The 69,390-nt window shown below is 47.1% G+C and overlaps 4 protein-coding genes across 4 annotated transcripts; 3 read left to right on the top strand and 1 right to left on the bottom strand.

The window, feature by feature from the left end:
- Nucleotides 1-18,632: 18,632 nt before the first annotated feature.
- On the top strand, nt 18,633-35,426 carry CSGALNACT1 (chondroitin sulfate N-acetylgalactosaminyltransferase 1). Its single transcript, XM_074147813.1, has 7 exons — nt 18,633-19,266; nt 26,716-26,932; nt 28,161-28,262; nt 29,065-29,243; nt 29,657-29,751; nt 32,895-32,976; nt 33,975-35,426. Exons 1-7 carry the CDS (start codon nt 18,633-18,635, stop codon nt 34,256-34,258), a joined length of 1,593 nt encoding a protein of 530 aa, XP_074003914.1. The 3' UTR covers nt 34,259-35,426.
- A 4,090-nt stretch (nt 35,427-39,516) lies between these two features.
- Nucleotides 39,517-48,420, bottom strand: SH2D4A (SH2 domain containing 4A). The gene is made up of 9 exons (XM_074148000.1): nt 48,246-48,420; nt 47,355-47,514; nt 46,666-46,825; nt 44,558-44,623; nt 44,078-44,216; nt 42,602-42,818; nt 42,079-42,209; nt 41,120-41,340; nt 39,517-39,609 (listed from the first exon to the last, which is right to left on the bottom strand). The coding sequence occupies exons 1-9, from the start codon at nt 48,418-48,420 to the stop codon at nt 39,517-39,519; spliced, it is 1,362 nt and encodes a 453-aa protein (XP_074004101.1).
- An 11,945-nt stretch (nt 48,421-60,365) lies between these two features.
- Nucleotides 60,366-65,904, top strand: LOC141464566 (uncharacterized). The gene is made up of 15 exons (XM_074147543.1): nt 60,366-60,510; nt 60,603-60,728; nt 60,816-60,928; nt 61,027-61,153; nt 61,247-61,341; nt 61,431-61,611; nt 61,736-61,842; nt 63,590-63,609; nt 64,360-64,508; nt 64,692-64,820; nt 64,946-65,043; nt 65,150-65,276; nt 65,364-65,458; nt 65,536-65,716; nt 65,792-65,904. Exons 1-15 carry the CDS (start codon nt 60,366-60,368, stop codon nt 65,902-65,904), a joined length of 1,806 nt encoding a protein of 601 aa, XP_074003644.1.
- Nucleotides 65,905-67,012: 1,108 nt separating this feature from the next.
- On the top strand, nt 67,013-69,174 carry LOC141464270 (sulfotransferase 1B1-like). Its single transcript, XM_074147056.1, has 7 exons — nt 67,013-67,160; nt 67,400-67,528; nt 67,631-67,728; nt 67,916-68,042; nt 68,634-68,728; nt 68,806-68,986; nt 69,062-69,174. The coding sequence occupies exons 1-7, from the start codon at nt 67,013-67,015 to the stop codon at nt 69,172-69,174; spliced, it is 891 nt and encodes a 296-aa protein (XP_074003157.1).
- Nucleotides 69,175-69,390: the final 216 nt, after the last annotated feature.

Here is a 69,390-nt window from a genome sequence, read left to right as displayed (position 1 = left end):
GATGAATGGGCCCAATCTCCCTTTACAGCCCTGTCTTGTGCTCTACAGGTTCAGCAGATCCCATTGTACCAGCTTGGCTTCTATTACCCCTGTAAGGTGCTTTGCAGCTGGATGGATAGATTCCAGACAGTGAGTTAATATCTTTGGGGATCGTCTGATAAACTGGGCCACTGTCAATCCTCTGGTTTCACTCCTCTGTAATATCATAATCTTGAAGTTGACTTCCATTTTTTAGCAGTGACACTCCAGACTAGTGTAGTTTTGGACTGGAATTTTCACTTTTGCTTAGAATGCAAAACTTCTTCCTTTGACCCTTTCAGTAGAAACTTGATTCCTTAAAGTCCTAGTTGCTAAGTTGTCCCTTTCAGCTGATTCAGGGTCTACCTATGGTAGTAGAGTTTAGATTGCGTTGTGGTCAAAGATCACGTTCCCTTCTGTGCTATGCAATATTTACTATTCTAGCCTAAGAGCATGAAGACTGCTTCCACATACATGGAGGCCTGCATATCCTGAATTCTCTCATTTTTGCCCTGGATATAAAGGGATGGAAACAGGGGACTCTTTATTCTCTCACTATCAGTTTCAACTTGTGCTTGCTTTCATCTAGAGGAGCAGTTTTCAACCTGTGGTCCGTGGGCTCCTGGAGCACATGGACTGCTACAGAAGCAGACTGTGGAAGATGCCTGAAACATAAAATCTACAGCAGCCTACTTGTGGAGTTTCCCAATGGAGACTTTGTTGCAACTGGACACTTAGTATGGTTCCAACTTAAAAATAAAGACTTGGGAAAAACACTGTTCTTATGCCGGGGTTATTCCTGTAAACACCATTGTCAATTCTGCACATTGTGTTCTCATCTCTTGAATAGCCCTCTTTAATGCTTAGGAATGTCAACTTATACTTAAATTCAGTTTTCTGTCAGGGCCCAGTGATTGATGTTTGACTCCGGCTGAGACAGGACAGAGAGCTGTCGTAGGTTGGTATCGTTTCAGCCTTTTTGGTGCTCCATACTTCGTGTCCTCGTAACTGTCTCCAGGACACAATCTCTCATGCTGAACGTATGTGGTGGTCCAGGTTTTCACCAAGTGGATAGCCTCCCTAAATCATGATGTACTTACCACGATAATTTTCATCTTTCCTGAAGCACTTCAGCATGTGCAGTCTTGACAGCCTGTACTTTGTGTCTCTTTCCAGAGTTCATTTGACATCTTCTATTTTTTCCTCTGTCTCAATGTTTGATTAACAGTTTACATAAGTGTACTGTGATGCTAATTGCATTATCTATGAGTAATCCAAGACATGTAGACTGATATTTGATTTTCAGTGGTATAGTAACTAGAGAAGAGATCTGCTTCATCTTCACAAATATTATATTCACGTGCAACATATGTTGTCGTATGTTACCATTGTAATTTCTGCAAGGATAGGCTGGAAAGTTTCTGAAAGATGGAAAAGAGTTGTTTCCTGTGACGTGATGTTGGGGTGCCTGGCAAAGCAGTTGCAGGTATTTGGCAGGGGTCTGGACTCCCACACTGTAGAAGGAAACAGAATGAGACTGACACCAACCAAAGAGGTAACATTGATAACCTATAAGGAACCGGGAAGTTCCTCTCCAGTTCCTAGAGAGGAATCTGGCTTCAAGGTTACTGGGGATTATTCTTGTTCCCAGACGTCCCAGGAGCTCAGTTAAAGTCCAGAGTGCTGAGTTAAGCTTGGCTTTTGGTCACAGAGAAAGTGCAAATCCATGCCAGAGAATTCCTCAGAAAATGATTCTTCCAGATGGCTTGTGGGAGATATCTAGGCTATGTTTTGACCTTATCTTTCAGGCTCTGTTGCTGCTCACCATGGCAATGGCAACATAAGTGAGGAAATGCTGGTGGTAAATAAACATTGATACCTTTGATTCAACTGCATCACCGACAGATGGGGAAGAGTCTCTGATGCACAGAACCGTGGGTCTGGGGAGGGAGGCAGAGCAGTCAGAAGCGTACAGGGAGACAGAAAGCCAGATAAGGTCAGAGAGCAGGGCTAAGCTTTATAAGATGGAGATAGGTAGGGATGTATTTTTTCTGTGACTTTGTTTTTTCCTCCCTTAGCTGATTAAGTTTCCGTGAACAAATAGAAGATGCTCACTTTCTCATGTAGCTTGGTTGAGTCACTGCATTTCGTAACAGTCACAAGTGCCAGAAAGTCTGCTGTAGCTAGATTCAGGCCCATTGGGTCTTGCTGGCACTGTGGAAAGAGGGGTGTTAAGAGCTTCCTAACCCAGCCTGCCTTTGGGAAGAGCAAAAGCTGAGTCCCTTGCTGGTAGAGGCTGCACAGGGAAAATAGGAGAGTTACTTGAGTAAGGCTCCCAGTCCACTCCTCACTCCTTCATGAGAAGAGGTGTGTTCTGGTCCAGGCCCTGTTGTGCTCTCTAAGGCTCTCTAGATCTTGTCTGCAGATACGTACATCTTGAACATGTGGGATTTGTTTTGTTTTGTTGTTTTTTTTTTTTTTCCTCAAACACATTTCATAATCCAAGCCAGCTGCTACAGCTTCACTCCTTCAGCAAAACCGCTTCAAATCATGTTGAGGTTTTGTGGCTCTTTGTATCTGTGAACATAGTTGCAGCCAATTTCTTCACACTGCAAGGTTATTTTAGCAAAAGTGTGATTCTAAATGGCTCCCACAAACACCCTCATCTTTTGTCTCCACTTGCTTATTCCTCACTTTCCATCCCTTCAGCGAAGCAGAGGGAGTTGCGTGTCCCCAACTCAGGTACACCAGGGCTAATGGCCAGACTGGAGGAATGCTTGAGGACAGCGCAATCTACAATTTAACCCAGCCCCTTCCGTTTCCTAGAATGAAGGTTTCGGGTTGGAGCATGTGGGTGGTGTTTTCACAAGCCTGCGGCTTGTTTGCATGTATGTGGTCTGAGCGTTCAGCACCTGAAAATCAGAGCCTGTAAACAGCCTGCTGCATTAGGAAATCTCAGCTGGGCTGCTTGTTTACTTTGAGTGTAAATGTCATCTTGGCAGGCAATACATCTCCCCTCTCGCATACACGAAGTTTGTAGTTTGATTCCTGAGCTTAAATGGCATAGGCTCGGTGATGAATTTTAAAGTTTATGTTTCTATTCTTTAGTGACCATGCACACGTGATGCGAAGGTGCAAAACAAGTTGGTGTCCTTTGAAGCTGCTTTCAGAGGTTCTTTTACAGTCTATGTGTCGAGCTAATCTCAGGGATTTGACATTTTGAGATTGAATATATGAATTAAGGAGAAAAAAAAATGGTTATTTTAATTTTTAATGAAGTTAGGGCATGGACTGGTCTAAATAATTGCTCCTAGCTGTGGCATCTTGTCAGATGGTCTACCTGCAATGTTCATTAATAACAGTGACTACTACTGTACTGATGTTTCAGACTGACACAATACTTTACAAAGAGTCAGCACCAGAAAAACAGATTGAGCTTCAGGAGTTAATACTGGTTTAAGCCTTGGAAAGAACCTTGATGATTTCTTCCTTCAAAATGAAACTAAAACTTCCACAATAAATCATTATGACATTACTAATAATTTAATTTTTCCACTTAGCTCATACATAGATACTGTCTGTATATTTTCTTCTAAGTGATTTGGGAAATAAGACAAATCCAAAGTGTCCTGATGCCTGATTAGATTGATGGCATTGCAAAATAAATGGGAAAAGTGATTGAGAAAGTGCCTGTTTACAAGAAAAAAGTAGCAAATAGTAACTAACTGTATCCAGCTGTAGGGTTCTGGAAATAGTTTTAATTTTGTGTCCTCTGTGCCTCTGAAATCTACCTATGGCCATAAAATCAGAGGTAGGAAAAGGTTTGCTTTCCATCACTACGGCTGACTGTTGTTTTCAGGAGGAAATTGTAATTTGTAAATTCATTCTCATTTGATTTATCAGGAGTTACTGAAGTCATCTGCCATCTGACAAAGGTTAATAAGCTGTAGTATCTGTGTTCATGATGTTATGTTTCTTTGAATAGTGGGACAGAGGGGCTTTGTCCAGCATAATTTACGGCACAGGGAAGTGTGCCTTGATGTTTTTCTGTTACAGTAGAACTAGTGCTACCCATTACAAATGTCTCTCTTCTACTATCGTGTCATCATTACCTTAACTCCTTGGCGAACTTCCCTGTTCCACAGGAAAAAAATTCCAATGATCATTCCAGTAATACCCCTTTTGTGGGATGACTTTTTTTGTTGTTGTTGTTGTTGTTGTTACGTTTCCACGTCTCTCTCTAATGAAATGGAAATTCTAGCTCTGCCTTCACAGTACACCGTCTCCTTTTAGCAAGTGCTTTGTTTCAAGTAGCCTGGCAGTGCAGTGTTTTGGTTGTGTGAGAAACCTCATCTAGTGACATCACTGCTACCGTGGTGAAAAAAAAAAAGTGGTAAAGTGGTCTGTCCATTAGAAAGCTTTCTGGTTCCCAATGATGGCTACAGTGCTTCCCAGCTGAGATTGATCAGGTGTTTATAACAGCAGGAAATGCACGTGCTGGGGTCTTTAAAATCATGCCATTTTGCTGTAGAAAGTCTCTAAAGTGAACAAGCTGGGCTGTCTTCCATGGGTATAGTGGAAGCATTTTCTGGTCATTTTGTGATTTTTTTGACAGCTTTGTGGACTGAAATGGCTGAAGTCTGAGATCTGACCTGTCTAATGAATATAGCCTGCGGTCTGTGGCTTTGTGCCAAAGTGTGGATTTGGGCTGAGGGAGGGCTGTGTTTTGCCAGTGTTTTGGGGCGTGAGTGGTTGAACTTTATTTACGTCTTTGCAGGCCATAGAGTGAGCTGCTGAGAAATGCTGTATTTCATGAGCCTGTAGTGGAGTGTGTTCTCAGGGAATGACTCTTAGCTTGAATTACTCTGGAAAAGGAGGCTACCTAAAAGCAAGGGTTTCCTACCCATTACAGTGAGTTGTCGTTACTTTTGCCTTCCTTTGGCTGGATATTAGGGACCCATACCTAGAGGGACCTCTATGTGCAGTTCAGCATCTGAGGAATCCACTTCTTAGCTGCTCCCCTTGTCTCCCTTTAAACTGTGAATCCTTTTTTTCCTGTGCTAATGGATATAGAAGGGCCCATCCTATAGCTGCAACCTGGGGTTTTTGTCTGTAGCTGTACTCCTTAAACCACAGTTTCCTGCTTATAAAAGGAGAGTGTGCCTGGAAGGAGTTGATTTCATGGGGCATCTCCTCTGGAAGACAAGAAGGAGTGGGTAGAGCACACAACAAAATAGTGATCCAGAGGGCATGCATTTTTTAAAAGAAGGAAACTCAAAATGATGCTGTGAGGTCCTGACCAAGGTATTTGCCTCACATCTGCTCCTCAAATTCCTTCTCTCTGCCCCTGTGTGACAGATTCATGTGAAATTCCAGATCTGCCAACAGCTGAGGAACCTTGCTGTGTAGCTGCAATATATGCACTGTATTTAGTTTTAGGCTCCTAATTTTGAAGACTAAAATGAGATTCTGGAGGAGTCCTAATTTCAAGGTATTTACCATTTTCTTGCTCTTTTTCGTCTGGGCTGAAGCCATAGTTTATACCTGATTGCCAGCACCAATATGTCATTTCAGTAGACCAGCCGGTCTACTGGTCTACAGAACCAGGCTGGTTCTGCTAAGGTCTCTGAAATGGGCTGTGCATCTTTAGGGAGAATGAAGAAGCTATGGGCCATGAAGAAGTTATTTGATGCCTTACTGTCACAGTAGGTTCACTGAGGGCCCGACTGGACTTGATTTCCACTGTGCAAAGTGTTGAACAGTAAGGAGTGTCGTCGTTCTGGGGTGGATTACCATGTAGAGATATAAAATGGGTAGAAAGAAGACCTAAAGAGCACCCAAAGTGTGCTAGGAGTCCATGTAGAGACTCCTAGGTTTTCTTTGGAGCAGACCCCCTGCCTGGGAGCCTGGCCATTGTGAAGGGAATGCAGTGAGACCCCACGTGGAGCATTTGGGTCTGACATCACTGATAATGGTGGCAATATTTGCTACTCAAAGTTGGGACCAAATGGCTTTATTTATTTAACCATCTGTTTGCAATGGATTCTCACCATCTTTTTCTTTTATCCACAGATTACTTTTATATCCATATGCCACATTTTGCTGTTCTAACAACTTCTCAAAGGACTGCTATTTTTAGACCTGTAATAATGGATGTATGCGTGACTCCTCAGCTAGCAAGCAGCTTGTTAACTCCAATTCATGCCTAGTTCTTGCATTTCTTATATTTCAAGTCAACTATACATTTTGAGGTAGAATAACTGGGATAAAGCAGAAGCAGATATATAAAACCAAAGGGAAGGTAAAAAACATCTGGTTTGTGTTATAAACCTTTTCCTGTGTCTTTTCCTTTTCCGCTGAGTGCATCTTGGTTGTGTTGGACTTACTGGAAATGCACTGTACTGTTGCACTGCTCAGATTGTGTGATGTCCAGTAATCCTGTACAAGTGGCTGAAGTCAGAAATAAAATGAATAAACAGTAGGCCACTGGATTAGTTTTACAGGAGGCAAGTCAGTGTGCCAAAGTTATCAGGAGGTTTCCCACTTCCTGGCACATTCCCTCTGTTGAACTGTGGTCTTCTGCAGTAATGAATACACTAATTATGTAAAATAATGTAGTTGGCTTAGTGCGGTGATGTTTACGCAGAGCTCTTCAGTGAAATAATCATGCAGATTAGGTGGTCTTGGGGGAGCATTTGCCCCAGTCATCCATAGGCGTCTGACAGACTAGATGGTTAAGTTAGCCAGGTAAATTCCCTGGCCTCCCAGCAGGAACGCGGTTCTTGCTGTGTGTAGCTGGAGTGAGGGAGATAATTCAGTAGCTAAGTGCAGGAACCTGACCTTAGGTGATGTGAGTAGATCTCTCAGCATGCATGTCTGTTACAATAAACAAGGGAGAGTTCTGCCTATGATAGTATCCTTGTCCCAGTGGGGTTATCTGTAAAATAATTATGTTCCTTGAATTTTCCAGTTATTTTTGAGGGAATACACTTTCCTTGGTCCTTTTTGACGGCAACTTAATAGAACCAGCTGAAGTACTAATCAAGAAGAGCAGCTGTTGGAAATAGTTGTCCTCTTTCAGAAGTGGCTAAAAACAGTACGTAAACAGCTAAAAGCGTGTGGCTTCTCTGACAAGGGAAGAGGTGGAAGAATACTGTTTTGAAGCAGTGGAGGGTCAAAACCATGCTAAAAATTTAGAGGAGTAATGAAGAAATGTAACATTTCCTGAATAGGAGAATTGTTTCTTGTCCATGTCTGTTATAAAACACAAATTTATGCTTAGGGAATAGGTTGATCATCAAAATTACAAAGGTTCAAAATAGTTCTCTGCTATACAAGAGTTTTTTTGAACCTTCCAAAGCAGTCGGTATCCTCTGCAAGAGGCAATGTAGACCATTACATGGATGGCTGATCTGATCTGTCAAGCAGCTTCTCTTGCCTATATTTTTCTTTAAAAACACAGGGATTTCCCTCAGCTTCTCCAGTTTTACTGATGAGCTTTTTGTCATGCTTTCAGTGCAAAGTCAAGCCAAGTTTGTTGTCAAGGGTACATACCAGAGGGAGAGAATTAAACCACCACAATGCCCTGTGCGTGCTCTTACCTAGCGCTTAAAAATTCTCTTTCTATGGGAGTTTTGTTTAAACCAGGTATGAATTGCCTTTTTTTCACTTGCTCCACATCCACATGCTGACACCATTTGCTCATATTTCATTCTTTCTTATAGGGTCTTTCAGCTGGTGTTTGCCAACTAACATCTTCCGCCAACAGTAGCTTTCCTTCCTCTTTTAGGCAGGAAAGTGTTAAATTCTCTTGTCATTTGTTCTTAAGATGCCAGTCCTGGAAAACTCTGCCTGTTAAATCGTCTCCTAGGAAAAGGAGATTCTTTCCCGTCAATAGGAAAACCATCGTTTTTTTTAGGGACCATTGAAATACTTGTTGTGAGACATTTTGTTCCTTGTTGAACTATTTCTGTGAGAATAGAACAATATACAGACAGAGGCTGGTGGAGGTGTAATGATAAAAGGTCTCAACCAGTTTATATGGAATCCTTGAGGTATTTTATTAGTGTGAGAGGGTTTCCATCTCCGACGTGTGAGGTTGCAGAAACTTTATTCATATCTACTCCTCAGCAGGAGTGTTACGGCTTATTAACAATTAATTCAATAGTAATCAGTTATCGGTATAGGGACTTCAAGTGTTTAGACCTGTGATCCGGAATGCGTTGCACAATTACAGTAAGCCCTTCAGAGAAGTTAACGGGACAATGTACATGTATAAGAGACTATAGAAAACAGCTGCATTTCCTTTTCCACAGGTTGGAAAACAGGCAGACTAGAGGACATTGGCTTGGGGGTGGGAGTATCTTCCTCTGAGTTAAACTGCCATGGGTTCCCATTGAAAATGGTATGATTTTAATATTCTACAGAAACTGTATTAAAGGGAGGGGAAGGAAGAAATCTGGAAAGACGCAGCAGCAATTTCTTCTTTTTATTTCATTAGCTTGCGTAGCTGTGCCAGCACACGTTCTAGCCAATCTTTGTTAAAATAAAAAATAATGCTATCATTTGCAGGCAGGTTTCCATATGAACAGAAACAAAGACTCAGTAGCACAAAGCTTCATCTCATAAAGAAATCTCTTCAAATATTCTGGTAGGTTATGAGAATTATACTACTTTTTTTTTTTCTATTCCTGCTTTCTGAAAAGCTTTATAAATGCACCTAATTCAGGAAATTTTTATTTGAAAAGGTGAACTATCCTTAAAAAAAAAAAGTAGTTGGTTTTGCAGCAACTTTGTTACATGACTTGTTAAATCAAACCAAGCCAGTTACCTTTGATGTACAAAGAGAAAATATGTTATAGTGTAAGTTCATATTGTGTGTGTTATTTCATAACTTTGCATGAAACGGGCTGGGCTTTGCTTCTGATTGAAGCCTGAAGTTGTTGTTTTAAGAGATAGGTTCTTTGTAACCTTTCAGGAAATGCTGACCTGACTGCAGGCTGTGCTTCTCCTCTGTAACAAAAGGAGGGGAAAAAAAGATAGCTTTTACTGGCAAGGGAAACTGGCTTTACTTATGTCATCAATCAGCTCTGTGTTAGAGAACCAGGATGCCTCTTGTGTGAACTGTTAACATTTAACACATTTCTAGCTGAATGGTTGATATTTAAGAGCTATTGACAACTATGCAATAACTGCAATTAAGATCTCCATAATAGAGTACAGTTTTAATCCCAGATACCAATAGAGTTCAATGGGGGAACTGAAATTTATTGATGACCAAAAAAAAACTTAAATTATCTTTATGGCTGGCAGAGTACGTGTTTGAATTGAGATATTTTAAAAAGAAATTGAAAGCATAGATCCCATTTTCAATATGATTTGAGGATCAGAGATGAAATCTTAGAAACTGAAGGAACTGTGAGTTGCTGTCTTATTAGCACTTGAAAATGTGGCTCGGTTTACTTAACTAAAGGATATAGAAATGTGATAACATTTTCGATAAAATGAAAAAAATATTTTTTTCTTACAGTTATTTGACCAAAAGCGGTGTTTTCTGTCGGCCTGTGTGCATTCTGGCATTTTCAACGAAACCCACAAAACCCAACATGAAGTGGAAAGTTGAAGCGCTGTGATTTATTAAGCTAAAACAAAGTATACATTCTTAACCTATTGAAATATTTTATTTAGAAATAAAGCTGTGTAAGTGATAGAGAAACATGCAAAGATAAACTCCTTAATTCTGCTGAATGGACCTAAGTAAAACTTTGTAGATAGCTGTGTTTTACATGGTAGTTCTTTACTTTTTGGTTGTCTATGGGTGGTTTTTTTTCAGTTACTTTTTGGAAGAAGAATTTAATGGTCAAGTACATAGACTCAACGATATTAAATATAGAAAGCTTTCCTTTCTTTTTCCTCTCTCTCTGGAGCTTTTCTGCAGACATTTTGCTGTGATTTATCTTTTCAAGTTCCCCTAATAAAGAGTTGGCTGGTTTAACGATGAAGGTGAAGTCCATGGGATTAAAATATTATGTGAGCCTCAAATGAAAAAATGAAAAAGAGATTCGGAAACTTTCTCTAGAAAGAGAAAAAAATGTTTTACTGAAACAACTAAAAAAGCTTGGGCTTTTCAAAGAATTCCTAGGGGACTCTTTCCTGATATATCAAGGAAATACCAGGCCTTTGACCAAAACCATATACCAAAACAGTGGTGATGAGCTAAATGGGACTTTGCGGCACGTGTCGTTTCATAGTAAGAGCTAACCTAGAGGAGGAAGGAAATGGAGACTGAGTCGAGAGACTGGCCTCTTCCTGTCCATCAGGACTGACCAGACTGATAGGGAAATGCAGATCAGCAGAGCTTGGGGCTTGGTACGTGAGCTATGAGAGCTATTAATGCTGCATGTTTTAGAGATGTGTGTGGAGCTTGGGTGACCTGTCTCAATACTGTACCAGGTTACAGTTATTTTCTGGCTTCCTGGTTATTAGTTTGTAGTCTGAAACTTGATTTTCTTTTATAATGTAAACCACAGCTGAACAGTAGTCTTGGTGAGCAATATTAGTCCCTATCCTGATAATTGTTACTCAGCCTAGAAAACATATCAAACCCTTTACACCTTGTCTACCAAAATGTGTTTTTTTTCTCTTGTCCCCTTTACTCTTAATTATTTTATTTGAAACACTGTCTTGATACCACACTACCCAGCAAATCTCATTTGAAGTAGAGGGAGCACAAAATTTAGGGCTCTGCATTACCATGAGAATATAACATTAGACTTTGTGGGAGCCAGATGTCTTTCCTCAGTTCCCACATGCTGGACTCAGGAGGGAGGAAACCTCCACTGCTGTCAACTCTGCTGGAGTTAATGAAGTTCAAGTCCACCATCTAGCTTGGTACAGGGGATTCTAGCTCTACCAGGGGATTTCTGGCAAAGAGAAGAAGATGGAATCTCCAGGTCAGACCGGATTGTTCAGACATCTTAAAACTATATTGCTACCTTACAAGAACTTTGATAGGGTAGGGACCTTAAGTCACTGTTATTGTACTTCATCACCTAACAGCTTTTCTCAAAGCAGTGGACTTTCATTGCACTTTGCAGGTGCGACTGAAAGGCTGGTCTGATGGCAGCTGAGCCTATGAGCGCTTACATAGCCCTGACTAAGCAGTCCTAGGTAAATATTGTGACATGCACAAACTGCTTTCCACTCCACAGCTCAGCCTAGCTAGGTTTTCCTGTTTCTGAACACAACTTAAATCGTGAACGTTTGCGCATTTTTATCAATGGATAAATGACTCTTCTGCTTAATTAGATACGTGCTAAACCTTTCACTGATTCATGACCTATGTCACAGGTCTGTGCACGTGCACTGAGCTCCAGAGTTCATTGAAAATCTGGCTGTGGTACTGTGTGATGTACATCTGGCAGAATCCTTAGGGCTCCTGGCGTAAAGTGACATTAGTATATACTTTGTACAAAAAATATTTTAGGTAGGAATTATATGACACAGTCATGAAGAGATGGGTCTAAACCCACAAGCATTCATACTGTGTCCCTACATAGGTGTAGATCTCTTCATTTTTACAGGCCTTGCTGCTGCTGACCTGAGCTACTTTTGTAAGGCTGTGGTGATCTTTGCTCTTAAAAGGAATGACTGTTGGTTCTTGTGGTGGCGGTGAGTTTTCTTTTGCTTATGTAAATCACCGAGTGTGTGTGTGTAAACATTTCAAAGTGAAATAACAGCATTTTTTTCCAGGTCCAGACTTTAACGGATAAGCAAAATTTATCCCATTATTTGTTTTAATCAGGAAATACTAAAGGATTTTTGTTCTATCCATTTTATTATGCCGACTCTCTGAGTCATTTCAAAAGCTGGTAAAGCTTGGTGTTATGTTAAAACAGAGTTAGTCTTTCTGGAAGCCCTCTATATGCAGAGCAGTTGATGAATGAGATCTTAAAATGAAGTAAATTAGGGTAGTATCTTTTAACTGTTCCCTGGTTGAAGCTTGTCCTTGTTTTGTTGGGTAGTTTCCTGCGAAAAGGAACTGTTCTCAATTAGCATGCTCTTATCTTTGATGTTGTATAGGGCTGTTTCAATGTCATGTGATTGGAGTAAAATGCTCCTCTTTGACACATCTACAAAACTGAGATGGCACTTACCTACATAATATTAAATTGAAGGTCATGCTTAGAAGGTGCTGGTCTTTCAGCTAGTTGGACATCTCAGCTGTCCAGCCCAATCATTAATTTTTAGGACTAGCAACTATGATAGTTTGTTAATTTGCTTTTAAAAGACCAGGCTGAACTCCAGGTCAATTCAAATGCATATTTTTCGTTTCCATTTTAGCAAAGTTCAAAACACTTTTGGAGCAACTGAATTCTTAAAACTTCAGGTCAGAGCTTGCTAATGAGAAATGGACCTTAAGAGAAAAACATTGTCATTTCTTTCCCATGCTAGCGTGGAGTCGGCCTTTGTGAGTCACAGCATCTTTGAAACAGCAGTGTGTGCTTGTCATCTCTTCTCTGCATATTCTCTTTGGAGCTTGACAGGGCATGCATCTGTCACATTGCCTGCTGGAGGATAAATAGAGTGGTGGAAACTTCCAGGGAAGTCATGTAAAGGCTTTTGGAAGTATCCTGTAATACTACCCCCAACTAGCAATTGTCCTGTGGATGTGCGAGTTTATATACCTACAGGTCAGTGGGTTTAGCAGGGAGGGGTAGTGTCTTGTGGTTGTAAGGTGGAAAGCTGAGTCTCTCATACAAAAAATAACATTCCTAATACAGACTCCTGCAATTGCTGGTTATTGATCTGTGGAAAACATCCAAATCTTTCACAGATAACATTGCTCTAGGGGAGAGAAGGCAGTTCTGGGAGTGTTGTTGCAGTTACTTAAAGTAATAGTGGTTTTTTTATAATAAACAATGATAGTACTGGTATGTGGAGATAATTTTAGATGTTACATTGGTTCTTTTCAGATGTAGTTATAACTTAATTGATATTTAACTTATGTGGGTTTTTTACTTTAAAGCTGGTTTGATTTACAGTGGAGAGTGGAAAGCAATGATGCTTTCACTCTTGTGTGATCACATTGATACACCCACACACAGGATGTGTATGCACTGGGAGGGCAACAGGACCCCAGCACTCCTTTTGAGTGTTTTGTTTGTTTTTTAAATAGAAATAATGATACTGTAAAGGTAATACTTAATACTGGATTTCCACTGTAATAGAAATAATGATTACAGTAAAAGTTGAAACAACTCTGGCATGTTTACTGCATGTAACAGCAGAAGGCTTTCAGGCTTTCTGTTCTGGATTGTCTTTGGGAAAGTCACTTTCACGAGCACTGAGACCAGGTGTAAGTGGATGGTCTAAAGAAAGTACTCATGGACTTCAGAACTCAGCTGAAGTGGAGTGGCAAACAGTGCTGTTAAGTAAAGTTACTGATTTATCTTGATAAGAGGGAACCAATTAAATTAGCAGCACTGGGGTCCAGAGTACTACTGAAGGGAAAAGTTATAACTTCTGCATTGGTTTTGTAACTTTCAGAGTGAGAAGCCTATAGCAGTATCTTGAATGTAAAACCAGCCACTTCTCAGTTCCCCTACAACAAGAAAACATAGTATTTCCAGGAACGTTAATGCTTTTGAGTGTTTCTTGTTTTGTTTAAGACTCCTTCTAATAGTTGGTGTAACCTATTTGCAAGATGATCAGATTGTAATTGTCAATTACACAGGGCAACAGTGTAATTGTGGGCACAGTTACATACCAAGACTTTTCCCTTTGAGAGAACGTGTGGCAATGCAAGTAAGATTTTCTATTGAAGATGACTCTGGAATCAAAGATTAGGAAATAAAGATTTTTACGGTAAGTTGTCTACTGTCTTCAAGTATTGGCATTTAGCATTCTGATTCTCGACACTATTTCTCAACAATCCTTTATTTCTGTTTCAAGTGCTCTATCAATTGCAAACCAGATGTTAGCATTTTAAGTGGTTTGGGATGTGTGAGTGTCAACCCAAGAGGGAGAAGTGGTGTGGTTTTTAACAAGGGACAACACAGAAAGGCTATGAAAGTGCACTCAGTCACTTTATCAGTTTCTTTTCTTTAGTCAGCCTTTTGTTTAATTCAGCCCTGGGTAGATGAACTGGGCTGAGAAGTAGTTGAGAAATCATGATTTGGCACTAAGGAGGAATAATTTCTTTTTGCATTCCCTCCACGTGCACCTTAAACACTTGTCTGAGGCTAGATTTTAATCCCTGTGATATGTCCCATTCTGCTGAGTGCCTTGAATTTCAGTCAGGGGGATAAGGGGACAAAATCTTGTTACTGACATTTAAAGGAGACTAATTTGTCTGCAGTGCTATGCACAGTCCTTGTAATTAAAAAGTTCAAGGCAAATGCCAAGTGGCTGCAGAATGTCTGTCTTTTTTTATTTTTTGTAAGGCACTTAAAGTCTGGGTGAAACATCTGTTCCTTCCTCCTCACAGCCCATTTTGGAGATTAATATCATTCTAGTGAAATCTCACTGCGATGTGTGCTGCTGTTCAGTGAAGATGTTTCAAACACCTACATGAAAACTAATTGCAGTTTCTGCCATTCACTGCCTCTATCAAAAAAAAAACCAAAACAAACAAAAAAAACCCCACCAACCCGAATTTCAAAAAGGTTTATGGGCTAAAATGGAGTTGCCAGTCTAAGTTACACCTGCAATAGGAAGGTGTGGCAGAAAGTACTTGAAAACATGGAATTATTTGGCATTGCCCGTGCCATATGTGCTGAGAGATCACTGTCTCTGCAAACATGACTGTTCTTTTGCCATCCATTTCTGTCCTCAAAGTCAAGAGCAAGGAGAGTGTGGAGCTCAGAGGGGAGATACATTTAAAGAGATATATTGTTTTGAGTCCCTTTCTTCTGCACAAGTTCTCGGTTTGGTTTTTCAGAGTCAAAAATTCAGGCTTGAAATACGGTGTCTTTTCTGTCCAGAGATAAATTTCCCGTATCTCTGCAGTCCATTAAAAATCCAGATGCTGGTGAGTCACAGTGGTGGGTGCATACTATCCAAAATTTCATACTAACCAACTTCCTTAAGTTTTGCCACTCCCTATGACTGGATGCAGCACCCTCCACTGTGCAAAGCCATTTACACAGTGACAAAACCTGTTTCTGTGTTTAGATAATTTTTGGGCCCAGGCTCCTTGAAAACAAGTGAAAAGCACTTCTGTGAGCTGGTCTGAACTCTGGCTGGGCTAACAGGTCGAACTGAGGTTGAAGATGTTTTTGCAAACAGAGGCTTTTTTAGAATTAATGTCCTTTTCCTTGGCTATCAGACTTACCACTGCATATTTGTTAAAACTTCTCTTTGCAAATAGACTAGTACTATTTGATGCAGCTGACTGCTGTGAAATACAGAGGTGTTTTTGTCAGTTCCTGGAAAAAACTGACATTTCAGTTTGTCTCCCTTCATCTCAGGCTCTCTCAGTTGGTGTGAAACTGTGTAGGTCTGGTGAAATCAACAGAACGGTTGTTAGGAGGAGTTACCGTCCCTCGCTTTCTGGTACTGTCTGCGCAGCTGAGGTGCCTTTGCTGTGGCCACCTTCGGTGTTGACTTAAAGTAATCTGCTTTTTTTGGCACTGTCATGGATTGAGACTGCTTTCACAAGCATGCCCATGAGATAGTAGTACAGTGACAACTATATATTTAAATGGCAATCACTGTAAGGCAATGCCATCGAAGCCACCAGTACAATTTTAGAAGACAGGTCTAGCAACAGAGGGCAAGTAATGGGTGCTTGTTGTCAGGGTGCCTCCAGTCATGATGGTAAAATCCCCATGAAGAAGGTGGAAATTCCCATGGCCTGAATTTCTTGTTATGAGAATGGTGGTTCAAAGGGCAAAGTAGCTCAGTTAATTTACTGTCCTGAAGTGTTTTTAAAGATACATCTTAGATGAGTGAGTTTATAAACCAGAAAACCAGATAGGAAAGAAAGGGTACCCTGAAGAGAGAAGCAATGTGTTTTAGTGAAGATAGCTATATATACAGACATATATTTTAAGGTCAACATTTGAAGAGCTCTTTACTCAAAACTCGAATCTGTTGCTGCTTACAGAAATGAAATTGTGTGTTTATCTAAGCCATTGAGATGTAATTTCAGTTTATACCATGTTAGCACAACTAATCCTTTCAGTGATGTTCAGCTTCTGCCAATTCAGTCAATGGACTAATTGTGTGAAGTGAAGCATACAAGCACAGCAGTGTTTTATGTACTACATCTCACCACTTCCTGACCCTGTCTCACTGCACACTACCTTCTTGCAGTCTTCTAGCCAGATCTGTTGTAGAGTTAGAAATGCCCGGATTAATTTTCCCTGCTTTGACAAGCTCCTTTACGTTGCAGGAGGCCAGCTTTTATAGTGCATCCATAGGAAGCGTCTCCACTACAGCCTTTCACCACACAGGAGACAGACTGAAGATGTAGGCAGCTGGCAAATATGAAAGCAATGAAGAGGTGTTCTGAGGTTGGCAGTGCTTTTTATAGTATGCGTGTTTTCTGGAAAGGGCATAAGAAGGGAGATAAACAGGAGAAGATTGTGGCAAGCTGAGAAGTAGCTGTAGCGGACCAAGATGTTCCAAAAAGAAGATCACAGCAAAAAGGTAAGGGCGCCAACTTCATCCTGTCCTTTTGCCTGCTGCTTGAATATTCTCCTCAACATCAACAATTCTTCCTTTAAAAGCACTGACATTTTATGGAGAATCCTGTAAATACTCTAGCAGCTATTCAGCATTACTTGCAGAAAAATACAGTAGTATTTTTATATCTCACTCTAGCCCCCTCAATTCCTACTCTAAAAGTGTTTGGGTTTTTTGCCTAGAAGCTCTGCAGACTGATCAAATATCGATAACAGTTCAAAGATCAGAAAAATCTCTGCATAACTACTGTATATAGGGTAATAGTCAATCAAGCCACAAGGGGGGAAGTCATGTAGCAGTTGATAGAAAGTCCTACAGAAGACTTTGACTCAAGACTAGAAATAACTGAAAATAACTCTGAAACCCTTATTCTTAGATGAACTGTTTTTACTTAAGGGTATGCCGGCAAGGATGTACAACTAAAATGATTATGAATCTCTGTTGTCAAAAGCAATGTCATAATGTCATGCATGCATCCGAGGAGTGAGCATCAGGGGGTTAAATGGATTGTCTTTGAGTCTAATAATGCAGAGTCACAGTGTAATCTAGAATGTTACTCAGCCTTGGCCAAAGTCTACTGTCAGCTGAGTAAATGATGAAATTCCTTGCTTTGACATGGATTGGGGCCAAAACTGAGCAATTTTGAAAATCCCACTGGTAGTGTTCTCAGCTCAATTGTTTTAATGTAGCTTACAGCTAGATCAATATTCATCTTCAGTCATCTAATTTTTCTTTCCTGTTTCTAAGTATATTTCAGGAAGGCTTACTAAAAATCATAATGTTCACAGTTTTAAGTTCTCTTATTTTAAAAAATACCCAAGATGGCTTTCCCTAAACATCCTCTGTGGTCTTCATTCCTGAGCAGAGAGCATACGTGGAAAACATAGTAGTACTGTACATCATTGCAAGACTTTTTATAACATTATGAGAAACAGAAGAGGGCCATTAAACAATAGTGTAGTGTGCAATGATGACAGCCTCCCAGATGGAAACAAAGCTTCCCCTGATTTTGAGTAAGACTTGATCTGAATGCTCCTGAAAAAATCCTATCCCTAGTTCTCTGGTCTTTTGGGGAGCATCTAGTAGGAGACGCCAAACAACGTTAGTTGCAGCAATTGGCCTCGATACCCGTTTCTAGTTTCTTGGTTATTAAATTTCTGCTTCAAGTCAGGCTTTATATGTTTAAATGGGACCACATTTGTCACCTGGTGTTTTGGAAAAACATGCTTGGAAGCTGAAATGTATGCAGTAGCTGTGGGACTGACTGCCTTCAAAATTTGGGTTGAGAATGCTTGGAGGGCCATCTTTGCTTGGATGAAATGAGCACTTGAATATCTCGCCAGAAAGTAACAGATGATAACTTCCTAATATTTCTAAAGCATGGCAGACTTTGAGGCCTGGACTAGTTTTAAATTGGCAATGGGCCAAGTCATGTTATTAAAATTAAATGCATGCATATAGGATTTCCTGTGTAAGGGTCTTGATACCTTTGGGTCTTAGCACAAGCACTTCACAGCTCTGAGATCTGCCAGAGAAGTTGAGAAATGAGGTAACTTTGTAGAACACTCTCAACGGTCTGGACTGAATGGCCAAATTCTAATGTGCCTGAACGACTGTCCTTGTCATTTGTCTTTCAGGTCCTCAGGCTCCATCAGCCACCAGCTGATCACATTGCAGCAGCGTAGGTGTTGTCATGAGGATCAGGAGGTGTCCTGTCTGCTTCACAGCTTGTCTTTCGGTCCTGTTGGGTAAACACCAGAGAGAGCCCAATATAGAGGCAGAGCACACGTTTTAAGAGAGCTGACAAGCCAGTTCCTGCACATACATGCATCTGTGTAAGAGTACTCCAAGACCAGGGGCCTCTGTGGTGCTGCATGGATGTAAGAACTGTTCCGTGCGTGGGGTTAGACTCTGCTTGTTGAGAGATGATGCTCCGACGAGGATTTATTCTATTTCTCCCCCGACTTGTAGGCCTGCTGGTGGTGGCCTGTTGCTTGGTGTCTATTGTTTATATGTTGGCTTGCACACCCAAGGGTGACAACCAGCAGCTTGTCTTGCCCAGAGTGCACAGTCCGACTGTGAAGGAAGGATATGAAGCCATTCTGCAAGAGCGAGAAGAGCAACACCGCAACTACATCATCAGCTTGAAGAAACAAATTGCCCAGCTGAAGGCTGAGCTTCAGGGCAGGAGTGTGCAGCTTAAGAATGCGCAGGACCAGTACCCAGACCCCTTGGACATTCGGCTTGACCACAGTAACCCGGAGAAGGTCCAGGCTAACCTGCTGGCTTTCCTCCGTTCCCAAATAGACAAAGCAGAGGTGCACAGTGGCATTAAGCTGTCCACAGAGTATGCGGCTGTGCCCTTTGAGAGCTTTACCCTGCAGAAGGTGTACCAACTGGAGACTGGGCTGACGCGTCACCCAGAAGAGAAACCTGTAAGGAAGGATAAGCGAGATGAGTTGATAGAGGTGATCGAGTTAGCTGTTGGGAGTTTGAACAATCCAGAGGGGAACAGCAATGCAAAACACCGTGTATACACAGCCTCTGACTTCATTGAAGGTTTGTATGCAGACAGCAGGTTCGAAGGTCCACATAATGCTGGTGAGGGGTTCTGGCATGACTGCATTGCTGAGGGAGATGGGCATTATCTCAGAGCCCACATGTCTGGGATGGTGTTAGTGCTGTCACCCAGTGATGGTGTCTCAGGCACAAATGCAGAATGGCAGCTTTCCTGGGGAACGAGACTTTGTGGCAACAGAGCCTGCCAGTCGCTCATAGTGACCACCAATGTGTGCTCACAGCTCTCTAGTCATGTGCTTGCCTCAGAACTGACAAAGTAAGGAGTCAATGACCAGGCTGCAATCCCAGATCTGTTACCAGTGTTAAGACTGACAACTGCAGTTCAAATCCAAACTCCAGTGTTACCCTTGCTTCCACCTGCACAGCTCTGCCAGAGTCAGAGTGGCAAGACTGGTTTTGAGGACAGCAGCTGAGGAGTTCAGTAACTCAGCTGTTATCACCTATAACATCAAATGACTAGCAAAGCTTAACCTTTACAGGGTATGTCCTATACTGCAAGTGGTGCACCTTAGCCTTTGGATTCTAAAACGAGCTAAATAGCCTTTACCCTCACATGTAATATTGAGGCAGTAATTGTGGATTTTTAAAGTGCCACTTTTAACAGCAACCAGTTTTTACTTCACGTCTTCTGTCACTAAATCCAGAGTGCTTACTTGTTTCCAGTCAGACTGCTTTTTCCCAGCCAGCCAGAGGCGCCAGACGTATTCCAGGAGTTCTGATGTCTCTGTGGTTGATACTTGTTCAGGTTAGCCCCTGCTGCATGGCAGCTCTGAGTTAAAATGGCAGGGACATGCGCAGCAGAAACATGATATGAGACAAGATTTCATAGATCTTGTTTCCAAGGGCTATTGACCATTTCTTATTCAGTGAGAGTGCTACATTTTTTACTTGTAATATGGCTGTCCTAGTTTCACTTCAGAGGAGCTGGCATATTCTTGCTTGTTGTTCGATAATGTCTGTAAGTGAGATGTTTGTGCTGCAGACTTAGAGGGCATGTGGGTAAGATGCCTACCTTTTACGGAATGGTGGCTCTAATGTGCTGAACACAAGCCCTCATGCTTGTCCTGAATCACTAGTGATTTTGCTGTGGATTGCTTTCTTCATCCAGTATTGATGAATAGAGCAGAGCAAAAAGCATCCTACATGTGATGAAGATGAGGACAAACTATTGCTGTTGTGCAATGGCCAGTTGTTCATTTCCACTGTCTGTATATGTTTCTCCGGTGATCATGGTATCAAGAGACGATAGGTTCTTAAGGCCATATGCTGGGATCTACCTGCCAGTCAGGCAGGTGCCTCCCACAGCAGGGACATGAGTTGTTCAGACTGTGGAGACCTTGTTGAGGCAGGTCCTGGCCCCAATCTGGTCCAGGCACTTCCTCTACACCAGTCAAATTCTTCTTCCTCAGACATGGGACCAGGGCATGGGCAGGGAAGTGCTGCTGCCTGCCAGCATTTGAATGCATCATGGAGCTACGTGCTTCCAGTCTCCTCCTTTCTGTTTGTTATTCATTTCATCATTTCAAAATATGTTTCTACCATTTATTATAGGAGCCGAACAAGTATGTATGACTCTTTGGCACCAGCTCTTTCATGTGGAGAGGGTGAGGGGAATGGAGGAGTTGTTTTCTGCCAACATTGCTTAATATTCTATTAAAGTTACCCTTTTTCTTAGAGCCTGCCTTTATGCACAATCAAGGGTCTTTGCTTGAGGAACAGGGCAGAATCTGGTGATCTGGTGTGCAGAAAGAGGAAAGGATGCACACTGAAGTGCTGGCTCTGTGGAAGTTCTTCGTGCACTGGTGGCCTTGCTGGCTTTCACATACCACAGCAAAATAATCCAGAGGGAGGAAGCCCTGAATGCGACTTGGAGCTCAAGAAGCTGGAGCCCTTCATGCAGCTCAGTCTGAGCTCAAGAACTTGTTCCTTTTGTTTTCCTTCTGCCCCTGCAGGGCAGGCCCTTGCTTCTATAGGTGCAAGGTAACAAGTTCTCATTCTAACTTAGCAGTGCAAACCAATTTGTTTGCAAATGCAGGGATCCGTGCATCAGGGCTGGAAACAAAGAGCTGACTTGGCAGAAGATTTCCCTGCAGAGTTCCTTTGGAAGTCTCTGTCACCTCTTGGCAGTCTCTTTTCCCCCATCCTCCGTTCCCTAAGAGTGGCGAAAACTGCCGATTAAAGCATAAATAAATCCATCGCTCTGTATAACTTGAGCAGGAGAAGGCAGGACTGAGTTTTCTGTGCCAATTCCACATTTCAAGTATGGTTTGGGCTCAGAACTTGTTTTGAAGACAGCGCCCTGCAGGTGCCACTGCCTACACAACAAGTTAGTAACAGGCTGGATTCCATGGCGGCTTCTAGCAGCTTTGTCTCAATCCAGCAACACAACAACAGTGAGCGGCGTTACCCAGCCGGCAAAGCCAGCTGTTTTCATTTTCTGGAACTGCCGGAAACTGCTGGAACTCCGGGTAGACGGAGCTTTCTGGGAGATGCGGCCCAGGTCTGCACTGAAAGTAATGCCACTTAACCCTGTAAGCTTTTTATCTTCCAGCTGCTTTAGCAAAAGCAGCACACAAAAGCTTCATGCATCTCTTATGTTCAAGAGGGCTACTGCCCTCCTCTTAAGGTTGAGCAGGTAAAGGGATGTGCTGAAACTGGGGCCAGAGACAGGATTCAAAACCTGAACTGCCGCTCTTGATGTGTGAGACGTGCCTGCGTTTCTGCCCTATTCAGTGAAGCCTTTGACACTGGCTTTACTCAAGTGTGTTGCTGATCCCGAGTCTTCCTAGCATATAGTGGTGCAAGTTAATCTTGTTTGGTTGGGCCTCTTGTGTGGATTTTTCAATTCTTGTGGGTAGCATCTCAGACCTGCTATCACTTTTCTAGTACTAGTTCATTGCTAACATACGCCAATAGGCAGGGTGGTGGGGTGGTGCCATAAATTTGATTAAGGTCTCTATCTCTTCCTCTTTTCCATTTCATGCCTTTATTCTTGTCTTTGCAGTGGGAAAATGTTACTTCGAACACTTCTTACATTTGAGGAGAAATGTTTTGTCTCTGTGGCTGGGCTGTCTTAAAATAAGTCTTGCATCCTTTGCAGTTTCTAGACAAAACCACTTGTGCGTGGGAATTAAACTGTGACCCTAGTACCTTACATCTGAGCTAAACTCCTTCTCAGCAGATTTGCTGTTACTTGAAATTTGGATAGGATTCTCAGACAGTTCTCCTTCCAGGAGTAATAGCTGACACGTGGTGGAATTTTCCGTTTTTTCTTACTCAAAACCAAGAGAACCACACCTTCTCCCCGGGGCCCGAAACGTATCCATCTGGCTGCTGCCCTGCTTCTCTCTTCACAGAGGCACTTGGGCTGTTCAGCTGCTATAATCCTCTCCTCTCCCCCTTATTCCTCCTACTTCTATACCAAGTTCACTGGTTTTCTGCCACAAGGAGTTAGGAAGAGACAACGTGGAAAAGATCAGAAATGTCTGTGTCTTAGAAGTAGGACAAACAGAGCAAAGGACTGCTCTGTTTCCAACAGAAAGCTGGTTGCTCAGTGGACAGAATAACGGGTCTGGTCATTAATTTATGTAAATGGCAGCAGACCTGAATAGATTTGGAAGTCATTCATTTTCTCAAAGATGTAGATAATAATTTGGGGACTCTTGACAAGCCTGGATGCCATGTTCCATAAGTGAATGTAATCACTGTCTGGTGAAACTCTTTCCCAACGGGAACAGTTCCAGAAAATCCCTGGATTGCTTTACAAATGCCCTGCCATGGCACTGTCAAATATGTTGTATCGTAAGTTTTCCTACCTGAAGTATGTGGCTGTCTAGTGACTGGAATTTTAAATAAGGTCTCAGAGACAAATGAAAAAGAGTAGCTTTGCTTTGTCAAATTGACAGCTACTGGTGTTGGGCTAGCTGATGCAGTTTTGCCCTGGAAGCTTATTGGGAGAAAGGATGATGCTTTTCCTCAAAGGATAAGATTTTGTATTTTTCTGCATGTGAAATGGGAAGAACACCATAATATTGAGTTAATATGGGGACAGGGAATGCTGATAAATCCTAATAGCGGTTCCTGCACCATCTAACAGAACACAAGTAATGAGCACAGGTCCAGGGAGTCTTTCTATTGACAGTGGAAGACCTGAAACTTATGGTCTGTGGAACTGAGGTTAAAATTATCACCCACTCAGCAGCATTTTGTTAAGGTTGTGTGGCTGTGTGCTAGTTACCAGTTCCATGTAGATCTCTGAAACTTGTTTGCCTACCCTGCTGAGTAGAGATCAGGTATTTTCCATTTCTTTAGAGAGCTCTGGGAATTGCTGCTCCAAAGACCGGACACTTACTGCTCTTTAGTCAACCCTTCAACCCAGGTCTTTTATCGCTTCTCACTTGTCCTTTTGCTTTGTTTAAGGGCCGGGCTCTCCTCTGACCCAAAGCTCATGTTCACTTCTTTACATTGGGTTTCCAAAGGCATTGACTTTTCTCCCTGCCTCTGAAAGGAACGGTGCATATTCTGATACGTAGCTGCTGTAATGGATGCAGTAGATGATCAATTAACCTTCCTTTATCCATAGTGAACATCTAGCCTTTCCAAGGCTTTCATTTCAGGAGCAACATTTTTAGGAACAGGTTTTTGGTTTTGCTTTTTGGGGACTACTTTTTTCCCCTCCTCGTAGCTCATCTTAGAATTGAGGCTGCTTGACACATCTTTCTGAATCATATAAAAAGTTCTGATGGCACAAATGAAGTAGTGCCTTCGGAAATGGAAAAGTCTTGTGAAAGGCAGGATGTTCTGCTGGATGAATCCCCAGAGTGACTCAAGACATTCAGGCTCATTTCCAAGGCTCTCTGCCTGACCTTGGGCAAATGAATTTGTTCTCTGCTTCTAAAAAGAAAATACTTAAAAAAGGAAAGAAGATGGTTTAAAAAAGGAAAACAAATGGTTTAAACATGCGTCAAGGATAACCATATTTAATTACATGCATTAAATTCACATACGATTCTCTTCAAGGTAAAAAGTTAGGATTATAAATTCTTGGGTTACCATCTTGGATGAGGGAACTTTGCCCTCACCTAAGGTTCTTGTTTTTAGCTGTAGCAGAAGTCCTGAAAAAGAACAAAGCTGCAGAGTTAGAAGCAACCTCTGATGATGTGTGTATAGTACTAGGAGGGACCCCCTCGGATCACAACATGCATTCTGCTTTAAGGTTCTTTCTTATTTGGCAAAGCTTCTTTTATTCCACGAATGGAATACATATCTCTGGGTAAGTGGTATTTGTGGGCTTATTGTTGCTTGGCTGGGGTGGAAGAGGATGTAGAAGCAAAGACTTTGAGATGTTGCATGGTAGATATTATTAAATTTTTTAATTTAATTTAGATCTTTGTCATTATGAAAAATGTCAGTTCACTATGTCAAACACGTTAAACAGTCCTATCTATTTCTCTCTAGAGGTAATGCATATCAGATTGAATTTAGATTTTTGTTTAGGTTAATATCAAAAGGCTACCTTAAGCTTCCACAACACAAACTTCCTTGGCAAGACCTGTGTTCAAAAACTACCTGAGTAAATGAGTGCACCCAGCAACACACTTGGTTCATCAGCAGCTTTCTGTAAGAATAAATGAGCGAGCAGAATTCAAAGGCCCAGATTTCCATTCTCTGGCCACCAGGAGGAGGAAATGCAAGAACTACTGGGTCACCATTCAGATGATCTCAAGTGCAGGCTCAAGTTCACTAGTAGTTTATGGTCTGCACCTTGGGCAGACTATATCGGAAAAGCTAGGGGATGTCAAGGGTACAGCTTTAAAAGATTAGCAGTAAAAGAGCGCTGGAGCTGCCATCTCACTTAATTCGTCTGCTATGCTGGAGGGAGGGTTGTAGCACTTGGTGAATCGGCTTACATTACAAATAAAACATGAAGTGAATAACAGATCAGTAAATCTGTATATAGTATTAACCAACTGAAGTGTTCATTGAAATAAAATGCTTAGACAATGGTAGTGAAGAAAAGACAGTCCACAGAACTCTGGCCAGATAAAATCACACCTCATGAATCTTTTGGATGTTCTGGACCTACCAATGTAAAAGCTACGACACAAGATGAAGAACTTACGTCACTTTTCTGTTCAAAGAAACCTTTGACCCAGACCTTCACAAAAAATACGTGCAGAGCTGACAGTGTATGGTTCAGACGCACAGTAATGTTACACATCAGGGAATCACTAAGGTTAAAAAAAAACCAAAAACATTATTTTGGTCAAGCTGTTCTTCGTAACCAGATGGAGGGAAAAAAGGATAAACAAGTCAAGTGGAAGAGTTTTCTTCCAGACATGTTTTTCTTGTCTCTGGAGTTTCTGCAAGAGATGGAAGGCCATGCAATTATACTTTTCTGCTGATGAAGTTTAGGATAGTTACAGAGGCTTAACAGTAGTTAGAATTAGCATTTAGTTATTCCTTCTTAAACCTAACGGATCTAACTGTGAAAAGGCTTTATTTCAGTATGCACTGCAGGTACCGAAGAGTCAATTAGAGTGGGTAAAATCTATAGCCTCTTTGCCAACTATATCTCATTTAAGGTATCGGAATAGTGTTTCAGTGGGACATGACCAATAGTTTTATAGTTCATGCCAGCCCTCTGCATGGGACCAATTTCACCCATCCAGTATGTCAAAAGTTTATTCTGTACATGAAATAAGTACATGCTTGTATGAAATAAATACCCTTGGAGACTGTCTAATGCAGGATTGTATCCTGGGTCTAGCTTCTGAGACACTCCATAGTGTCATCCTTGCAGACCATCACTCACTCAGGAGTGGGCATCATTGCCACAAAGAAAATAAAAGTCTCGTTGAGAGTTGAGTAACAGGAGAGTTTTGTCTGGATTGGCAGTGGGTGAAGTTGATGGCTGCTAAGGCCTGGTTGCATGGTTTTATTACGGGACTCTCCAGAGAACCTTCCAGAAAGGAGGAAATGAACGTGCTCATCAGGAAATTGCTTTTCTGGGAGATGGCCTAATCACTCATATTGCAGAGAGGCAGGCTGCCTTTCGCAGTCCCTCTGCAGAACCATTACCATGCGTGCCTGCAGTGTGCAATTGGAGCAGTCCGAAGAATAAGGACAGTATGTCTGCTGGGTTATACTGAGTATGAGCAATTGGTAACATTTGGGGGTTTGTAACTCAGCCAAGCCTAGGAATGTGCCTGCGAGAATACCAAATAGCTCCTGCAACCCAGGGCTGTGTCCCTGTCAGAGTGGACAAACCTCCTCCAAATGTGGTGGATTGCATACTGATTTAAAAGTAAATATCTCATGCCTCTGCTACCTTTTCAGCTTAGGTGTAACACATGAGGACTGCATCTTTTCTTTTTCCCTAGGAGCTCAGTTTTTATCCAAAATCTCCTCTCTTTTGTTTTCATGCAGGGATCTACCGCACAGAAAAAGATAAAGGCACATTGTATGAACTGACTTTCAAAGGAGACACAAAACACCAGTTCAAGAAGATTGTTTTATTCCGGCCATTTGGTCCTGTAATGAAAGTGAAAAATGAAGATGTCAATATGGCTGACACACTTATTAATGTCATTGTGCCATTGGCCAAGAGAGCCAGCAAATTTCGGCAATTCATGCAGAATTTCAGGTGGGTTTCCATTCCAGTGCTGCCTTTACTTTTTCTTACTCAGAAAGCAAGATGCAATTTCAGGAGCCTCACTGAGTAAAGTCATGCTACTTTTAAATAACATTTCATTGTGCCACTAAAAAGAAAATTTTGAAATTATAGAGACTGAAAGGCACTTGGCTGCTTAATGCATTGTGATTAGCAGTAAAAACAGTTATATTCCAGTCATTGGGGTTCTGATTTGTATGTGCCTGGTTTATGTGTCTCAGTCTGTTTTGATGGGGCACACGAATGTGGCAACATGAGAATTTCATGCCATTAGGTGCAAAGGAATATTTCTAAGGAAAAAGGGAATTAGTGCTCCCAGACACTTTGCCAGGCCCTATTAGAGAAAAGATTAAGGCAATAAGACACAGAAGGAAATGCATTTGAACTTTTAGGATGGTTACTTTTAAACTTCTTTAATTTTTCAGCACAGAGATGATGTTTGGAGGAAGAATGTAATTGAGATGTAGCTTTAAAGAGCTGCCCAGAAAAGACCGTTAGCAACAGATACTGACACTTACAATGGAATTTGTTTTGCCTAATTACAGCCATCTAAAAATAGGCTCCTTGTCTAAATTAACCATCTGATAGTTGCTTGTTTTAGGATGGGAGGAATCACCCTGTGGTCATGCTGATCTCTCTGCTGATTATAGATGAACTCTTGCTGACGAAACTTTGTGCAAGTGAGGCATGATGTATGGCTTTAGTTCACATTGGTCCTACCCTTAGGCTACTGGCTTGATCTCTGGTTGATACTTAGATTTTAGTAAACATTTCTTAACAAAATGTCAAAGATCTGAACTCTGGAATATCTGTTACAAAAAAATCAAGATTAAAAGGTAGGGTATGTATAGCTTCTTTAAAATCCCCCTCTCATGTTCTCTTAAGTGCTGGAGTTATTGCCTGCTTGAACATTCTTCCTGCGGATGGATGGCCTGTTTTAACAGTGTCCTCCTATTAATATAACAAACACTGAGAGTTTTTTCCTAATCTGCCTGACGGATAATCTCCTGTCCCATCTGACAGAGGCGGTGAGCCCATGTGTCAGGACAAGGATCTCTGTCAGTGAATCGTGCCCTCAGGAATGCCTTCCAAGGCAATGCTTCCAATGAATTCCAACCCTACTCTGCCTTCCCCAGTGGGTGTAGGTTATTGAAGAAAGCAAACTTCTGGAACAACTCACAAATCTACCTCTGTTCTTTAGGGAAATGGGCATTCAGCAGGATGGGAGAATTCACCTCACTGTAGTTTATTTTGGAAAAGAACAAATGAATGAAGTCAGAGCAATACTTGAAAATACCTCCAAGTAAGTACCTGAATGTCTGATGTGTGCTGTTCATACAGAGCGATTGTACCATGAATTGGAGACTAGATAGCTGGCCAAACTTGTAGTTGTGCCAAAAAGTTCTCAACTGCATTGGAGAAAACAGCTTTCTTTCCTTTGTATTACATAAAGGTGGTGTTACCCCGACAGTCCCATATCTGTGGTTTTGTGATGTTGGTTTTTAGAACCACAAAGCAGATTTTACTGAATTTATCTCAGTGCAGGTTTGGTTTTGGTTTTTCTTTTTTTTTTTTTCACTCCGGTAACTTTTTTTGTGCTTTTGCAAGGGGCTCTGACTTTTAGGACTGAAAATTAACTTCCAAAGGCAATTTCAGTAGAGCACACAAGAACTAGATGCTTTTGGCCAGGTCTGGTCTACTGTGCTTGCATAGCTGTGTTTGTCAAGTTCATGTTGCAGTGTAGCCTTTTGTTGTCATCTGCATGTGGGAGGAAGACCCTGGTATAGATACAGTAATATCATGACAGGCATTTTATATTTGCCTACTAAAGATATTTTTGTCCATCTAAGCCTTGTTGGGATTTTTGTGAGGTCTGCCCAAAGAATGTCTGTGACGGGAATGGTAGCGGCGGAGTACACAAGTCAAGCTTTGAATGTAGACATAGTGGAAATCTCAAGGCTCAAAGAGGCCATCTCTTACCTCAAGCTGCTCTCAGGACTGTGATGCTACAGATTTCTAGGTTAATTGTTTCATGTTGGGTTCCTGCCCCCACTTATATTAAGAGCTGGAGGGACAGGATAAGTTGCTGAATATTTTCCTTCTAGGTCAGCCAACTTCAAGAACTTCACCTTCATCCAGTTGAATGAAGAATTTTCCAGGGGCAAAGGACTAGACATTGGTGCTCGATTTTGGAAAGGAAACAATGTTGTTCTCTTTTTTTGCGACGTGGACATATACTTCACAGCTGAATTCCTTAACTCCTGTAGATTGAACACACAGCCAGGTACCGCTACTCATGAAGTGTATTGTCTTTCAACAGTTTCTACCTATTGTGTAGCAGCCTTCACCAGAGTATTCTTGCCTTTGAATTGGTAATGAAGCTGCTGTAAATCATTCTTGAAACTTACATAACTAATTAAGACATATATAAAAATTCCAATGGTTGGCTTTTGAAAGGTTCTAACAGTCCTGCTCCCAGAGTGATTGAATTTCTTGCCTTCAGCACTTGTGCTTTCTGGAACAGGATCTTTTTGTTAATTATATCCTTACATTCACATTCTCATGGAAAGACTTAGTAGGCTTAGTACAAAACTTGTGTGACTTTGTCTGGATTTGGTCTGGCCTGGAGAGCATCTTGTAAGAGTGAGATGTGTGTTTTATACAGCTTTAAAAAAAGTAACCCATTGTCTTTTCCAGGGAAGAAGGTGTTTTATCCTGTTCTCTTCAGCCAGTATAACCCCAGTATAATTTACGGCCACCATGATTCCATCCCATCTTTAGAACAGCAGCTGGTAAGTACATGCTTCTCTGAATGCCTGCTTTTATTTAGACAAAGCATTTTTTAAAGGTACCTGCACTTTTGGGTAGCATTTCCCTATTCCTTGTGCCCAGTGACTACCACACAGACAAAATTAACTAAAGCAGTTACCTTACTGTGAGTTCTGTAGTTAAGCTTCACAGGGAAATATCTTGGTACCATTTATTTTAACCCTTGTTTGATATTTTATACATGGAACCTAAGAATTTAAACTGTGTCTGCTTTTCTGCCAGCAGGGATTCTCTAATTAGCGAACAATTCCTCTATGGTGTGCTGTCTCGGGGTGACAGTCCCTGATCTTGCTCTCATTTATTCCTTGCACTGAGTAGTTTCTTTGCTTGCATCTTGAAGAGCCAACATTTGTAAAAAGCATAGATATCCTTAGATGAGTCAGTGAAAACAGAATTCCAGGGGCTGTCTCAGTTATTCTCCCACTTAACTTGAAGACCTACAGTGGTTTTTCCCATCCCACAGTTCATGATTAAACTGCCTGTGAGCAGCCAGTGTGTTTCTGAAGTGTACCATGTTGTCTCAGAGTCAAATGACATGCTTGGAGCTGTCCCATCTGGCTTTAATCTGGCACTGATGTAACACAGTGTATCTGCACTGATTTCCATCTCACCTGCTTATCTTTGGTGTGAGAACAAAGTACTATTTTTAAAAACGTTGCCATAAGGCATATGATTCAAACATGTAGTTAAACCCAGGTGAATCTCCTTGATTAGGAGGAAGCTGTTGTGAGGAAGAAGCAGAGCACACAGATGAGAAGTTCACATGAATGCTAGTGGCAGAGCCATTGCTTGGCACTGCTGCATGTGCTATTCTTCCATCTCTTATGCTCCGGCATTGCATTGTCTTGAAGCTAAGGGGGTGACAGAAGTGGTAGCTTTCCCTTTACATACACCCTCCACTCTTGCTTCTCTCCAGAGCCCGTGGGTCACAGTCCTCTGCCCACTAGTGCTGGTAAGTGGCTGAATTTTCAAATTGAAGCATAAAGCAGCTGTGCAGCTTCATTCAGTTCCTCTGGGTCAGGTCCCAGCCTGTCGCAGCTGCCCCTCTTACCGCACCTATCAAGGATCCTCTCTCAGGCTGGACACTGTCTCCAGAGCATCCCAGCTTCTATTGTTGTTCTTGCTAGGTAAGAATTAGGGGTGTTGTGAGCCCAGGAACAGTCACAGCTGAAAAAGATTACTAGGAGTCTGACTCCAATCTTCTGTCATCACTACCCCTACCTCATGCAATCTCTCTAGAAAAATGAAGAACGAGAGTTTGAAAAGTCCACCCAAAATATTTTAAAATCTTTTGTTGTCTACTGCTCCCTTTGTTATACAACAGGTAGCGAGAAAGTCTTTTACTGAAGTGTCTGGAAAATCGTTTTCACTGTTTTTTTCTTAGAGGAAACCTGTTCTGATAATACCATGGGATTCACGTTTGCTCTTCTCTCTGATGAAAGCCCATCAGGGATCCTCAGGTTGTAAGCACTGTGCTTAGGAAATGAAGTAGACTTTAGCTCTCAAGCTAGCATAAGTTCCATAAAGACATTGTCAGGTCTGTGCAAATATTTGAGTTGTAAAATCTGATGCTTATGTCAGAAAAGCTTCTTGATTTAAAGAAGTACTGCCAATTTCATTTTTATGTAGATTTTTATACATTCAGCCCATGTTAGTTCCCAGGCATGAAGCCAGATCTGTGCCGTTAAAACAAGACAGTGTTTGTTCTCTGTCCTGGTACTCAGGCTGCTGAGAAAAAAACCCCAAAACCTTCAGAAATCTTTGAAAGAATTTGATTTGTGCAGCAGCCGCTTGCACTAATGGGAAATAATAATGCTAATGCATACGAGTAGCTTGCTGTAAGGGCATCGTTATGGAGATTTCTTGTTACAGTGCAGACCTGACAGATACAATCTTGTTTCCTTTTAATTGGCTTCTGCAGAGGCTTGGCTTTTTCAAGGGCAGGAGAAATGGGGAAAGAAAGAGAGAGCAATGCAAGCAGTAAAATAAAAAAACAACATTGAAGTGAACAAGGGTTATGAACAAAAAGGGGAGGCATGAACGAGAAATCAGGAGAGTTGCAGTCCTGAGTAGCATTCTCTAAGCAATCCTGCTTCAGCAGGGGATTTGGACTAGATGATCTATATGGTCCCTTCCAACTCTAAAAAAATTCAGTGAAATTCAGAGACTATTTTGGAAGAGGATTTTTTGGTAAAGGAAACGCTGGGATTTGTAAATCCAGAAATGGAAATTCTGTCTCCTCATCTTCTGTAACTTTGCTGTAAGTGAAGCCAAAATTTTCAAAAATAGCTGCTAAGGAGTAGACTTGTAACCAGACCTTCAAGAGCACTCTGCTGACTTGCTTAGAGGATTTAAATACCTGTACACTTGAAACTCTTGGATGTCTCACCGGATTGGGTTAGGTCACTCACACACACGACTTATGACCTGAGGGATCTATACTTGGATATCTGCTTTTGAAAATGATAGCCATGGTTTCTTACTGTTCTGATTTTCTGCCTGTAATACATAATGTTTTCATGGTCCACCTCAGTAACGTAGCCTGCACATTCATTATTATAAAGGCTTTTATGGGATATATATCTACCACCTACCACTTTCCTAATTTTTGTGAAAACTAAGATAATCAAATAGCTGTCAGTTGTGCAATCAGATTAGAACCACTGTTTTCTTCCAGAGTTATTGTGGTTCACAGTCCAGATGCCACCATCTGCTCTACAGCAGAGTCTGACTTCTCTGGTTTACCAGTATGTTTCTTACATCAGATTTGAATCCTGGAGAAGCTAATGATTTTGGAGGATGTTTTGCTTGTGAAGAAGCAAATTCCAGAGAGTGATGTGATATAGCTCCATTTGGGAGGAGTGGAGCAAAACCTGATCATTCCAGATCAGGGAGTTTATCCATGATAGCTAATGGCACAGCCATTCTTTTGGGGCAGAAACATGCAATGAATATCTACAAAAACTGGTTCAGGATCAGCCATGGATTTACATGGGGAAGAATAAAAGAGCAATTGCTCCTATTTCTGACAGTTCCAGGGACTCGGCTGCTTCTCACACTGAAAGCATTTCTGCTCCCATCTAAACATTGTTTTCCCCTCGTGCAGATTATTAAAAAAGAAACTGGATTTTGGAGAGACTTTGGTTTTGGGATGACTTGCCAGTACAGATCTGATTTTATCAACATAGGTAAGAAAAATAAACTCCAACACCTGTGCCTTTTTACTGAAACATAGAAAATTGTGATCAGTTTCCCTCTCCTTGGGCAGCGTGTCTACGCCTCTAATTTGCAGCAGTGCTCTGGTTAGATGTTCAGACTATTCCTAGGTGCCATAGAGGTTACCAGAATCTAAGCACTGCTCAGCACAAGTAAAGCAATTTTGTCTGATAGTGAAAGATTTGATGCTAAGAAATGCGAATACTTGGATGTTGGCAGAAAGTGTGGCTGTTTTAAAGGGCTGACTGGAGCCAGAGAAAAGTGGCCAGGAAGGCCAACGGAATCCTGGGCTGCATAGGGAAGAGTGTGGCCAGTAGGTCGAGGGAAGTCATTCTCCCCCTCTACTCTGCACTGGTGAGGCCACAACTGGAATACTGCATTCAGTTCTGGGCTCCCCAATTCAAGAGGGACAGGGAACTACTGGAAAGAGTCCAGCGAAGGGCAACGAGGATGATTCAAGGATTGGAGCATCTCCCTTGTGAAGAAAGGCTGAGAGAGCTGGGACTCTTTAGCCTGGAGAAGAGAAGGCTGAGGGGAGACCTTATCAATGCTTATAAGTATCTAAAGGGTGGGTTGAAGGAGGAGGGAGCCAGACTCTTTTCAGTGGTTGCCAGTGAGAGGACGAGGGGCAACAGGCACAAGCTGGAACATAGGAGGTTCCACTCGAATATGAGAAAAAACTTCTTCACGGTGAGGGTGCCAGAGCCCTGGAAGAGGCTGCCCAGGGAGGGTGTGGAGTCCCCTTCTTTGGAGATTTTCAAGACCCGCCTGGATGCAGCCCTGAGTAACATGCTCTGACATGCTCTGGGCAATCCTGCTTCAGCAGGGGAGTTGGACTAGATGATCTTTATGGTCCCTTCCAACTCTAAAATAATTCAGTGAAATTCAGTGAAACAGCTGTAGTGTAATTAATAGCATAGAGTTTGCTAGTACATGTTTCTAGGTTTATTTTGGATTTTGTTTCTCTCAGGTGGCTTTGATCTGGATATTAAAGGCTGGGGTGGTGAAGATGTACATCTGTACCGCAAATACCTTCACAGCAACCTCATTGTGATCCGAACGCCTGTCAGGGGTCTCTTCCATCTGTGGCATGAAAAGCAATGTCTGGATGAGCTGACCCCAGAGCAGTACAAAATGTGCATGCAGTCCAAGGCCATGAATGAGGGTTCTCATGGCCAGCTTGGGATGCTTGTTTTCAAGCAAGAGATTGAGACACACCTGCACAGACAGAAACTGAGCGACAAGAAGACATGAAGCCAGAAACGGAGGCAAAAAGCCTCTGAATTGGATTATAGGGCTTTATGGAAAAGAGTTGCTAACAAGGAAAGAGGACGAGACTGAAAAGATGGAGATTCCAGCAGGATGGCAGCAAAAGATGAGGGAGAGTGCTTGTCCTGCCTTCTTCTGTTGTTTTCTTAATAGGGCTTTTAAGTGCCCCATTAGCCTGACTGTTCAGCACTTGCTTCTGAGAGAGGCTTGAATACTTGGTGAAATTCAAGGTCATGGAGAAAATGAACATTACATAAATGTGTGTTATTCACAATAACAAATGGATGTGCTCTTCCATTGAAATGTTTGTAAGATGTGTACAGTTATTTAAAGGATTGACCCTTTGGTGGGTCAGTAATAATGAGTTATTTTCTACATTTAGCCTGACGTGTCTAAAAAGGGCTATTTTTGGATAGTACAGAGCTTTTCTCTGAGAAGGACATCTGATTGTTAACAATGGCTAAGCTGGAGTGACCAAAAAAATCATTTTCCCTTAAGGGATTGGGGCAGGGGGACAGCAGCAGTGTGCTAACAGGGTATTCCTGGTGCATTCAGAGACAAGAGGCATCTCAGAAAGTGCTTTCTAAAATCCAGGAAGAGAAAGCCCTACTTGTCAATTGTGATGTTTAAAAATCGCTGGAGGGTAGTGTTTGTTCTCTTCTGTGAACAGTGAACCAAAAGCAATGAGCCATATCTGTATCCCATGAATCAGATGGTGTACTTCTGCTTTAGAATACTGTAAGTATCTCGAGATTTATTTTTAAATGAAGTTGGTTTTGCTTGGGAATTATTTTGTCATACTTCAGGTTTTCTACTTCTAGCCTTACTAGGAAATAGTACAGCCTTCCAACACTTGGAAAATCGTCTACAGATGTGTGTTTCCTGTGGATGGGAACTGGGTTCAGTAAGTAAAGTGATATTTCTACGCAACCTGGGTGCACGAAGGCAGAAGCTTTACCATGCTGAAGAAAAGGAAATGCATATCAACTTGCAGTACTGATTTAGCAGGAGGCTTTAAACTCTGAATGTCAGATACCAAAACTGATAAACATTTTCTGACTTTGTACCAAAGTACTCCTTCTAAACCAAATATAGAATCTTGCCCAGGGCATAGCAAGCTTTTTGTAATTAACAAAATAAATTTTTGTGATGGATTACTGGACCCTGCAAATTCTATTATGATAATTATAGGTGCATCCTAAACATTAGTCTCCTTCTTAACAGATTTTTTTTTTTCAGTTGCCTAAAACTGTTGAAAGCATGAGTTACTGCTCTTAGAAATCATTTTCTTTTATCTGACTGCTGTTTATCATTTTAATATATACTAGCAAACTAGCTAGTATACTATAGCAATATATATATAATACATTTAATATATACTAGCAAACTATACTAGCTTGAAAATCCCATTTGCTTACTTAAATGCTGTTTCTCTGAGCGGTCTCTTCGTTTTATAGCTTCAGATTAATTCAAGGCGGTCTGAAAACAGATTCTAATTTGGTTTTTGGCTTGTAAAAGCTGGGGGAAGAAATATGCAAGATAGCACTGAACAACGAATAAAGCACTATTTGTCATGCCACTGTGTGGTAGGAAGAGGGCTTATGAACCTCTTTGAAAGCATTGCATGCAGAATCTGCAGACAAACACCATGCTACTGTAAGTACCTTTTTCCTTTACATGTGTTTACACGTGTTTGTCTTTTGTTGGATGCACGTGATCTGCATTGCGCTTCCCTTGCAAATCACCAAATGTCCAAAACCACTGCAAGAGTATAAAATGAATGGAAACTGTATGCTTAAAAAACCCAACCCCCAAATATGTCACTTAGCATAAAAACTTCAGCAATAACTTAAGTAAGTCCTCCAGATAACTTTTTTGTTCCCAGAATACACGATAAATTGTTTATAAAGGGCTTTGTTTGGATGGACTAACTTTACAACTATTACGCGGTAGGAGGAGACAGGCTTGGCTTATTGAATACCTATGAGAGCTGTGGTAACTGAGCTGGTCCAAGGTGATAGTTGTTCCTACAGTCCCACTTAACCTGAATTTGAAACTGGGTGATGTATGTTATGAAAGTTTCTTAATCATAACCTGCCTCAAGCCTAGCCTTAACTGTTTCCATGATGTTTATTCATTATCTCCCCTTAGGTTTCCCTAAGCCCTCAGCAACTTAATGTAACTTTGAGATCAGCCACACTTGTAGAGCAGGGCTAGACCAGATGGTCTCCAGAGGTCCCTTCAAACCTATATTAGTCTCTATTTCTAAGCACTGGGCACCTGTAAATTCAACACTTTGTTACTTTGGGTACCTTGGCAAGCATGTCATCCAGCCCCTGTCAGAGTTTCACAAGTTATGTTTTTAAATAGCACCTTTGTGATTCTCTTGCACGTCCTTTTCCACAGAGATGCTGTTCCTCCTGCCAAGAATAATGCTATCTATGCAGTTCCTGTTCCTTGGCTGCAGAAGCCAGTTTGGCAAGAGATGAGATTGAATCAATGATGGAGAGAGCCAGCCCACAACCGCCTCAGTGTTGTGCAGGAGAATCTAATCACAGCAGAAGTCTGGCAGGGCTCTCTTAAAGGTGGAGACTGCACTGAGGTGAAGAACAACATGAGAAAGGGAAGCTGCTGTTCGCTATGTTTCTGTGAGCCAAGTGGAACTGTAACAAGTCTTCCAGACCAGTTAGAAAAAAGGATTAAATCCAAAGAGAGCAGCCACAGAACCGTAGCTTTTGCCAAGAAGCTCTCTACCTTCCTTGTCCCAAAAACAGCTCGTGATCTTTCTCAGAATGGTAAATGACTGGATCTTAGTTGGCGAGGGAATAGAGATCACCCTGTGTAGACAAGGAATGCATATGGGGACTCCTTGCTTTAATTTGTGAGGACTGGTTAAAGTCTTCTGCTCTGGCTAAAGGCATAGAGGCATGGGACAAAACAAATTGCCATATCGTTCTAGGTGTCATGATCTCTCCAGCAAGCAATTTTCAAATGTGACTGCTCTTGTAATCCTTGCACAGCATCCCTTGAAGAAAGAAAGATTCAACAGAGAAGCTCCGCAGTACAAGCCAGCACCCTTGATTCCCAAACACTGCAAGTCGTCCTTGGTCCACAGACTTTCAGGGTATCTATATTTCAGAGCAATAGAGGAGCCAGTCTTGAGGGCATCTGTTCTGGCAAGGGGCAATCAGTGCAGTAATCTAAATGTGTAGATATAAAACTCCAGGTTTCTTCCCTCACAGCAGACAAGTGAACCTGGGAGTCTTAAAAAAACCGAGGCATGATTCTCAGCCATGTGGGATAGATGTGAATACTGATAGTGGCTTTCCCTGGGCTCTACTGAGCTAACATTTGCAAATAAGTAGTTATAATATAAAGGTATGTGAAGCTACTGGTCCACCTGTCAGCAAGTCAAACCCTGAGGAGTTCCACTGTAGATCCTAGAGCTAAAATTGATCATGTCATGCAGTGTCCATGCCAGATCAGCCTGCACCTTATTTCTGCAAGTTAACACCCTGCCTCTCAAACTGCCTTTTCAAAGAAGACTTTGTCCCTGTCTTTACCAGCCCTTAGGTATACTTTGTGATTTGTCTCCAGCAGGACAAGAGCTATGGCATGTCCTTCACGTGAGAACAGATGCTAACTTTTCTCTAGGATCTCTGAATGACCTTTCATTTAGGCCATATTTTTCAAAAGAAACAGTTTATGAAGAGAGAAGGAGGGATTTTTTTCCCCTACAAATAATCTAACACTCCCTCTCATTGACTGATGCAGATTATATTAAAAATATCTCTTTGATACCTGTGATATAGTGCTCAAGCGGGTCCTTAAGTCATTTGCCCTGCCAGAGTGTTGTTACTTTCAAAATCTCACTTTACATTAAGGCTTTAGCAAGGTAAACCTGCTGTGACTGGAGTGCAGTTATCCCCTCTTTCCATGGATGGAAACCACCTATCAGAATAGTTGTAGAGGATTACAACAATTGCTTTTAAACGGTATTCTGCAAAACGCACATCAATATAAGGCTGAAGTTTTTGACTTCTTCCTCAAGTTAAGCAGAGTAGCCCCGATCTGACAGAAAGAAGGGAACAGGTAAACAACTGAAACAAGACTGACTCTTGTTTGCTATTTGAGAATCACATCTCTAAAAAATGATGTTAGCAGATTTGCACCACAACCCTCAGCTGTACAGTTCGTCACCTGCAACAACACAAGGGAATCTGGGTGAGGATTAATTTGTTATGTGATTCTGTCCAGCCTCTCCCCCCAGAGAGGGGGAATTATGTATTTAAAGAGCAGTGTAAGAGGTAGGAAGAGAGAACAATATGTTGAAAGAACAAGTTCTATGTTAAAGTTTACACCAGATGCATTTTAGTAATCTGGACACAACTTGGAACAAATAACTTCATTTTGGAAAGTAACATTCTTTACTGGCAAACACTGTTCTGTAAAATACTAATACTGATATAGGCACTGCTTGTTACATTTTTGGGGCTCTGTGCATGTGGTAGTCTTTCACAGAAATTCCTGTATCCCTTCTCCTTTCCCTTTCAAAAGGTTAATCCTTCTCTATGCAGAAAGGCCAGTGTGGGATTTAAGTACAGGTTAAAAGAGTGAGGATCTATATTCAGAGGCTAAAGGAGTTAAAAAAATGCACTTTTCATGAAAATTCCTCTTCACAGAGGACACCTTTCACTGAAAGGCACCCAGGGTTTGCTTGGATGTTTGACTTGAACATCCTTGATTCCAAGGGCGTAGCGTTTTACAGGAGTAAGCTTCACATTATGCAAATTACTACACCAAGACCAATTCACCTTTCCAAGTTGTTTTGTGCCTTCACGAAGGTATGATCTCATTTAACTGTAGATACTAATCTATTTCCCAGATGGCACACAACCTTTCATTCAAGAACAAAAGGTAGCTAGAACACTGAAGGCCCCCAGGAAACCTGCAAAAACCCCACTGAAAATACATGGCAGTATCTTGCTGTTCGACTGATGACTTCATCATCTCATTCACTCCACTGTGCAGGATACATCCAGGTGCTCTGCAGCTTGCTGATGCATCCTTTAACTCAGTTGATATGACAAGCCCAGAACAGTACTTATCCTCCCACTGCTTTGTTGTGAAGGATATACAATAGAGGCACTTATGGCGACTGTTTCAGGTAAGCATCAGCAGCTCTGTTTCGAAGTTCAGTCTTTGTGAATACAAGTATGGGGCTGCACAGTGAGACCGGGGGTTCACTCAAAGAGAGAGATGTAATCTGGTTCTTGGTCTTCTTGGCCACATGGGTAAAGCAACAGCTCCTTCCCCAAGGAAGTGATGGGTTCATCCTGTTGATAGACGATATGATTAAACACCACCTTTCAAACAGACCCTACCTATCACAACATCATGGGATGGACAGCAGTCTCCCTGCTTCTGTTACGGTGTGGACTTGTTCATCCCGCTGTGTGATACAGCTCAGTGCCCTGGGGGACTTGGAGAAGGACCCACATGGCTGACCTCTGTCTTCACGAAACTGTGTCCGTGCTCCGTGCAGTAACCCAGTGACACAGCTCTGGCAGTTCTCAGAAAGAGCTGTGCTCATCTCGCAGACAACCACAGCTTCTACGGTGTGAAATGCTGCCCTGCCTAGAAAGTGCTGGAGTGAGGAGCGTGCAAGCATGCAGGTAAGCAGGATGGGGTGGCTGTGGACTGTGCTCCTGGCTGCTTTTCATGGGAGGGACAACGAGAGTGGATCCTGGAGTAAGCACGTGCCCTCTACTCAGGAAAGCCCTGTTCTAACAAGGGAATTCCCTGATAGTACAGTCTCTGCTTCCCATCTCATTCTCCACCCTAGCAGCAGATGCATGGTGGGAACTGCCTTCTTTCATGGTCACCCAGGTTGGTGATAAGCAGAACCCACTAGAGCACTTCAGCAGAGAGAGGTTCACTCTGCCCACATCTGCTGTGGTGCAGGGGGTCTGTAGGATTCCTTGCAGACTGTGGGGATGGCTCTATCTTTAATATAAATATGCACAGCCAGGCTTTAAGTCCTCTGGCTCTGCTACCAATAGCCATATAGATCTTGCTTTCAACCATTTCAGGCTGAACTGTGAAACCCATGCCAGAAGCAGGTTCAGGTAGCCCAGGTAGAACTCCATATAGCAGATGAACATACGTATTTTCTTCATGTGCAATTTTGTTTAGGCATGTCCGCATAAGGCTAGGCCCTTATTTAAAAGAAACACAGATTTTAAATGAACCTTTAGGCAAAATGGTTGTCCTGTCCCTGGGCAGATGTTAAAGGAATGAACAACCCATCTGACCCTCCTTGGGCCCCGTGTAACTGCAGTCAGTGCTAATAAACAATGCTGTTATTGTTGCAAGAACCTGCCAGCCTTCTTCCTTCCCTTCTGTTTTTTGTCTTTGCTCACTCTCACACCTTGCCTGCTTTGAGATTACAGGATACCTTGTTCTCTTTCATGCTGAAGCTGGAGGCAAGCAGAATTTTCTGCTTACCCAACTTGCTGGGACACTACAACCACGGAAAGAATAAAAAAAAAAGGAATCTGTGCAAGTACACTGTCGTCTCATCAGCATTTGTGTAAGTGACCTGAACCCTGTGTGCAAGGTGTTCTCCGCACTTGAGGGGGAGTCAGGTCTAAGATGGTAGAGATGTGTTAGGTCTCCTGAGATGTACCTATCAGGCTGGCATACCCTTCTGGAGCAGCACGCAGGACACCCAATGGCAGCTAAAATGGGTCTAGTTACTAAAGCAGCTGAATCTAGTCTTTCTTCTATTGAAGTGCCCTGAAGCAATTAAACAAACAGTTAATGAACGCACTGCTAGATGTTCACCTTGTGGTAGTCTACAAGGTCAGCCAGCGTTGAATGTTGTAGCTGGTCCACTCCAAGGAAGCTGTAGGAATCGCTGGAGGCATCAATGAGGAAGTGTTTACATCCTTCCACGGAGCGATAGGAGAGCACATAGCCTTTGATTTTCTCACTGACCCGAACCAGAAAACTCCCCGGTAGTGTTTTATTCAGAAGCTCCTCTGCTTTCTTAGAAGTTAGGATACCTGTTCAAAACCAAACCACAAAACTGAAGGGAGAAAAGCATTTGTGCAGGACTGGGTGTCACAGTTGTCACAAGAAATCTGCTTTGCTGCTCTAAAACTGGTCCATGGCACTTCTATCCCTTGCATTGTTTTCTTGCCCAGTAGCCCAGGAAGAATAGTACTGCCATTGCTAGTCACAGACCGTGGCCAGGTGTTAACTGTGCTTTACGTTAACTGTTCCAGACTCGGCCGATTACGAATGATCGATGTGCAGGGCTCAAAAGGACAGCGTCTGTGTGTGCACGTGTGCATGGCAGTGTGCTGTATGTCGATTCCTGTGCACAGAGTGATCATAGGTCCTGCCAGAAAGCCAGATTGAAGGGGGTTCCAAAGCAAGGGAGATCGATGGGATGATGATGACCCATTAGAAATGGGATGGAAAAGGGATGGTTGATGAGCATGTATGGAGGGAGAATGATCTAGGGCCAAGGATGAGTGGGGAGGAGGTGTGCCCAAATCTCTCTCATCCTGGTCCAGGCAGTACATCCAGTACAGGGAGGCAGGGGTGGCACAGAGGTACAGGGTGTTTTCAAGATCTGACCTATGTTCTAACACTTTATCTTGCCCTTTGTCATAATGCTAAAAGAATTTAAACAGCATTCATAGATATTTAAAATGGAAGACCTAGCCACCTTCAAAAAGCTCCTGGGCCCAGCCTGTGGCAGCAGCCTTGTTGGGGCAGAAACACTCGGGACTCACCATGGAACCAAGGCGCTATCGTGTCCTTGGTTTTCTGATAGCCAGCTCGGAGAGGGAATTGTTCCTCTTTGAACCACTTGATGATGCTTTCCTCGGTGGAATTGGAGATTGTCCTCTGGATTCCCTCTTTCCTGTTAGAAAAGATCATGGTTTGTGCATCAAGTTCAAGCAACAGCCTTTTAGTCCTTGGCAGGATTTACTTTTTGTTCAGGATGTTAAGAACAGCCCTAAACAGAAGGCAGCTGTCAGCCATATTATATGGTTTTCAGTGGACACCCAGCATAGAAGATGTAGGCACTCTAGGCTTAGGACACCCTACTAAATAAAGCTGTTGCCCTCCAGGGGTGGACAAATAAGCCTCATCACACCCTAGGTTGGATTACAACCTAGGCTCTTTATTTTTCCCTGCAGGGTATCTCCTTCACGTAGGAGGAGAGCTAACCATTCCCATCTCAGCCATCCCATGCTAGAGCAGAAGAATTTCATCCCTTCTCCCCTGCACAGTGCCCAAGGGTTTCCTTACCTAATCGGTCTCCCATTTGCTACGACAGGAGGTAGAAGTTTAGGCTTGGGGGGGAGTGGCGGATATTGGAGTGGTCGCCGATCTCCTGCTGTCGCACCCTTGGAAATATCTGCCTGCTTCCCTCTGTGGATGCCCTGCAGTGAAAGCCTCCTGTAGTCATCTCTGGCTTGCCGTGCAAGGGAGCGTCTCTTCTCATCTGCTGCCTTGGATTTCCGCACTGGAACAAAAAAGGAGTCCTACAGGAGCGAACAAGCAGGCAGGTTTTAAGCTTGCTGCCCTTTGGCCACCTTCCTGCTTGATGAAGTGGAAGAATGACCTGTTTCACAAGGTGAAAGGTGCACTCAATTGGGAGACCATTTGCCACGTATCTCCCATCACTTTCAGGCATCTGCTACTAGACAGGGTCCAGTTTTTATTCCTTCAAGAGATTAAAAATCTGGGTTCTTGCTGGGCACCAGATCCCTTTGTATATAGAGACTACTCGGGTTTTGTTTCAGTTGCTGACTCCTGGTTCAGACATAGTAGTGTATGTAGTGTAGTGCCTTTCATGTGAGCCAGCGGGGGGAAAGGTGTATGAAATAAAAGCTGCTGAAATGACCCAAATCAATCCTTTGAAGGATTTGAAAGTGCTGATCATTTTTTGAGGGTGGGAGGGTGTCTTGCTGAAACTGTTACAGAAAGTGGAGAACTTGGTTGGGTTTTGTTTTTTTTTTTTTGCTGTACAACTGCCTCGATCATCTAGGTCCAGCTCATCATGGTGTCTGCAGAAGTAACCACCTCTCTGACCAGTCTGAGTTTAAGGCTAGTTATTTCTTTGCTTTTGTAATCAGCTTCAGAGGGGATTTTTTTATCAATAAGAATAAGAAAACCCCTGGCCTGAAGTGGAAACAATTGGTAGTACAGCATTGCCATCTACTGAGCAGCAGGGGATGAACTGGGGGAAAAAAAATACGTCAGGTTCTTCTTTAGGAAGTATTTGGCAGCAGTGATGGATACTACTGCAAATCTCATACTGTTTGCGGTTTTCCTTCCTATCGTTGGGATTCATTTCATGAGACGGTGCAGCAGGGCTCTGCTTAGGTGGGATCATGGTTGGCTGACAGGGAAGCCCATTTTATTTAGTCCTCATCACCCGTTATCCTTGTCCTCAAGAGCAATGGTTACTGCAAAGTCCTACAAAAGGCCAGCTTCTAGTTTAAAATTAATTATCCTGGCTATACTCACATGGTTCCTATCTGTTGCTTGTTTTAATATAGTACCTGCAGGAAAAATTTTCCATTTCCCTATCCAACTCTAGTCTCAATGCTGTGTGGACTCAGAAATACGTCTGATAATGCAGCGCTGTATCTCTTGGCAGTATTTTCCACCCACCAGCCGATTATTCGGTTCCAGTGTGGCAGGAGAAGGACTGAGATGACTCCACAGAGCCCTAGGATTTCTCAAGCCCCATAGGAAAAGGTCATCCAAAGATCTTACGGGATTCCTGCCACTCAGGCTCATTCTCATCCGATTTCTGCAGTGTCCTCTGGCTCTCCAAGCTGGGGTGGCTCTGTGGTACTGCCTGCTGGGGGGCTGTGGTCTCTTCTCCTGAATTTCTCCTCTGTGCTTCCTTCATCTATAAAAGAAACAGTATGATCAGCTTTATCCCAGGCTAGTTTTAACCCTGCTTTTTCGCTAGCCTTGAAATACTGGGAACTGCTTGCTTTATTGTGAATCCCTCTGATTTCAACAACATACAGACCCTCTGTCTTCACTGCAGGTGACTACCAGCCTGGTCTGCTTTGTATCATCTCCAAATCATCACACCGCACATGAGGAGCATGGCAATGCTGGATAAAACTGGTCCAAGAGGTGAGGACGTCCTCGGGTCACATGAGGCTCTGGGGCTGACTGGGACTCTAGGATAAAGTCTGGGCCCCACTCAATGTGTTAGGAGCATCCTAGGTTGCCGCTTACCTGTTGGGAGCCATGCTTCCTCACTTGGCAGTCTGCCAGCATCTGGTGAACATCTCTGGTTTCCTTCTGGGTGGAGGAAAAGAGCGGTGAGAGATTAATGCGGCATTAGGACCATTGCTGTTCTGTGGAGCAATAGTTGTTTAATGCAGAAGTAGTGATGTGACATACATGTTAACAAATTTTGCCAGCCTTCTTTGCCAAGCATTGGGGGTTTTTTTCATCATATTAGGCCTAATATGCCACAGGAGAAGATCTCAGAGGTGTCAGGATTGTCATAAGCACGCCTAGATTTGCTAAGTGATGCTCCCAAATGCAGTCCCTTCCCTCCCTCCCTCTAAACCAAACCCTAGCAGAACCTGCTGTCCACAGCTTTACCTGCCTGTGCTTGTTTGCTGCTGGGGCTGGAGCTGCTGCAAACCCCTGCTCGTCAAACTGACCCAACCAGCTGCATAGCTCATGTGCGCTCTTCCCTGCAAACCAGTCTGGCTGCCCCGGCAGCAGCCACTGGCTGAGACCTGCCTTTGAAGACAAACAGTTAGACTTGTCTTTGAGCAAACACCCACCCACCTCCCCGTTGGACCCAGACTGCCTCCCACAGCACAGTGAGTAATGAGTTAACTGTACTGCACAGCTTGCCAAGGACACGCTTTGTTTTACCTCCATCACCTACTTGGCTAATATTTAATATGAATACGGCTTTCCAGTTTCCCTCTCCTTGACAGGAAACTAGGAAATTCAAGTGTGTGTGGAGCAGCTTGTTTTCTTAGATCAGCCCTCCGTCCCCTGCTGCAGACAAAGCACAATGCCCCGATCCCTCAAGTTAAATGGGAACTAGATCTCGGAGAAAGAACTTTAATGAGGGAGGGGAGAAAAAGCCCCTCTCAAGGCCTGGAAAATGCAATGGGGGTCTTCGGTCTGGATCCCTCCTTCTAATAGCAAAAGCCCCAGAAACCTGGGAAAAACTACTACTAATATAGTTACAGAAAACAAAAGCAAAATATGCAATCCTCCTCTATTTCCATGCGCAAGAGGTTTAGATATTTTTTTTTTTTGGTGGTGGTGGTGGTATTTTTGGTTTGGGGGACGGGGGGTGTTGCCTTTTTTTTTTCGTTTTGTTGTTAGCTGTGACTAATAGCTGTCTTTGAAAAGAAAAAAAACCATCTCCCACATAGTTGCTCAACTTCAGCAAACAGTGCTAAGAAAAACCTTGTGTGACTCAGAGGCTTTTGATAAAGCAGATAGCCGCTCCAAATTCCCTTCAGTATTTTGGTAGCAGTGGGAGAGGCACTTTGCCAAAACTGAACCTTCAGTTATCGTGCTTTTTATACTGAAATACGGACTGGCTGTGTAATAAAAGAATATACACTCATACAAGTTAGCTCCAAAAGGCTGAATGAAAGCCCTGCTGAATGAGATTGGACTTCTCTCATTATATTGGCAGGATGTTCTGTTCCTTCTGTTCAACTTGGTTGCATGGGTAACTAATTTAACTCATCTTTTTCTCAATTCTCTGCAAATGGCTTTTTGTAGCCGTTAAAAAGCAGAAAGCAAAAGCAGACTCTGTAGTTACTGCATTTGGAGCGGTCCTGTGCTGTCAAGGTCATAAGCTATTTTCTAACTATTTCAGAAGACTGAAAACAAAAAGAAGAACCTAAAATATGCATGTCAGAGGATGCTGGTAACATTATCTTCATCTGTTCTTTTATACAAGTAGATGATTTGTCTGAGGGTTGTGACCCTGCATGTACAGATCCTGGAATAACCTCCCCTGTCTTGCCCCCAGAGCCATCCAAACCAGCCACAGAGCAGGAGGGAAAGGACTGCGACCCTTGTTTTACCCGCAGAGAATGGAAGCAAAGGAGTCTAGAGTAACTTATGCGTTGGTACAGAGCAGATTTATGCCGGCTGAGAATAGCACTCGGACCTCCCGAGTCCTAAGGAAGGATGTAACAGCACGGCTTCTTCTCTGACTGCGGAAGAAAAGCCTTAACAGTTAGCTGGCTTTTTTTCTTCTTCAAATATCTATTTACAGCAACCAGGATTTGCTGCACTTCCTAGATCTGAAAGCACATGTTTCTGATAGTTATGGAGAAAAGGGGGGAAACTACCTTTGAGGGCTCCTGGCTTTTCCCTGTTGTAGCAGCAGTAGTTTTGCTCCCACCTTCATTCTTTTCCTCCACAGTGCTTTTTTTATTCCTGTGAAGATCTGTCTCACCCAGGACTCGTGGCTGTCGATGTAGAGACTGTGTTACAGAAAAGTCAGTCTCTCTGAAATGCAAGAGAGAGAGGACTTAGGAACCCAAGGGAGCCACTTTCTGCTCTCTGAGCATCTTGTGAGGAAGCTGCATGTGAGCAGAGCGGTGCTGTGATGAAGGAACGTGCACGCAGGCAGCTATGATATCTCCAAATCAGGTAGCTGGAATAATTGAATCAATGACTCGTGGTGAGTAACTGTCATCCTGCTGTACACAGGCACCCGTCGGTGAATCGGCGCAATCCAAACTCATCACCTGCTGCAATAGCAGAGTTAGCATTTCCTGTGGTTTGCAGAGGGTACCGCGCAGGAGCCATATCACAGGAGGCTCGATGAGCCAGGGCAAGCCTCAGGCTGGAGCTGGTATCTGCCAGCATTGTACGTACTCACAGAAAGCCAACCTTTGCCTGCGCCTTCTGCCTGCAAATCGAGTGTGACAGTGGTAACCACAGCCTCTGCAGAGAAGACCCCAGCCTCTGGTTTCCTAGAAATGCCTTCTCCTCCCTGTCTACCCACTGAGTCCTCCAGCTGAAGGGTGCTTACCTGCCCTCCTTGCCTTGCTCTCTCGCTAACCGCTTTGCCCTTTGTGCCTGGATCTCTTCACAGATGTCCGCATACGATTTATCTGAAGGATGCTCACCCATCACCCAGACCCAGACATCATTGTCAGCGCCGAGCTTCCATGTCACTGACTTCCCGTTGGCTGGAAAAGAAGCAGTTCTTTGGCAAACACTGTTCGCTTGGCAGCTCCGTGCAGGGCCCGCGTCCCGCTTGCTGTGCCCTCCTGGCTGCTGCCGGTGGCGGAGCCTCTCCGAAAGCTCGGCTGGGACACAGCGCACACTTCCTATTTTGTTTCACGGTACTGAAGCCATTTCTGAGTCTGGGGGCAAGGGAGAAGCCTCCCCACTGTTTCCTTTCTTCCTCTAATTCCTTGCCACTGCTCTCCCCAAACTGTGTGAGAGTGAACTACCTGCTGGGGAGACCTGGGAGAAGAGTGCTATCTTCCTAGCAACTGGCATGCTGGCAAGGGGACTTCAGGTCTAAAGGCACAGCAGGACTCCCCCCTTCAGATCTGGTGCCCCAGGACAAACGTTCAAGTCCATGGTTATTTTATAGACAGATTCAGAGGCCCCATTTAGTGGGAAACTTAATGAGATGCCTCTCCTGGGGGCAAGTAAGCCCTGTCTTGCCAGCTAGGGGAGTTGAGCAATTTGGTCAAGGACAGAGTGTCTGGGCCAGGGAGTAAAACCATTGTGTGCCTGGCCAAAACTTCACCATCACAGGTGGGTTTAGTTCCGATTTGGAAATACGACTATGATTTGTCCCTGGGAGAAAAAATTACTCTAAAGACATATTATCTCCTATTTCTAAGGAGCAGTTGACTTGGCCAGGTCTTTGCCAGAGAGGGGAAGAAGCCGGCAGGTAGAGACTTACCTTTTCTCGGCAGTGGCTTCTTTGCTGAAGCCTTGTCCGCGGCAGCTTCTCTTTCCTCCCACCGTCTGATCTGTTCCTGCCTCATCTTGAAGAAGAGGATCTGCTTCTGCTCCTCGCTGAGTTCCGCCAGCAGGTCAGGATCGATGTACATGTCCGATAATATCTGTTTCAGCATGGCTGCAGGTGTCAGTTACACACGTTGGTGGCAATGATCTCCTGGGATCAGATCCTCTTCCTGGCTCCGACAAGAAAGAGTCCCTCCCCGCCTGAGCCTGGAGCAGGAATGCAGGCGTGCCAGAGTAATTATACTTCTGTCTTTTTTTTTTTTTTTTTTAGCTCAGACTTCCTGCACAGACCAAAAGAGTAAATAAGTAGCTTAAAACCTGCTGTTAAGATTCCTTGAAATAAGAGGTGAGCTCGGCTCCCACGCAGTCCCTGCCCACTCTGCAGGGAGAGCTGGCCAGAAGGGACGAGTCCTGGAGCGGTGAGGTTGTGTTGATGCTCTGATAAACCCCGCTGATAGTATATCAAAAGAGAGAGCGCTGCCTGTTACAGTCATCAGAGGTGTGGCTTGGCTGTGCCCAAGCAAACATTCCTGCTGGGCAGGGAATCAATGAACCCATGACTAGACGGCCCCTCCTCCTTTCAAAGAGGAAAACTTTGATGATCAAAAGCCCGGCCTGCCTCGTTTTACCAAAGAAAGGTGAGGAAGGCTTTCAGTTTTGCTTTTTGAGGTGGGAGTGAGAATTTTGGGGTGCTCCCATCCACCAAAAGCAGCCTCACAGCAAGTCAAGGGAGTGCACATAGCGCAGCTGGCTTGGATGGTTGGCAGCTGAGGAGCTGAGGCAGCTCTTGGTCTGTCACGTGTTGCCGATGCACCTTGTCCACGAGGAGAGCCTGGCATGGGACATCCCTGTCTGACAGGATGAAGCGGATGGGGAGAAGGAGCACCCCTGTTCCTGTCTGGAATGCCAGATTGTGCCTGGTGCACGCCAACAAGGTACTAACACCCACACAGCTACGCTTTGTGCCCATGAGTTTACATTTACAAGAGAAGTTTCACTGAAAAACTGGGACCTCTCCCATCACTTGGGAAGGCGCCAAATGACAAAATAGAAGTGTAGACTGAAGACCTTGAAACCAACTCTTTTCCTTATCTTATCTGGATAAACTCGGGGAGATCAGGAGGTTGGTTGGCAGCGCTTTTGGTGACACAGGAAGGCTGACAGCAATGTATGAAGTGTGACACCAGAGCAAGGTGCCTGGCTGTCCAGGGGTGGCAGCAGCTTCCTGGACAAACTCTTGGGAAATGTTGCTAGCAGGATATAAGGAAACTAAGCTAGTGGGATTATTCGTGTGCTTCTGCACAAATCCTGGGAATCTAAGGAAGAAGCACACTAGGACATAGCACAGTAGGTGGGAGGGAGAGGGTTGGTGGGGCAGTAATATGGAAGTACAAAGAGCACAGACATGGCAGAAGGACCTGTGCCAGGGTGAAGTGGGAGTACGTATTAAATCCTGGAGTCAAATCAATTAACCGTCTTACAAGAGAGGGTCTGGGTCCCTAGGGACCCAATTGGTGGAAGAAAAGAGTTGGGAGCACCTTCAGCTTCAGAGTATGACCGCTTGGCTTCTGCCAGATAAAATAAAATAACAGAGAAGGGGGTGGTAGACGAGCCAGCGAGTGCGATACTGAAGCTTTCCAATAAGCACACACAGAGCACGTTTAATTAATTGAAATGGAGCAGCACAACAGCAACCTTCATCAAGTCAGACTGGCAGGACAATATCTGCTGAGTTGGTCCACCTTCCCCTGTCTCACCCCCCGGCAGGGATCAGGCAGGCTGCCCCGAGCATCCCCCCACTTCTGAACTTGCCCTAAAACTGCTAGAGACAGAGCTGGCTGGAGCCCCAGTGCAGTGAAGTCTCCACGCACTTCCAGACGGGAGAGCCTGAAAGGAGCTTGGAGCAGCTGGGGGAGCTGTAGACAGGGAGACAAGGAGCTCCTCAGGGACCTCAAGGCACGGACAGAGCAGACTACGCACCCAGCATAGCATTAGCTGCAGCAGAGGCCAGGAGCAGTAGTCCCTGGGAAGGTGCAGTGACCAGGAGTTGGTGATGAGCTTTCTCAACTCTGTTTTGTTTCTCTGGTTATTTTATATTTTCCCTATTTAAAATCTTAACTTAATTGCAGAAGTATGGAGCTGCTGGTCCAAATCCATATTGGTTTTGTTTAAACAAATAGCTTTCTTAATTGTTTTGTTTTGTTTTGTTTTTGTTTTTGTTTTAAAAAAGGCTTTTAGGGGAGGTGGTCTCATCTGGGCAATGCTTTCTGAATATCCCCCCGATAGCAGAATTGTTCCAGCTCAGCAGCCAAAGGGGCTTGGACTGTCCTCAAGCCATGATGGGGGTGGCAGCTGTAGAGAGGGAAGAGCTTTTTGTGGAGAAGGTGCTGGTGAGCAGTCCCTTATCCGTTGGGGTACCTGAACTGTCTGTTAAACCGGGACACACTGCGGAAGGATTGCTGTTTAAGCTTCAGGGTGTCAGAAAAGCCCTTTTAACCACAAATGGGCCCCTTAAGGCTTTAGTTGTGTTTTTTAAGATGAGTTCAACACAGGGCAGTAGGAAGGACACAAATTTGGGGGCTTATTTTAGGTAAACTGATAGTCTTCAGAAGGTACTTGATTGTAGGGGATATGACAATTTCTTTGTCTGAGCCTGATGTGGATTTTGTTTGGATCCTTTGGATCCTTTGTGGATGTGAAACTGTAACTGAAGTGGATGGTATCTCTGGGCACGGTTTGGGCTCGATGGTCTGGCAGAGGGGCCTCCCACGGGCCGACTGAAATGAATCACTATGTCTCAAATTGAAGGGGCTTTTAACAAAAGAGACTTGTTGCACGCAGGGAGGTGAAACGCTTCCATTCCCTTCAGGTGAGAAGGTATTATTTGTGGTTTGTGTGCGCCAAATGCCGAGTGGTTTTGGTGAACAGAGGCTACTCAGTATCTTGCCCAGAGGGGAAAGAAGGTGAGCCAGCTCTTTGGGCTCTGCCTTCTGCCTCGGGATCAGCAGAATTACTTTTTCCCCAGAATCTCTTCAGAACAGTCACAGTTCACTAGCCAGAGGGGTGCTTGGAAAAGAGGAAGGCCAGAAGTCATCCCGTAAGGATGTCCTCGCTACAGCTGAGCAGAGGCTGTGCGCGGCTCCGGCTGGCAGGAGTGGCTGGAAGTGCAGACCACGAGCTCGAGTCCTGCGCCCTGCCTCTTCGTACAGTGGTGAGCAGCTTGAATCCACCTCGCCATCACGTCAGCCCTCCTCCTCACCCCTCGCCTGCACAGGAGGTACTGGACACAGCCCCGAGTGGTTTATGTTGCAGAATTAAAATCTGCGGTGAGCAAAGCCGCAGCGGTTAAGCGGTGTTTCTTTCCCTGCCTCTCCCAGTGCTGCCTCTTGCTGCTTTGGGTTCCTTTCCTCACTCTGTCTGGGATGTGCTTCTGTCTTTGAAGGTTCCTTCTTGTATCTTCTCTATCCGACCTGACTCCTCCTGCCTGACTGGGTTATCTGTGTCCCTCAAAGCACTCGGGAGACAGAGACCGTTTGTAATGATTGCAAGCCTTTTCCTTGGTTAAATGAGGCTTCCTGGGACATGACGCATGAGAAGCCACCAGCAGAATGCGTACAGCAGGTCCATGCGCTCTGGCTTCTCAGGGGTGGGAAGTGGCTTTGCTATGGCATTTACTTAGGAGGATGTGATGTGTTCTGCCAAATGCAGTGGTGACAAACTGGTCCCTCTTTCCATGCCTGGGGATACAGTGTGTTGGCAGGGCGGAAGGGCGCTTAGCAAACAAGTTTTACGGTATTGATGCAGTTTTGCAGGCTTGTACCGTTGGTTGTAAGAGGAAATTCATAATGCTGTGTCCCAAAGGTACCCTTTAAAGCACGTATTTTAGTGCTCTTAAATTAAATTAAATTATTAAATGTTAGTATTTTATTACTCTTTTAATACTGGGAAATCACGTAAGCGTTTTGGGAGGTTTGCAGTATTTCTTTTTTAGCAGTCACTTCATTAAAGATCTTAGGAGCTGGAAGCCCTTGTAATATCAGTCATCTGTTGTTCCCAAAATTTGAATGAAAGCCATATTACCAACACTTGGCCAGAAGAGTTTTTGCTGACGCTGTTCCAGCTGTAAGTAGTATATTTACAGCTCAAACTTAGGGAAGCCGAGGACTGGAGTAATGGCAGTGTGACCTCTGAGCAGGTAACTTGTAGGAAAACTCTGGTAGAGGTCTTGTTAAACTTTCTACTGCGTGCATTTTTCTCATGGGAGTGATAGATAAGAGCTGGTTTTGTGGAGAAACAGGAGATGAGAGTAGCCAAAAATAGCAAAAATTAAAGTGGGGGGAGATGGGAAGCCAAAACAGGGCTTTTGGAGCTCCACCACTTGTATATAAGATAGTTGACTTCAAAGCCATAAGGGTAAATGCAATTCAAAGGTTAAATGACCCTTCAAAAAGCAAGGTCATGGAGCATTTAAATCACCTGCCGCAGAGCAGCCTCTTCTCTGTGTTCCTATAAATCATCCACCATCAACAGGGGAAACATAAGCCCATGAATATACGTAAAAGCACAATCGCTTTGAGAAGAGCTGGCGTGAGTTCCCGCTCACGTGTGCAACAGGTGACACTTCAGCCACCGGCAGGCTCACGGGACACCCCCATCTGGCATCCTAGTCCTGGTCCTCACCATCGATGCCGCCAGTGGAGGGAAAGGTGCTCCAAGAAAATACTAGACAAACAAACATACATAGGGATTTGATATGATTCACACCAATAAACCAAATGGGAGGTTGTAAAATGAAATAGTGGACAAGTTGAATGGTCGTTCTTGTGCTGATCTTCTGGGAGGCGGCTTCTTCAACCTGCTGCACACATCTCCACTGTAAATGTGGCTGTAACTTCAAACTAAAAATAACCCAAGAAACTCAAAGATGAGAGAAAAAGGGGACACAAGAAAAGCTGCTTCGTGGTACAGCCCATGAGCTAAGAGCATTTCCATTGTCACAAAGTAGCTTTTCCCGTAAAAAGCAGATTAGACCAGGTTGTTCAGCAAATGGTGAGACTACACTGCTTTGAATCAAGAGCTTCTCCTTGGAGCTGGTCTGCTGAGCAACAAGTGGCTGCAGAGGCACCACTGGGAAATATTTTCCTTGGCCAAGAGGATGGGCCACAAGAGTGCAACTGAATTTCCTTTCCCTTGCCAAACTAAGCCCTGCAGCACTGAAGGAGGTATTTTGCTCACGTTTTGCTGGATTTCTCCTGTTCCAGCCTCCAATCCCATTGCCTCCCTGCCAGACTTCAGAAAGGGCTCTTTGATTTTTTTCCGAAGTCGAAGCAAAGCCAAATTACCAAACCCATCTCAAATTAGCGAGGCCAAAGGTTCCCCAAACCTTGCTCTCAGTGCACAAGCCGTCATGGGTTAACTGTCACACGGTGGTTCATAAAAGGCCCTTTTGTTAGAAAATGTTTATGTTAGCAGCTGCACCAGCAAGGTTACCACCAAAATATCCTTCTGGACTTTTTACGCTCTTTGTTGGTTGGTGCTTTATTTGTTTTGCTGTTGTTTTTGGTTGGGTTTTTTGGTGTGGTTTTGTTTCCTTTTTTTTTTTTTTTTTTTTTCAATCCTCATTCTGTTCTAAATAGGGGAGTGATTCGTTCCTCTCTTTCTGTTTAATTTTGCTTCAGCCTACTGTTTTCTCTTTCAGACGGAAGGAGAACTCCTGGTTCGGTCATACCAGAAGAAAAATATGACCGTATAACCTTGGCCCCTTGGAAGCCAGAGCTAGACCTGTTTGTACCGTATTTAGCATAAATAGTTTCTGTGTACAGCTGGCATATAACACTTGACAGAACGAAACCGATGAAGTCACCACAACATGAACTACCTTAAACTAACTTACCTATAGCTGAGCTGACTTGCCCGATAGGTCCCTGATTTTGCTGGAGGGGACAGCGGTTATCTTAAAGCAGGCACAAAGGGATGGAGATGGCAATAAGGAAAAATAATTTGATACAGCAGCAGTTACTCAACCCAGTTTGAGGCCACATGGTTCTACTTTCAAGAAAAAGGCTTATTCCCAGCTAGAATTAGGTACAAATACTTCTTGATCTAGACATAGTGAGAATCATCTTCCTATATCAAAATTACTGAGGTCAGTGTGATGAAAAAGGCGAGGGGTTCTATAGGTAAACTCACAGGATCAGCTACCCAACCAAACCCAGCCACTATAAGAAAGGAATTTTTCTAACCATGACACCTAATTTAGTCCGTTTGCAGTTTTTGAACAACTTTGGGCAACAAGCTTTGGGGTATTTTAAATGCAAACTGCAATATTTATATTTGCTAATCGCACTGGATGGCTTTGCCAGGGGAAAGACGGTTCTTGCAAGTGTGAAGGAAGCTAGTGTGGGTAGCACTAGGCACACACAGCTGCTATTTACATTTTCCACGTAGTTACTTGCTCTTCTAAGCCCACAGTCTTGCACTGATGTAGTTTTGCCACTGGGAGTCACAGGGCAAATGAGAAGGGCCAGGAGCGGCTCTGAGCCTCTCAGCCCTGGAGAGTGTAAGGGCTCAGCTGATGGGACCTGGGGCCATCTCGGCTCTTCGGTGGGGACCACCTTGGGAGGAAAAGTGCACCCTGACGAGTCTGATCCTGTCCCAAACCTCTCTGATTTCAGAAATGGTTTGCTGTTAATGCAATGCTTGGGCATTATGGAAATGCAGGATAAAACACAAGTTGTGTGTTGATACAAATTCAGCGAGGACAAGGAAGTACATTTAGTTCTTGCCTATAACTATAATCTGCTTTTAAAACTACATGCAGTTGTTAAACTGCATGTGCTACTAAGGGGAACAAACTATTTGTGTGCAGATGAGGCACCCAGAAGGCAGGGATCTGAGTCTGTGTCATAGAATCACAGAATGAGTTTAGGTTGGAAGGGACCTTAAAGATCATCGAGTTCCAACCCCCCTGCCATGGGCAGGGACACCTCCACTAGAGCAGGTTGCTCAAAGCCCCATCCAGCCTGGCCTCGAACCCCTCCAGGGATGGGGCATCCACAACTTCCCTGGGCAACCTGTTCCAGTGTCTCACCACCCTCACAGGAAAGAATTTCCTCCTAATATCTAATCTAAATCTCCCCTCTTCCAGTTTGAAGGTATTACCTCTCGTCCTATCACTACATGCCCTTGTAAAAAGTCCCTCTCCAGCTGTCATCCCCCAGGGGACCCTTGGGGAAAAAAAAGGGAAAATTGGGAGAGAGAAAATGTCACAAGAGGCAGGTGGTGGGGTGGAGGGGGCTGTGTTAGATGACAAGGACGAGGCAGAAGCTGTTCTGGAGAAACAGAGAGATGGAAATCAGTTTTCTCCTGCAAATAAAGTATGTTACATACCTGTTGACCTCCCCTCTCTGTTAGCCCATGTGTGACACCCCCTGTTTGCCTGGATTTGGCACTCGATGCACAGCCCTGATTGCTGTTGAAAGGGTTGAATCCATTGACCAGGAAGCGTAACAGTGCCATGGGGTTTTAGCCAATACTTGGAAGAATGGGTATGAAAGCAGATCTGCTCCCATTTCTGTTTGAAGCACTCGGGAAGATGAAAGCATCTCTCCTGGTTTCAGCTGGGGTAGAGTTAATTTTCTTCCTAGTAGGTGCTGCATTTTGGATTTAGTGTGAGAATAATGTTGTTAACACATACTGTTGTAGTTTTTGCTAAGTAATGCTTATATTAAGTCAAGGACTTTTTCAGCTTCCCATGGAAGCTGAGAGGGAGTATAGGCAGGACAAACTGGCCAAAGGAATATTCCATACCATAGATGTCATGGCCAGTATATAAATGGGGGTTGGCTGGGGGCGTTGGCAGGAATCCACCGATTGCTGCTTGGGATGGGTTGGTAAATCAATGACGGAGGGGTGAACAACTGTATCGCATCACAATTTTGTATATTCTTTTACCATTATTATTATTTTCTCTTCTGTTACTGTTCCATTAAACTGTCTCTATATCAACCCGTGAGGATTTGGATTTTATTTCCCCCTTTTTCTCCCTCTTCTCCCTACCCTGCTGGGGATGGGGGTGGCGGGGGGAGTGAGTGACCGGCTGCGTGGTCCTGGTTGCTGGCTGGGGTTAAGCCACTCGCTCACTGTCACCCGGTGGGAAGGGGAGAGAATAGGAGGAGTAAAAGTGAGAAAACTCGTGAGCTGAGATAAAGACAGTTTAATAGGTAAAGCAAAAGGCGTGCACACAAGCAAAGCAAAACAAGGAACTCGTTTGCTGCTTCCCAGCGACAGGCAGGTGTTCAGCCATCCCCAGGAGAGCAGCCCCTGCGTTGCTTTCCCCATCACATGTTAACAGTTACCTGGGAAGACAAAATGCCATCACTCCGAACGTCCTCCCTTCCTTCTTCTTCCCCCGGCTTTGTATGCTGAGCATGACGTCACGTGGCATGGAATAAGCCCTTTGCTCAGTTGGGGTCAGCTGTCCCGGCTGTGTCTCCTCCCAACTTCTCCTGCACCCCCAGCCTGCTGGCTGGCAGGGTGGTGTGAGGAGCAGAAAAGGCCCAGACTCTGTAAGCGCTGCTCAGCGACAGGATAAAACATCCCTGGGTTACCGACACTCTTTTCAGCACAAATCCAAAACATAGCCCCGTAGTAGCTACTGTGAAGAAAATTAATTATCCCAGCCAAAACCAGCACAGCATCACACCACTTCAATGGTGATGGGTGTCCCCGATGTATGTCCCATGTCACTGGCGGCCCTCTGGAACGGACTGGCCCAGATGGCCGTCCCTTCTCCCAGGCACACATTTTTTTTCCCCACGCCTTCCCCTGTCCTCACCCGGCCCCTCACACCTACTTCTGTCACTCCACAGCCTCGGGAATGGCTTCCTGGGCTCCCACCTGGCCTCCTACCTGACAGAGTTGTTCTCCCCATCTGTTTTTCATGAGGAAGCCCCAGCAAGGAGCAGAGCCCAGCCTGGAACTGCCCAAGGAGCCAGCCCCGTGCCACGGTCCTGGGGTGCCGGTATTGGCATCGCACCTCACCAGGCCCCCTCCAGCTCGCTGCCAGCTCCTGTGCCCATGGTTTCCCCCACCTTTTCTCCAGCCATGGTCTCTGCTAGGGTCAGGGATGCTGCAGGATTTCCAGCCCATCCCCAGGGAATGTCCCAGCTGATGCCTGCAGTTCATACCTCGTGTGGACATCCTGGAGCTGATTTTGGGGAGGTGGGTCTCCCTGGTCCTCCAGCTTGCCTACCAGGCCAAACTCAATGTCTGAGAGAGTCTCTGGGGAGAGAGTCACTTTTCACACCCTCTTCCTGTGTCCAACTCAAGATGGGCACAACAGCTGGAACAGTCATTAACTCATTAGTCCGTATTTAGAGAATGTACAATTATGACAGTTTATATTCAAGTTATGACAGTGATTGATTTATGACCCTGTCAAAAGCCAAGATCATTTGAACAAGCACAAGGTTTAATGAGTCAGAGCAGAAGTGAACTGGAGCTGGAGCCACAGACTAACTGGAGATGGAACTGGAGCTGCAAATAAACTGGAGCTGAAATGAAGCCAGAGAAGATAAAACCCCACTGGAGCCTAAAATGTGCTGGATGCAAGAACAAGCACAAGCTGGAGCCATCCACGAGCTGGACCTGAAACAATGAGGAGCTGAAACCACCAGAGCTGCCCATGAGCTGGAGCCACAAAGGAACTGGTGCCATCCATGAGCTGGAGCAGAAACAAAACTCGGGCAGAAATAAAACAAAACGGGGTCTGAAACAACCAACCTGAAGCCACAACTGAGCTGGAGCCGCAAAGTCCCCGCGGTGTCTCTGGGTGGGCAGAGCCAGGTGGGCACAGACAGGGCTCTCCCCATCCAGGGCTGGTGGCAGTGTCGTCCTCTGCGCAGGCAGCCCGGCTTCTTCCATGGGGCTTCACACCCCACGCGGGTCTCTTCCCAGCCCCTCGCCGGCGCTTTTGGCAGCGGCTCCCTGGTGTCGTGCACTCACAATGGGAGGGGAGGGTGAAACGGGGAACAGGAGACCAGAAACATCCCATTTCTCCCTGGGAAAGAGCCAGGATCTGGCTGAAAACCCACCCACCCTGTGCAGCAGCAGCAGCGGTGGCACAGACTGATGACCAGCAGCTCCGGGCTGAGGACAAGGCCGGCACCGCACCAATGCGGTGGGGTCTGAGCCAGACCCCGACAGCCCCGAGGGACACACACCAGCACCCACGGCAACCCACCAGCGCTGCCCCTCTGGTGTCAGGTCCCCTCCTTCCTCCCAAGGGCCCCACCGGGAGCACCAGCATCTCACCGATGGGGCCGCAGGAGCCGGTGGGGATCCCTGGAGCGACCTCTGCTCCCACCGCAGGCACATTTTGAACTGAGAAAGAAGGTTTTAAGTAAAAGCAGGGCTTCCAGCAGGGCCCAGAGCTGCCCTAAAGGCCTCACTATGGCAGTGCCTGACACTGCCAGCTCTGGCCCTGGGGCACCAGCTGCGAGGGTGATGCCAGGCAGGGCTGAAGCCCAGCAGAAACCAGTTTCCCCCCAGCAGCAGCCCCACGCTTACTGGTGTCCGAGCTCTTCCCAGCAGAAGCCAGTGCCGGACCGGAGGGGTTTGTCCTGCCGGCAGCCACTCCGGAAAAGAGCTGCGGAGAAGAAACCAGCACCAGGAAGAGGGAGCCCAGAGGCAGGAGGGGTCACTGGCTGCCCCGGGAGACCCCCAGCCCTGCCAGGTCCCCTTCTCCCCCAGGGGACACGTCCCCCCAGACTGGCCCAGGGGCCGGGCCGGCACCTGGAGCTGCCTGCAGGCAGGGCACGGACCCGAGCTTCAGGCAGCACCTAACGGGAGCACCGGAGCCAGCGAGCCGGGGGAGAGGGGTGGAAACGGCCCCGCTTTGCCCCCGTTTCCCTCTCCCGTCCCCGTCCCGGCACCCCGAGGCCTCCCTCGGGAGGCGGCGTCGCCCCCGGTTCCCGCCCGCCGGGACCCCGAGAGCCGCGGCCGGAGCCGCCCCGGGGAGACGGGACACCCGGGCCGGCCGCGGCCGGTGCCCGGCAAAGCGGCACCCTCGTCCCGGCCCTCAGCACGCCCGCGGGGCGCCGCTGGCCGCTCGGCCCCGGGCGTAGAGACGCGACGGGGGCTCCGGGAGCGGGGGAAGCGGCCCCAGCACGGTCCCCGGGCCGCCCGGAGACGGACCCTGGGCTCGGCTGCGCTCCCCCTGCCCGAGCCCCGGCCCCGCTCCCGCCGCCGCGGCGCTTCCCCGCCGATCCCGCGGCGCCGGCGCCCCCTCGCGGCCGCGAGAAGGCACGGCAGCCCCCCCGGTACCGGCCCCGCTGACACACACCCCCCCCAGGCCCTCTGCCCTCAGCCCGCCCCGCCATCGCTCTCCCCGACGGGCCACTTGCCCCCGGGTCTGCCCGCAACACGGCTCCGTCTGCCCGTCCCTTGCCCGTGACCGATCGGGGTGTGTGTGTGGGGGGGGGGGGGGGGGGTGGGGGGGGTGGGGTGGTGGGGGGGTGGTGTGTCTCCCCCGATGCCTCCCCGGGGGGTGCCCGCCCAAACCTCGGCCCACGCCTCTGCTCTTAGCCCTTTAAACCCGCTTCCCGCCCTCCACGCCCCTTGGCCGGGCCGGCGTTCGTTAACCATTACCGGGGGAGTTTACCTCCGGGGAGGGGCGGAGGTGCCGAAGCTCCCGGGGCCGCCAGCGCCGCCCCCAGCAGCCGCCCTCGGGGCACCGGCAGGTACGGCTGGGATGATGGGGGGCTCCCAAACGCCGCGGCATCCGTTAAGGGGGGGGGGGGGGCTGAAGCCGGGGGGGGAGGAGAGGCGATGCCGGGCTCCGCTCCCGGCCCCTCCCGGCCCGGCACCGGAGGTTTGGCGGCGGTGTCCCGCCGGGGAGCGGAGCATCCCTCCGCCACGCCTGATCCGTGGTGGGCTCGGTCTGAGGGGCGCTGCCCTCGGGGACGGTCCCGCCGCAGGATCCAGCCCTTCCCGAGGTCGCGGCGGCCGCCGGCAGAGAGGACAGGCCAAATCGTCGGGGAAATCGTCGTCGGCCATGGGGAGCGAGGAGGGGGTCAGGGAGGAGCTGGGCAGCCTCCACGGCATCCCCCTCTACAAGTCCTTCGTGGAGGGCTGGCCGCAGGTGGAGGCTTTCCAAGCCCGGCCGGATGACCTGCTCATCGCCACCTACCCCAAATCGGGTGAGTGGTCCTGGAGAAGGGTGCAAGGGGGGGGGGGGGGACGGGGACGACGGGGTGACCACAGCCGTCGCAACGCCGTCCCCGTGCTGCAGGCACAACGTGGCTGAGCGAGATCCTGGACATGATCTACCAAGACGGCGATGTGGAGAAGTGCCGGCGGGATGCCATCTTCAACCGGGTGCCCTTCCTGGAAATGAAGGCACCCAAGATCCCGAGCGGTGAGCCCCCAAGCCCGGCTGCCCCCCCTGGGTTGGGTGGGGAGGCAGCTGAGCCGGGGTGAGGGTGCTGGGGCTCACACTGCTAAGCCCCCTGTCCCACAGGCATTGAGCTGCTGGAGATAACCCCATCCCCACGGCTGGTGAAGACCCATCTCCCAGTGCAGCTCCTCCCGACCTCCTTCTGGGACAAGAACTGCAAGGTAACACTGTGAGTGGCCCCCTGCCTCTCTCCCCATCTGGGTGGCAGGGAAGGGGGGGCCACTCTGCACCACCCAACCGCATCCTCGGCTGTCCCCAGGTCATCTACATGGCCCGCAACCCCAAGGATGTTGTCATCTCCTACTACTACTTCTACCAGATGGCCAAGATGCACCCCGACCCTGGCACGCTGGCAGAGTTCCTGGAGACCTTCATGGCTGGCAAAGGTGGGGGCTGAGCCCCAGAATGCCCACCCCAAAATGCTGGTGGCATCCCCTACCACCCCACTTTTCGGCTCACCCTTTGATTGCATCCTACAGTGGCCTACGGGTCCTGGTATGAGCATGTGCGGGGCTGGTGGGAGAAGAAGCATGAGAATCAGCTCCTCTACCTCTTCTACGAGGACATGAAGAAGGTGAGGGTGGGATGGAGGGGAGGGCTCACCAGTTGCTCCCCCCCACCTCCAGCCTTTTTGGCAGCCTCCGCATGTCAGCCGTCCTGCAGGACCCGCGGCAGGAGGTACAAAAGATCCTGCGGTTCCTGGGCAAGGAGATGGCAGAGGGGACGGTGGAGAGGATCCTCCACCACACCTCCTTCCAGGAGATGAAGAAGAACCCTGCTGCCAACTACAAGACCATGCCCACTGCCCTGATGGACCACAGCCTCTCCCCCTTCCTCCGGAAAGGTAGGGTTCGGCCAGCGGTGGAGGGCTTGGTAGGAGTGTCCCCCGGCTGTATTGCAGCTCTCATCCGTGGCTGCAAATATTTTGAGGGTGTCAAGATTTACCTCACTCACTTTCTGGCCCCCAGGGATCTCTGGGGACTGGAAGAACCACTTCACTATAGCCCAGAACGAGCGCTTCGACCAGCACTACCAGAAGCACATGGCGGGCTCCGACCTCTGCTTCCAGATGGAGGCATGAGGGGCTCATCCCCCTTCCCAGAGGGGCTCCACTTCTCCCCGCTCCCCCAGCAGGGAGGGTGGGCCTGGAGGAAGCATCCCCGTGCCGATTCACTTTACCCCGTGCAATAAATTGGGATAACCAGAGTAAGCCATTGCCTGTGGGGAAAGGAAGGGGGCTGAAGTCCCCTGAATCCTGAGCTGGGGGTACCCCCGTGCTCAGCAGGCAGGAGGGTGGATGTGGTAGATTTTTAGGCAGTGGTCAGGCATCACCAAGGGTGGCCATCCCCCCAAAACCCACCACTGGCCCCTGACACCTAGGGGCCCCATCCTACCAAGGTGCCTGGAGGGAACAAAGATTGGCAAAGAGTGGAAAAACCCCAAAGCACCGGCGAACCTGCTGCTCCGCAGCTCTTGCGTGCACAGGAGCTTTCCTCCCTCCGGATTGCGGCAAGTTTCTTGACAGAGCGGGCGGTGGCGGGGCTCGCCCCAAGCTCCCTGGCCCGGCCTGAGCTCGTCAGCCTGTGGTTTGCACCTCCCTGCCACCTCATTGCCGTACTCGGCAACACCACCACCCTTGCTGGATGGGGAACCCACCCTGCAACCTCCCACCCGGCTGTGCTGAGCCCTTTCTCAGGGATGGCTGGAGCAAACCAGTCCCCATCCCACTTGGGCAAGGGTTTGCTCTGGAGCCCCAAATTCCCCAGCTACACCCCATTTCCAGCCTGTTCTTGAGTTTCCAAGGTTGCAGCTTTTTGGCAAGGCAGTCTCATGGGGTTGTTTCATCCCCAAAGAGACGCAACCGGGATCCGACTCTTACAGAGCAGCAGCACTATGAGGGGAGCTCTCCCACAGGAATAAATCCTTTCCATGCATTTAAGTGCCGATGGAGATCTCTGTGCTCCCCCAGCTCCTGGCTTTGCCTGTGGGGTTTGCACAACCCAGCCAGTTTTGCTGGCGTACGGACAGACGGATGGGCAGGGAGGAGGGCATGTCCTTGCCTGACATGGCATGTCCCGCATCACCAAGAACTTGATCCTGGGACCAAGCCAGGGACGTTTTTCTCAAGGTTGCAAACAGGCCAGTGGCTTCCCCCTGCCCCACTGCCGTCTCTCCTGCCCTCCCCACTCCCTCCTGGCTCGCGTTCGCCCATGGGAAGCAGGTAAGGAGGAGCATTTCACCGCCACCGCTGCCTTTAAACCCTCTTCCTGGAAGCACGGTATCGGCTGCACTCAATCCTGGAAACTTTGGACCCTTATTTGAGTGCCTCGAGGGTGTTAACGGGGGTGACCAAAGTCCGACCTGCGCATCCCGCTAGGAAGCCCTGCACCAGTGAGAGGAGCTGGGGACATCCATGGAGGTGACCCCCGGATCGGGGCAGGGTGATGTTCAAACCCCCCGGGACCCGAGTTGGGATTTTTCTGCCTGCGTTTTCCTTTGCAGGCGGAGGGGGAAAGCTGTGATTTCACGCACATCCCACCCCCCCGCCGCCATCCGTGCGTTTGTCGAGGGGGTGCTGAGCACGGCACAGCTCATCACAGGCATCCGGGGACTGTCCCCAGGGGGGATGCGTCCCCATCCCCCGCTCGCCCCTTCCCTGCAGCACCGGGACCGGGTCGCTCCGGGCTCCTTCCCTAAGGACGTGCCCCGGCCTCCCGCAGCCCCAGGCGCCTCCCCGCGCCTCCATCTTCCACGAAGGGAAGGGAAAATAACAAATCCCGCCCCCGCAAGCTGCGGGCAGAGCTTTGCCTCCTCCCTGCCAGAGGGCCCGAGCAGGAGGAAGGTAACGGGGAGACCCCGGCTGGGCTCCGGGGGCTCGGCCCGTTTCGGGGTGCCCCGGCTTCGCAAGCGGGGGGTCGGGGGAGAGGGGGTCGCGGGGGACTCGGATGGGCTCGGTGTCCTCGCAAGCCCCTGGGAGACGGAGGCGAGCCACAACCCCCCCTCCTCCAAAAATGACAGCGCGGGATGGGGGGTTGTTTTCACAGCCCCACGCTCCAGCGGTTGCGTCCCGGCCGGCGGGTGGAAAGGTTTCCCGGGGAGAGGTCTGCCAGGCCCGCTCCCCCCTCCCGCCTCCTTCAAACCCTCCCGTAACCACCCCCCCATCCCCCCCCCCCAGGCAGGGCTTCCCCCCTGCCGCCCTGCAACAGAGCTGGGGGGGGGGGAACAAACCGGGGGCAGGGGAGCTCAGAAAGAAGCCTGAAACCCCAAGGCGGCAAAGCCCCCGTGAGGTTTTCCATCCCAGGAACAGGGCTGCCAGCTTGGTACGGGCAGCTGCCGGCTGTCTGCGCCAACCTGAGCCCCCCCCCAGGGCCGGCTGTGCCCCTCCATGCTCCCCGCACCACCAGCCGGCCCCTAAAATTCCCGCAGGAGGCAGGTGCCCCCTCTCAGGATGCCAGCAAGAAGGGGACGGTTTCCTTCCCGTGGCCGGCGTATCTGGGCTCAGCAGGGGTTTTGGGGGGGGGTTGAGGTGGCCCCACGATGCTCCCCACTAGCAGCCAACCCACCCCCTTCCCCACGTCCCCGTTGCCAGCAGGATGGCCGATTTAGACGCCTGCCAGCGGCAGCCCTGGCGCATGGTGCACGACATCCCCATGGTCAACGCCTTCGCCCACAACTGGGAGCGGGTTGACACCTTCCAGAGCCGTCCTGAGGACATCGTGGTGGTCACCTTCCCCAAATCCGGTGAGCGTCCCTGGGCACTGGAGAAGGGTTATGCTTGGGAAGGGAGGCACCAGCCTGCAGCCCCCTGGGCTTGGAGTGAGGGGGATGCCGAAAGGCAACGCTGGTGAAGAGTGCCCCCCTGGTGCCTGAGACGGGGCTCCGAAGGGAATGGCATCATCCGGATGCTCGGCTTCTCCTCACCAGGCACCACCTGGGTCAGCGAGATCGTGGACATGATCCTGAAAGGTGGCAACCCCGAGAAGTGCAAGCAGGACATCATCAGCAATAGGGTGCCCATGCTGGAGTTCGCTGCCCACGGGAAGATGCCGGCAGGTAGGGGGGTAGCAGGGGGTGGCGGGGGGCAGTGGGTGCTGGATGGGAGAAAGGCTTTGTTTTAGGTGGGGGAGACGGACACTTGCTGGCAGTGGGGGCACTCCCGGGGGAAATCTCCTTTGCAGGCACGGAGCAGCTGGAGGCCATGGCATCCCCTCGCATCATCAAGACCCACATCCCAGCTCACATCTTGCCCAAATCCTTCTGGGAAAACCGCTGCAAGGTAATGGGCTGGAGGGGACGCACCTGGAGGGACCCAGTAGAGAAAAGGGGGAGACTTGCTCCACTGGGACCTTGCAAGTCCCCGCATGTCACCAAGCTCTCTGCAGATGATCTACGTGGGGCGCAATGCCAAGGATGTGGCCGTCTCCTTCTACCACTTTGACCTGATGAATCAGTTCCACCCTCACCCTGGGACGTGGGCTCAGTACCTGGAGGAGTTCATGGCCGGCAGAGGTGGGACAGGGCACCCGCAGGTGCATGTGGGGACCCTGTGGGGTGCTGTCACCCACTGATGTCCTCCTGGGTGCTCTCCCGACACAGTGGCATATGGCTCCTGGTACGACCATGTCAAGGGCTACTGGGAGCGGAGGAAGGATCACCCCATCCTCTACCTCTTCTATGAGGACTTGAAGGAGGTGAGAGACCGGGCTGGATGGTGGTATGGGATCTGGGGGGGTGGCAGGAGGGGTGAGCATCACTTTGTGTCCCGCAGGACCTCCGCCGGGAGATTGCCAAGGTGGCCCGGTTCCTGGGGCAGGAGCTGCCAGAGGCAGCGCTGGATGCCATCACCCGACACACCTCCTTTGAGGCCATGCGGGACAACCCCACCACCAACTACAGCATGGTGCCCTCCCAATTCATGGACCAGAGCGTCTCCCCCTTCATGCGCAAAGGTGAGCAGCCCTGGGGGGCTTCCAGCCCATGGTCCCACCCGGCCCCCTGCTGAGCCCCATCTCACCCGGCCCCAGGCACCGCCGGCGACTGGAAGAACCACTTCACCGTGGCCCAGAGCGAGCGCTTCGACCAGGACTATGCGCAGAAGATGTCGGGCACCGACCTGCGCTTCCGCACCCAGATTTGAGGAGGCACCGCCAGATGCCCCCCAAATCCACCCCACTCCGATGACACTGCCGCTGCACTGGGGGGGGCTGATTCCCCTTTCCTGGGACTGCTGGAGAGAAATAAAATGCCCTCCCTAACCCCCAGCATGGGATGTTCACTGCCCTGTGCCTCCGCTGACCCTGGGGCCATTGGCCTCTCCTCGGGCTGGGGACAAGCTGGTGCCACCCCACATTCTCCTTGGCCGCTGTGGCAGGCGGATCGCTGCCAGCAGGTTGCGGGATTGCAGAGGATTTTGGCAAAACTGTGTGCGGGGAAGGGGCCAGCTGAGAGCGGGCAGCGAGAGGTGGCCTCCCCGTCCCCACACAGGGGGACACGGGCTGGGACCCCATGTTGGTGGGGAGCGGGGCTGGTTGGGGCAGGAGATGTCCGCTGTGCCCCTGTGGGGAGGTCCGTGGCTACCGGCTTCTCTCCACCTTCGCTCCTCCCTCCCGGCAGCCGCAGCTCTGACAAACATTGCTGCCCTCGCCCGCCCTGCCTCTTCCCTTCTCCTCCCTCTAAAAACGGCTGCGGGGCACCACGTCTTCCCGTCCTCTGCCTTCAGCCTCCCGGCGCCGTCACCCTCCTCACAGAGCAGCACGGCCTTAGGTGAGCCGGGTGCCCTGGGACGCCCTTGGGGTGTCCTGCCCACACTCAGCCGCTCGGGGTCGCGTGCTGTGGGGTCCAGGGTGGGGGGTTTGGGGTACTTTGGGGTGCAGCCAGCACCCCTAAAACCTCCCTCTGGGCTGGGGGCCGCTGCAATAACCCCAGGGAGCCGGTTCCCTGCTCCCCTGGGGTGCTGAGGCAGGGGGAGAGGTGCCATGCCTGGGTGATACAGGCACCCCCAGCCCTCGATGGGGTACGAGTGGGCTCCTGCCCCCTCCAGACGGGACCCCCGTCCCCAGTGGCACGGGGTGCAGCGGCCGGACCGTGGTGACCTCTGGTCCCTGCACCAGCAGTGTCGCTGCCGCTCCCCCGGGCAGGCACAGTGCCAGGTGCCCGCATTGCCCTGACCAGCGGCCGCCCTGGGAGGGCAAGGGCCCCCCCCGCCTCACTGGCCACCTCCCCAGTGCGTCCCCGTTGCCAGCAGGATGGCCAATCCAGACACCTACCTGCGGCAGCCCTGTCTCATGGTGCACGGCGTCCCCATGGTCAACGCTTTCGCCCACAACTGGGAGCGGGTTGACAACTTCCAGAGCCGTCCTGAGGACATCGTGGTGGTCACCTTCCCCAAATCCGGTGAGCGTCCTCAAGCCCACCAGACCCAGTGGTGCTGGGTGAAGGAGTGTGTTTTACGGCTGGGACCTGCTGCCTGGGGGACGCAGCGCATTTAGGGGTCTCCGGCAGAGCCATGAGGGATTTTCCCCGGCCTCCATGGTGCCCAGTCAAGATCCAAGGGGTTGTTGGTGCTGAGACCCCACCAACGCTGCACTGCCCCCCCCCCCCCCCCCCTCCCCCCGGTGGGTTTCTTTCCCCAGGCACCACCTGGGTCACTGAGATTGTGGACATGATCCTGCAAGGCGGCAACCCTGAGAAGTGCAAGCGGGACATCATCAGCCATAGGGTGCCCATGCTGGAGTTTGCCGCCCACGGGGAGATGCCGGCAGGTAGCAGGGTGTGCGGGCTTGGCGGCGGGCCCCCCCTCCAGGGGCTGAGCCCAAGGGGACTCTGCTGAGGGCCTGCTAGGGACGTGCTTTGGGGTCCTCCAGGAACAGACCTGCTGGCCACCATGCCCTCACCCCGTGTGGTGAAGACCCACCTGCCCGCACATATCCTACCCAAATCCTTCTGGGAAAACCGCTGCAAGGTAACCCCCCAACCCTGGTCTCTGGCCCAGGAGGCATTGCAGTGCCCCTGTTCCCCTGGATGGGGGTGGGACCCCCTGCTGCTCCCTCCAGCATCCGAAGTGGTGTCAGGAGTCCTAGGGGCAGGATCATCCCCCCCCATGTTGGGGGTTCTGGAGCTGCCCCGTGTACCCCATGGCCCCTCTGCAGATGATCTACGTGGGGCGCAATGCCAAGGATGTGGCTGTCTCCTTCTACCACTTTGACCTGATGAACAAGTTTGAGCCGCACCCTGGGACGTGGGCCCAGTACCTGGAGGAGTTCATGGCCGGCAGAGGTGGGACAGGGGCATCCCCCAGGGTGGTGGTGGGGTGTCACCTCATATCCCTCCTCCAGCTCTCTCACTGACAATCCCCATGGCTGCTCTCCCGACACGGGACATGGACCTGTTGGAACGGGTCCAGCGGAGGGCCACGAGGATGATCAGAGGGATGGAGCACCTCTCCTATGAAGACAGACTGAGAGAGCTGGGGTTGTTCAGCCTGGAGAAGAGAAGGCTCCAGGGAGACCTTATAACAGCCTATCAATACCTGAAGGGAGCCTACAGAAGAGCTGAAGAGGGACTCTTTGTCAGGAAGAGTGGTGACAGGACAAGGGGCAATGGTTTTAAATTGGAAGAGAAGAGATTTAGATTAGATATTAGGAGGAAATTCTTTCCTGTGAGGGTGGTGAGGCACTGGAACAGGTTGCCCAGGGAAGTTGTGGATGCCCCATCCCTGGAAGTGTTCAAGGCCAGGCTGGATGGGGCTTTGAGCAACCTGCTCTAGTGAGAGGTGTCCCTGCCCATGGCAGGGGGGTTGGAACTAGATGATCTTTAAGGTCCTTTCCAACTCTAGCCATTCTATGATTCTATGATTCTATGACACAGTGGCATATGGCTCCTGGTACGACCATGTCAAAGACTACTGGGAGCGGAGGAAGGATCACCCCATCCTCTACCTCTTCTACGAGGACTTGAAGGAGGTGAGAGACCAGGCTGGACGGTGGTATGGGATCTGGGGGGGTGGCAGGAGGGGTGAGCATCACTTTGTGTCCCGCAGGACCTCCGCCGGGAGATTGCCAAGGTGGCCCGGTTCCTGGGGCAGGAGCTGCCAGAGGCAGCGCTGGATGCCATCACCCGACACACCTCCTTTGAGGCCATGCGGGACAACCCCACCACCAACTACAGCATGGTGCCCTCCCAATTCATGGACCAGAGCGTCTCCCCCTTCATGCGCAAAGGTGAGCAGCCCTGGGGGGCTTCCAGCCCATGGTCCCACCCGGCCCCCTGCTGAGCCCCATCTCACCCCGCCCCAGGCACCGCCGGCGACTGGAAGAACCACTTCACCGTGGCCCAGAGCGAGCGCTTCGACCAGGACTATGCGCAGAAGATGTCGGGCACGGAGCTGCGCTTCCGCTCCCAGATTTGAGATGGTGGCATCACATGTCCCCCCCAAACCCACCCCCACCAATCCCACTCCCCGGCGGCAGCTCCCGCACCGCGCCAGCCTGCCTCCGTCTCACTGGCTCCCCCGCACCAGAAGGACTTTTGCAAAACTAAAGAGTTTCGTTTCTGCACCTTCCCCCTAGATTTGCACCCACGTGAAAGCTGCTGCTGTGCTACAAAGCGCTGCGCAGCCTCCCCC

This window comes from Numenius arquata, chromosome 5, assembly GCF_964106895.1.
Source record: "Numenius arquata chromosome 5, bNumArq3.hap1.1, whole genome shotgun sequence".
Taxonomy (NCBI): domain Eukaryota; kingdom Metazoa; phylum Chordata; class Aves; order Charadriiformes; family Scolopacidae; genus Numenius; species Numenius arquata.
This window is presented reverse-complemented; position numbering and strand designations above follow the sequence as displayed.

What these genes read in the sequence shown, in the direction of transcription:
- SH2D4A (XM_074148000.1), bottom strand. Translation starts at nt 48,420, where the DNA reads ATGCTGAAACAGATATTATCGGACATGTACATCGATCCTGACCTGCTG. An exon ending in AAAGCCAGGAGCCCTCAAAG is followed by an intron (nt 44,624 to 46,665) that starts GTAGTTTCCCCC and finishes TCCTCCACCCAG; the next exon opens with AAGGAAACCAGAGATGTTCA. An exon ending in GGAAGCATGGCTCCCAACAG is followed by an intron (nt 44,217 to 44,557) that starts GTAAGCGGCAAC and finishes TTTCTTTTATAG; the next exon opens with ATGAAGGAAGCACAGAGGAG.
- CSGALNACT1 (XM_074147813.1), top strand. Translation starts at nt 18,633, where the DNA reads ATGATGCTCCGACGAGGATTTATTCTATTTCTCCCCCGACTTGTAGGC. An exon ending in CAATTCATGCAGAATTTCAG is followed by an intron (nt 26,933 to 28,160) that starts GTGGGTTTCCAT and finishes TCTGTTCTTTAG; the next exon opens with GGAAATGGGCATTCAGCAGG. An exon ending in CATCTTTAGAACAGCAGCTG is followed by an intron (nt 29,752 to 32,894) that starts GTAAGTACATGC and finishes CCCCTCGTGCAG; the next exon opens with ATTATTAAAAAAGAAACTGG.
- LOC141464566 (XM_074147543.1), top strand. Translation starts at nt 60,366, where the DNA reads ATGGGGAGCGAGGAGGGGGTCAGGGAGGAGCTGGGCAGCCTCCACGGC. An exon ending in GACCTTCATGGCTGGCAAAG is followed by an intron (nt 61,154 to 61,246) that starts GTGGGGGCTGAG and finishes TGCATCCTACAG; the next exon opens with TGGCCTACGGGTCCTGGTAT. An exon ending in TCTGGGAAAACCGCTGCAAG is followed by an intron (nt 65,044 to 65,149) that starts GTAATGGGCTGG and finishes AGCTCTCTGCAG; the next exon opens with ATGATCTACGTGGGGCGCAA.
- LOC141464270 (XM_074147056.1), top strand. Translation starts at nt 67,013, where the DNA reads ATGGCCAATCCAGACACCTACCTGCGGCAGCCCTGTCTCATGGTGCAC. An exon ending in CCACGGGGAGATGCCGGCAG is followed by an intron (nt 67,529 to 67,630) that starts GTAGCAGGGTGT and finishes GGGGTCCTCCAG; the next exon opens with GAACAGACCTGCTGGCCACC. An exon ending in GGAGTTCATGGCCGGCAGAG is followed by an intron (nt 68,043 to 68,633) that starts GTGGGACAGGGG and finishes TCTATGACACAG; the next exon opens with TGGCATATGGCTCCTGGTAC.